Genomic DNA, 72,089 nt, shown 5'->3' on the forward strand with positions numbered 1-72,089 from the left:
TCCCAAAATTGTAAAGAAAGCAACATTCATATTTACATAAAAATAAAATTTAATAGAAAAAAGGACTAGAATGAAGCATGTATCTTTAAAATGAGATGTGAAAAAAATAAAAGTTAAAAGGTGACTTAAAAATATAAGCTGGTGGGGCACCTGGGTGGCTCAGTCAGTTAAGCATATGCCTTTGGCTCATGTCATGATCCCAGAGTCCTGGGATCAAGTCCTGCATCGGGCTTCCTGCTCAGTGGAGAGCCTGCTTCTCCCTCTCCCTCTGCCTGCTGCTCTGCCTACTTGTGCTATCTCTCTGTCAAATAAATAAATAAATAATAAATAAAATCTTTTATATATATATATATATATATATATATATGCTGGTAAAACAGGAATCTAGTTGTAACAGGAAAAAGGTAAAGAAAAAAAAAATGGAAAATTTTAGACTGAAGGATAAACGAGTTGTGAGGAAACACCTATAGCTCAATATACTGTTTTCCTCTGGTGCTGGAGTTTTACAGTCTCCTGGGATCCATAAGCTTGTCATTCACTGGTTCTTGCAGTCTGTCTTCTGGGGGAGGGGCCAGCTGTGCTGCTTCTCAGGTACCTTTGCCTGGGCAGAGTTGCCCCACACCTGGTCAGGGGGATGGGCTTAATCTAAGCTGGTCTTCTGTGTGGTTTTTGTTCCCTGGCAGCTTTCCATGGCTCTTCAGAGGGTCAGAGCAAAAATGGCCATGACTGGATCTCCTGTCCAGAGCCACAAGTTCAAGGTCCCCCTCTTTAATAAACTCTCCAGGTCAAACCATCTCCACTTCTGTGTTTACCAAACTCTGCAGAAACCCATGGGTCATGCCCAATGCAATTCTCCTGGTGGGTTCCTAGGGACCCTTGAGTGTCTCTGCATTTTGTATCTTTAAGACTGCAAGCATTTGTGGGTTCGTGTGCGCACCCTGCTCCGCTGCTCCCAGGTCATGGCTGGATGCTGCCGCCCTACTGTCCTTTCCAGGGCCACTGCCACTCTGAGAGCTGTTGCCTGGTTATGGACACAGCTGTTTTGACCCTCCAAGGGGTTGGTAACTGGCCCGCATGTTCCAGTCTTTTTCCGTGTGCTCAGGCAAAGAGCAGTCTCACTATCAGTGGGCTGGAGATTTATGGAGACCAGAGCTGAGAGTCCCTCCTGGGCTAGCTGACCATAACCAGTTTCCCCACTCCACTGCTGTGAACGCTATTGGTTCAGGCACCCCCATTCTTTTTGTGTCTCCTGGGATCCTGAGACCACAGTGACCCACATAGAATTCTGCCTTTTCCATCCCCTGAGCTCCTTTCAGAAAGGGATGTCTGTCACAGAAGCAGATTTCTAAGGGTTCCAATTTTGTACTCCGGTGTGTTGTCACTTTTCAGTAACCAGCTTATGGTGGCTCCCTCCCCCCTCCATTTATCTTTCAATATTTTCCCACAGATTCACAACTCTGTACCTCCTACCTTGCAAAATGCAGTCCTTTTTCTGCTTGTAGATTTCTACATATATTTTCTTACCTCTCAGGCTGAATTCATGGGTGTTCAGAATGGTTTGGTAGATATCAAGCTAAATTTGAGGGACCAGATGAAATGAGGTCCCCTACTCTTCTGCCATCTTGCCCCCCTTCCTCTAGAATTGATTTCACTTATACGTAGAATCTAAACAAACCAAGCAAGAAATAAACCAGAACCAGAGCCATAAATGCAGAGAACTGATGGTTGCTAGAGGGAAGGGAGTGGTGAGGGGATGGACAAAGGAGTGAAAGGGGGTAGAAGGTACAGGCTTCCAGTTATGGAAGGAATAAGTCACAGTGATGAAAAGTAGAGCATCATGAATATAGTCAAAGGTATTGTAACAGACTTATATATTAACAGACTGTAGCCATATTTGTGATGAACAAAGCATAATGTAATTATGCTTATACTGTAGTAGCAGATAGTTCAGAGACAGACAAGGTGAAGGCAGGGAACTGAGGGATGTCTGGGACACATGAGGAGAGATGTTTCACTCTTCTCTGAGGGCTTCCTGACTAGCAGCAGGCACAAACTCCTCTTTTCAGGGACTAGAGAGGTGGCTGATGTCATTTCTCCCTCCATCCCCCACCCATCAGCACAAACAGACTTCTGTGGCCACTGTGCTGCTCACTGTGGAGGCTTGAGCCACTTACACCAAGCCCCAACCCCCACACCCTGCAGGTGCTTTTTCACTAGCACAAGTGTGCCTGAGAGCCAGAAGAGTAGTGCCCCCCCACAGAAGAACAGCACAAATCCCCCATATATATTAAGTCTACTGACCATAAAGTGCTGCAAATCTTGAGCTTTAGTGGAAATAGGATCTAGCCTCTTTTAACGAGCAGACCAAAACACACCTAGTTAAAACTCACCACGCACTAGACAAAGTCCAAAAATTTCCCATTGTAGTCAAGGAAAAACTCTGCAGAGGACTAACCTGAGGAAAGAGCAGTCAAAACACAATAGTGGAGTGTATGCAGCATACACCAGAAACATGTCCTAAAGTGCTAGGCCCTGGACAGTGTATGATCTTCTTCTTAATATAGCCTTCACTTCAGGGTCAGGAAACAAAGCTGGCTTTCCTAACACAGAGAAGACAGAAACATAGACAAAATGCCAAGCTGGAGGAATTCATCCCTAAAGAAAGTACAAGAAAAGTTGCCCCCAGGATCTAATCAAATGAGATAGAAGTAATTTACCTAAACTAGAATTTAAAACAAGAATCATAAGGACACTACTTGGGCTTGAGAAAAGCATAGAAGATACCAGGGAGTCCCTTACCACAGAGGAAAAAGACCTAAAAGATAGGCAGGCCAAAATTAAAGAAGTCTACAACTGATATGAAAACTGACTGGATGTAATGATCACAAGGATGGAAGAAACAGGGGAATGAATAAGTGATGTAGAAGATAAAATTATGGAAAATAATGAAGCTGAAAAGAAGAGAGAAATAAAAATATTGGATCATGAATGCAGACTCAGGGAACTCAGCAACTCCATAAAACATAATAACATTCGTATCATAGGAGTCCCAGAAGAAGAGAAGGTAAAAGGTGCAGAAGGTTTATTTGAGCAAATTATAGATGAAAAATTCCCTAATCTCAGGAAGGAAACAGATTCCATATCCAGAATGCACAGAGAATTCCCATCAAAATCAACAAAAGCAGGACAATACCAAGACATATTGTAGTAAAATTTGAAAAATACAGATATAAGGAAAAAATCCTGAAAGCAGCAAGGGAAAAGAAATACCTCACTTACAAGGGAAGACAAAAAGGTTAGCAGCAGATCTATCCACAGAAACTGGCCAGAAGAAAGTGGCACAACACAGTCAATTCTCTGAATGAGGTAAATATGTAGCCAAGAACGACAGCAAGACGTTTAGAATAGGAGAGATAGAGTTTCCCAAACAAACACTAAAGGCATAACTGAACACTAAACCAGCCCTGCAAGAAATATTAAAGGGAACTCTTTGGGAAAAAGACACCAAAAGCAACACGGAGTAGAAAGTATCAGAGAAAATCTCCAGAAACGACTTTACAGGTCATACAACGGCACTAAATACATATCTATCAATAATCACTCTGAATGTAAATGGATTAAAAGCACCAATCAAAAGACATAGGTTATCAGAATGGATTAAAAAAAAAAAACAAGATCCATCATATGCTGCCTACAAGATTCACTTTAGACCTAAAGACACCTACAGACTGAAAGTGAGGGGGTGGAGAACCATTTATTACACTAATGGACATCAAAACAAGCTGGGATAGCAATCCTTTTATCAAAGAAACTACATTTTAAAGCAAACACTGTAATAAGAGATGGACAAGGGCACTATATCCTAATAAAGGGGTCTATCCAACAAGAAGATCTAACAATTATAAATATTTATGCCCCCAATGTGGGAGGACCTAAAAATATAAATCAATAACAATTTTAAAGAAACTCATTGATAATAATACAATAAAATAGGGTACTTTAACATCCCATTTACAAGAATGGACAGATCATCTAAACAGCAAATCAACAAGGAAACAATGACTTTGAATGACACACTGGACCAGATGGACTTAACTGACATATTCAGAGCATTTCATCCTAAAGCAGAATACACATTCTTTTCAAGTGCACATGAAACATTCTCTATAATAGATCACATACTGGGTCACATATCAGGCCTCAACAAATACAAAACGATTGAGATCATACTATGCGTGTTCTCAGACCACAATGCTATGAAACTTGAAGTCAAACATAAACAAATTTGGAAAGACCATGAATACATGGAGGTTAAAGAACATCCTGCCAAAGAATGAATGGGTTAACCAGGAAATTAAAGAAGAAATAAAAAATACATGGAAGCAAACAAAAATGAAAACACAACAGTCCAAAACCTTGGGATGCAACAAAAGTGGTCATGAGAGGGAAGTATATAGCAATATAGGCCTACCTCAAAAAGAAAGAAAAATCTCAAACCTAACCTTACATCTAAAGGAACTAGAAAAGTAATAGCAAATGAACCTTTAAAGCCAACAGATGAAGGGAAAAAATAAAGATTAGAACAAAACAAATGATACAAAAACAAACAAAACAATAGAACAGATCAATGAAACTAGGAGCTGAAAGAATAAGATTTATAAACCCCTAACTTATCAAAATTGATAAACACCAGACTTATGAAAAAGAAAAGAGAAAGGACCCAAATAAATAAAATCATGAATGAAAGAGGAGAGATCACAACCACTACCACAGAAATACAAACAATTGTAAGAAAATGTTATAAAAAATTATATGCCAACAAATTGGTCAATCTGGAAGAAATGGATAAATTCCTAGAAACATACAAACCACAGAAACTGAAACAGGAAGAAACAGGAAACTTGAACAGACCCATAACCAGCAAAGAAATTGAATCAGTAATCAAATATTTTCCAACAAACAAAAGTCCATGGCCAGATGGCTTCCCAGGGGAATTCTACCAGACATTTAAAGAAGAGTTAAAACCTATTCTTCTCAAACTATTAAAAAAAAGAAAGAAACATTACAAAAACTTCCAAACTCATTCTATGAAACCAGCATTACCTTGAATCCAAAAACAGACAAAGACCCCACCAACAAGGAGAATTGCAGACCAATATCTCTGATGAACATGGATGCAAAAATTCTCAACAAGATACTAGCAAATAAATTCCAACAGCACATTAAAAGAATTATTCACCAAAATCAAGTTGGATTTATTCCCTTTCTGCAAGTAAGAGTCAATATCCACAAATCAATCAACATGATATACTGCATTAATAAAAGAACCCCGTGAGCCTCTCAATAAATGCAGAAAAAGCATTTGACAAATACAGCATCCTTTCTTGATAAAAACCCTCAAGAAAGTAGGAATAGAAGGAACATACCCCAACATCATTAAGGCCATGTACAAAAGACTCACATCTAATATCCTCAATGGGGGAAAAACTGAAGAGCTTTTTCCCTAAGGTCATGAACAAGACAGGAATGTCCACTCTCACCACTGTTACTTCACATATACTGGAAGTCCTAGCCAGAGCAATCAGACAACAAAAAGAAATAAAAGTTATCCAAATAGGAAGGGAAGATGTCAGACTTTCATATTCACAGATGACATGATACTCTATTTAGAAAACCTGAAAGACTCCACCCAAAAACTACTAGAACTGATACACAAATTCAGCAAAGTTACAGGAGACAAAATCAACATATAGAAATCTGTTGCACTTCTATACACCAATAATGAAGCAGCAGAAAGAGAAATCAAGGAATCAATCCCATTTACAATTGTGCTCAAATCCATAAGATACCTAGGATTAAACCTAACTAAACAGGTAAAAGATCTGTACTCTGAAAACTATAGAGCACTGATGAAAGAAATCAAACATGACAAAAGAAATGGAAAAACATTCCATGCTCATGGATTGAAATAGTGGTAAAAATGTCTATATTATCCAAAGCAATCTATATACTTAATGCAATACCTATCAAAATATTACCAGCATTTTTCACAGAGTCAGAACAAACAATCCTAAAATTTGTATGCAATCACAAAAGACCCTGAATAGCCAAAGCAATCTTGAAAAAGAAAAGCAAAGCTGGAGGCATCACAATTCTAAACTTCAAGTTATATCACAAAGTTGTATTGATTGAAGAAAACTGTATGGCAATGGCACAAAAACAGACACATAGATCAATGGAACAGAATAGAAAACCCAGAAATGGACCCGACTACTTTTTGACAAAGCAGGAAGGAATATCCAATGGAAAAAAGACAGTCTTTTCAACAAATGGTATTGGGAAAACTGGATAGCATCATGTAGAAGAATGACACTGGACCACTTTCTTACCATAAACAAAAATATACTTGAAATGGATCAAGGACCTAAATGTGAGACAGGAAACCATCAAAATCATAGGGGAGAACAGAGGCAGCAACCCCTTTGAAATCAGCTGTAGCAAATTCTTACTAGACATATCTCAGGAGGCAAGGGAAATAAAAGCAAAAATGAACTACTGGGACTTCATCAACATTAAAAGCTTCTGCACAGCAAAAGAAACAATCAGCAGAACTAAAAGGCAACATTTGGAATAGGAGAAGATATTTACAGATGACATATCTGACAAAAGGTCAGTATCCAAAATCTGTAAAGAACTTAAACTTAACCAAAAAAAAATAACAATGCAGTTAAGAAATGGGCAAAAGACATGAATAGGCACTTACCCAAAGAAGACATCCAGATGGCTAACAGACATATGAAAAGATGTTCAACATCTCTTATCACCAGGGAAATACAAATCAAAACTACAATGAGATACCTCACATCTGTCAGAATGGCTAAAATCAACACCACATGAAACAGCAGATTTTGGCAAGGATGTAGAGAAAGGAGAACCCTCTTACACTGTTGGTGGGAATGCAAACTGGTGCAGCCACTTTGGAAAACAGTATGGAGGTTCCTTAAAAAGTTAAAAATAGACCTACCCTTCAACCCAGTTAAATACAACTAGGTATTTACCCAAAGGATATAAAAATACTTATTTGAAGGGAAACATGCACCCTTATGTTTACAGCAGCATTATCACAATAGCCAAATTATGGAAAGAGCCCAAATGTCCATCAGCTGATGAATGGATACGATAGAGAAGAAGAGGTGTGTGTGTGTGTGTGTGTATACACACACATATATATGTCTATATAGAGAGAGGTATATATATATATAATAAGAATATTAATTAGCAATCAAAAAGAATGAAAAACTTTGTCATTTATAATAAAATGGATGGAGCTAGATTGTATTATGCTAAGCAAAATAAGTCAGAGAAAGACCAATACAATATTATTTCATTCAGATATGGAATTTAAGAAACAAAACAGATGAACATGGGGAAGAAAAAAAAAAGAGGGAAGTAAACCATAAGAGTCTCTTAACTATAGAGAACAATGTGAGGGTTGCTGGAGGGGAGGTGGGCAGGGGATGGGCCAAATGGGTGATGGATATTAAGGAGGGAACTTGTGATAAGCACTTGATGTTATATGTAAGTGATGAATCACTAAATTCTACTTCTGAAACCAATATTACACTTTATGTTAACTAAATAGAATTTAATAAACTTGAAACAAAAAATAATGCTGCTATAATTTATTTTTGAGTATGGTGTAAGACAGTAGTCCAGTTTCATTCTTTTGCATGTTGCTGTCCATTTTTCCAAATTCCTTAAGAGACTTTTTCCCATTGGATATTTTTTCCTGTTTTGTCCACGATTAACTGACCATATAGTTGTGGATTCATTTCTGGGTTTTCTATTCTGTTCCACTGATCTGTGTGTCTGTTTTTATTCCAGTACCATACTGTCTTGATGACTACAGTTTTGTAATACATCCTGAAGTCTGGAATTGTGATGCCTCCAGCTTTGTTTTTCTTTTTCAAGATTGCTTTGATTATTCAGGAACTTTTGTGATTCCATACAAATTTTAGGATTGTTTGTTCTGGCTCTGTGAGAAATCCTGGTGATATTTTAATAGGTATTGAATTAAATGTACAGATTTCCTTGGGTAATATAGACATTTTTACCAGTATTTGTTCTTCTAATCCATGAGCATGGGATGTTTTTCCACTTCTTTCTGTCATATTCAATTTCTTTCATTAGTGTTTTAGAATTTTCAGAGTATAAGTCTTTTACCTCTTTGGTTTAGTTTATTCCTAAGTATCTTATTGTTTTTGGTGCAATTTTAAATGGGATTGATTACTTAATTTCTCTTCCTGCTGCTTTATTATTGGTGTATAGAACTGCAACAGATTTCTGTATGTTGATTTTGTATCCTGAGACTTTGCTAAATTTGTGTATCAGTTCTAGTAGTTTTTGGGTGGAGTCTTTCAGGTTTTCTTTGTATGGTATCATGTCATCTGCAAACAGTAAAAGTTTTATTTCTTCCTTGATGATTTAGATGACTTTTATTTCTTTTTGTTGTCTGATTGCTCTTGCTAGGACTTGCAGTGCTATGTTACATAACTGTGTTGAATAGACATCGCTGTCTTATTCCTGACCATAGAGGAAAATCTCTCCATTTTACTCCATTTAGGATGATATTAGCTGTGGGTTGTTCATATATGGCCTTTATGATGTTGAGGTATGTTCCCTCTATCCCTACTTTGTTGGGGGTTTTATCATAAATGGATGTACTTTGTCAAATGTTTTTCTGCATCTGTTGCAATGGTCATATATATTTTTCCCTTTTCTTTATTAATATGGTGTATCACATTGATTTGTTTATGAATATTAAACCACCCTTGCAACCCAGGAATAAATCTCACTGGATCATGGTGAAATGTATTGTTGGATTCAGTTTGCTAGTATTTTATTGAGAATTTTTTCCATCTATGTTCATCTGGGAAATTGGCCTGTAGTTCTCTTTAGTGGGAGCTTTATCTGGTTTTGATATCAGGTTAATGTTCGCCTCATAGAATAAATTTGGAAGTTTTCTTTCCTTTTCTATGTTTTGGAATAGTTTGAGAAGAACTCTTATTAATTCTATAAATATTTGGTAGAATTCACCTGTGAAGCCATCTGGCCCTGGACTTCTGTTGGGTGGTTTTGATTAATTAAATTTCTTTGTTGCTTATGAGTCTGTTCAAGTTTCCTATTTCTTCCTATTTGTTTTCATAGTTTATATGTTTGTAGGAATTTATCCATTTCTTCCAGGTTGCCCCGTTCATTGGCATACGGTTTCTCATAATATTCTCTTATAATTGTTTGCATTTCTGTGATGTTGGTTGTTATTTCTTCTCTCTCATTTTTATTATTGGAGCCCTTTAGCTTTTATTTTTTATAAGTATGGCTAGAGATTTATCCATTTTATTAATTTTTTCAAAAAGCCAGCTCCTGGTTTCATTGACATGTTCTATTGTATTTTTAGTTTCTATGTCATATTTCTGCTCTAATCTATATTATTTCCTTCCTTCTTCTTGCTTTAGGCTTAGTTTTTATTTTTCTAGCTCCTTTAAATGTGAGGTTAGGTTGTTGGAGATTTTTCTTGCTTTTTGTGGTAGGCCTGTATTACTATACACTTCCCTCTTAGGACTGTTTTTGTTACATCCCAAAGGTTTTGGACCATTGTGTTTTCAATTTTGTTTATAAAAGAGAGAGGGAGGAGCAGAAGGAGAGGGAGAGAGAGAATCTTAAGCAGGCTCCATGACCAGTGCAGAGCCTGATGCGGGGCTTGATCCCACACCCTGAGATCATGACCTGAGCTGAAATCAAGAGTCAGGTGCTTAACTGACTGAACCACCGAGGCACCCCCATTGTGTTTTTATTTTTATTTGTTTCCATGTATTTTTAAATTTCTTCTTTGACTTCCTGGTTGACCCATTCAATGTTTAATAGCATGTTGTTTAACCTCCAGGTATCTGTGGTTGACTTCTAGTTTTATAGTGCTGTTGTCAGAAAAGTTACATGGTATGATTTCAATCTTTTTTGTATTTGTTGAGATCTGTTTTGTGACCTAATATGTGGTCTATTCTGGAGGATATTCTATGTGCTCTTGAAAATAATGCATATTCTGTTTTCTTTTTTAGGATGTAATGTTCTGACTTCATCAAATGTAATAACATTTGTATTATAGGCATCCCAGAAGAAAAGAGAAAAGGTGGTAGAAAATTTATTTGAAGAAATAGCAGAAAACCTCCCTAATCTGGGGAAGGAAACAGACATTCAGATCCAGAAGGCACAGAGAACTCCCATCAAAATCAACAAAGCAGGCCAATACCAAGGCATATTTTAATTTTCAAATTACAGTGATAATGAAAAAATCTTAAAAGCAGCAAGATAAAAGAAATCCTTAACTTAAAAGGAAAAACCCTTAAGGCTAGCTGGAGATTTCTTAATGGAAACTTGGCAAGCCAGAAGGGAGTGGCATGATATATTCAAAGTGCTGAATGGGAAAAATCTGCAACCAAGCAGATCTATCCAGTGAAGCTAACATTCAAAATAGAAGATAAAAAGTTTCCCAGACAAACACAAAAGGAATACATGACCACTAAACCAGCCCTGCAGGAAATATTAAAGGAGACTGAGTGCAAAGGAGAGACCAAATGTTACAAAGACAAGAAAGGATCAGAGAGACTATGGACTCTGAGAAACAAACTGAGAGTTCTAGAGGGGAGGGGGGTGAAGGGATGGGTTAGCCTGGTGATGGGTATTAAAGAGGGCATGTACTGAATGGAGCACTGTGTTATACGCAAACAATGAATCATGGAACACTACATCAAAAACTAATGATGTAATGTATGGTAATTAACATAACATAATAAAATTAAAAAAAAAAAGGATCAGAGAAAATCTCCAGAAACAATGGCAATACAAGCAATAAAATGACACTAAAAACATATCTATCGATAGTTATTTTGAATGTAAATGGACTAAATGCTCTAATCAAAAGACATATGTTGTCAGAAGGGGTAAAAATAAAAAAAGACCCATCTATATACTACCGACAAGAGATTCACTTTAGACCTAAAGACACCTGCAGACTGGAAGTGAGGATGTGGAGAAATACATATCACATGAACAGATGTCAAAAGAAAGCCAGGGTAGCAATACTTATATTGGACCAACTAGACTTTAAAAGGAAGAGCAGAAAAAGAGACAAAGAAAGGCATTATATAATCATAAAGGGAAGAATCCAACAAGAAGATAGAACAATTGTAATATTTGCGCACCCAACATGGAAGTGCCAAATACATAAAACAATTAATAAGAAACACACATGAAGAAACTAATTGATAGTTAATGAAATATAGGAATATCAATACCCCACTTACCTCAATGGACAGATCATCTAAACAGAAAAAATAAACAGGAAATTTTTAAAAATCTACCTTATTTTCCTCCTACACATCATGATTTGATCAATCATCACATTTATAATAACGAGATTGTTTTATAGCTCTTTCCAAGGTATTAACAGCTCTGTGACATGACAGGCAAAATTAGGAAGAATGAGAAATTCAAATAATTTTATTGTGAAAATTCAGATAATAAAAAGAAAATTAACCATTGGTTTAACTTTCATTACTATTCATCTTTATGTAGGTAAATATTTTATTATATAGTAATACAGTTTTCTTGTAAGAAATGGGAAATCATTTCAGACTTTTGAAAAGAAAAATGACCCAAAGGCATATGAAGAAAGCAAAATTTAAGGAAGATTGGCTTGTGCTATCTAGAAACCTAGAGCACACAATGACAGCTACTTACAACTCTAAGCATAGAATGTACCACTGAGGTCACTATATTTTGTATCCACATCTGCAAACATTTGCTATGCTCCCTGAAGAATGGAAGAATGTTGTGATCATTCCTACAGAGGACAGGTAAGTATCCTGGATTTTTAAATGATAGAATTAGGAAGGGAGAGTTGCACATAGTGTTATAAAGGGTACACAGATGAAACAATGATTTTCAGCCTATTTTTTGGCCACATTTTAGTATTTAAAAAACCTGGGGTCATACTTGGAAAAATTACCTGACATAAAATACTGGAGTACTTGCAATCCTATTAAGCCATCATGTTCTACAACTGGCTAATCCTAAAATCTGTGAAATCCCACTGTCATTGTTTCCTCCTATATAATCAGGAGATAAAGTTCTTTAACATATTTCTTTGCTGTCAACTTGATGGCATATGTCTTAATTCTCAGGTTCACAAGTGGTACCTGGGCTGCAGTATGTCCTATGCCTCACTCAGCAATATGATTTTTATGACAGGACTTGTTATAAAAATATATATATCCTGAATTGTAACAAAAACACATTTCATTTGTTGATCAAAATTTGGCAAAAGCTATAAAAAGTTTGGGCTGCAACATGGCACGTACATCAAACTGGCTATGTCCCTTTAAGATGAATATATATGCATATGTACGCATATATAAAGAAATTTGCACGTATGTATTATTCCACCATGCACACTTTCTATCCCTAGAAATAGAGGACATTTATCCAGAATAACTTCAGTACAACAAAAGAAAGAATGATACTCGGAGATAAACAATAAGTCACATCATAAAAATAAAAAGAACTTTGAGGGGATTTTCTTAAACTCATGTGGGATATTATGATTTACAAAGCATTTTTTTAAAAAACATGTGATTTATTTTATTCAAAGAAGCAACTTATTGTATTTTAAAGTACATGGACTTGAAAGTCAGATGGATTCCAGTTTGAATCTTAACTAGTAAAAGAGGACCAAGTAACAAATATTCTGGGACCAGTTAATAACCAGTTGGAGTCTCATTTGCATCAGTGACAAAATGAGAGAAATCATAACTACTTGTCAGAGTTATGATGAAGACTATAAATATATAAAACTCTTAGCTTACAGTTCTAACAACGTCACTCAGCAAAGACAAAGCGAGAGGTAAGCCGTAAGCATTGTACTTATTGTGAAAATTCCAGCTAATGCCTTAGTGCTTGGACCTTAGAGACCATCTCAGGCACTGCCCTGGGCATCAAACAAGTAGCCCAATAAGTTTTATGGTCAGGAGAAACTTTACTATATACATGGATGGTGGGGGACATTTAGCTAGATGCTCAGAGATAAAGGAAAATTTACTAAATAAGTTGAATAATTTTATCTCCTGAGTTCACATTTTTCTTACTCCTTAAGAAGGAAATTCAAATATCACAGAACAGAAACATGATCTTAAGAATTATGCAGGTTCAGAAAAACTGCTTGCTAATTTCTGTATTCCAACTGAATTTCAATTGAAGTATAATTAGGGATCTCCTTATAAAAGCAAAGTATTTTTACACTTAACGCATCGTCTACATAACCTTTTAAAATTACTGGGACATTAGGCAGGGCAGGAAAATGTCAGCTACTTCAGCTTATCTCTCAAGTTATATTATTCTTTTTAGTCATAAATAGAAAAGTATAAATGGAAGAAAATTAGATTTTTAAGACCAGTTTAGTAGCTATAGTCTCATACAACAAAGTAAGAATGATTTAATGGTTGTGGGTTTTGTGAGTTACTATTAGTTTGGCATAAATTTCAAAGTCAGAACTATTGACTTAGGACAATCCTACTTCTTCAAAACCTTTAACTTATTTTTTTAATAAATAATATTTAAGATTTTAAGTTTGTGGCTCCAATATTATGATTGAAGGGACATTAAGTCAATAGTTGGTTTATATATTTGTTTACATGTGCTTAGTAATCACAATAAAATATGTGTAGGCTAACCTAATTTGGGAAATACACATTATTTTGCCCTCTTCTGTTGAGATATTGTATCAATTCTCTTCTCAGTGTCACAGCAAATGCTGTGGTTCAATGTCAAATCAGAAAATGTTGACTTAAAAGTGCCCAGATGTTTATCTGAAAATACAAACTTTTTAGTACAAGACTGAGTTCTAAGTTGGATTATAAATAATGATGCTATGAAAACTGGAATGCAGAGATCTTTTCAAGTGAATGATTTTGTTTGTTTCGGCTCGACAGTTTAATGAATTTTATTTTTAAAAGAATCTGCAAAAAAATAAAATAAAAAATAAAAGAATCTGCAAGTTTTATTAAAAAATATGTTTAATTAGATTATGAATTTTACTAATCATATAAAAGTATCATTTGATGGAAAAACCGATGTAGCTCCAGTCCTCATTTCAACCCTGTCACAGCCCAAAGGGGACCATTCCCCAGGGGAGAGTATAGCTGGCCAGTCCTGCAGTTGGGGGAAGTGTGAACAGCCACAGGGTTGCCTTACTCCTTGAACTTCCACTCTTTGCAGAACATGGGGCAAAGCTGCTACACCTGCTGTGCATTGAGCCACTTGAGAATACAGTGCATGTGGTAGCAATGGGAGCACTGACCCACACCCATGGGCACCTTGCCTTCCTGGCAGCAGCCATTAAAGTCCATCTAAGAGATGCTGAGTCCTCCTCCTGGGCCACCCAGAGCCAAGTGGCCACACCCTTCCAGCACTTAATCTTTACCTTCAAGGTGGTGGAGCCTCCCTAACCACGTGCTGCCCTGCCCACCTTCTGTTTTAGTGTTTTCATTTTTAAAATATATTCCCAGAAATAGAATTGCTAGATCATGTTAGTTCTATGTTTAATTTTTTCTTTGAGGATCTTCCATACTGTTTTCCCTTATAGCTATACCAATTTACATTCCCACAGTGTACAAAATTTCCTTAGCGTTTGTTATCTTTTGTCTTTTTGATGGCCATTCTAACAGGTATAAGGTGATATTTCATTGTTTTCGTTTTTTTTAAGATTTATTTGACAGAGAGAGACACAGCGAGAGAGGGAACACAAGCAGGGGGAGTGGGAGAGGGAGAAGCAGGATTCCCACCGAGCAGGGAGCCTGATGTGGGGCTCCATCCCAGGATGCTGAGATCATGACCCAAGCCGAAGGCAGACGCTTGATGACTGAACCACCCAGGCGCCCCCTCATTGTGGTTTTAATTTACATTTCCCTAATGACTAGTGATATTGAACATTTTTTCATGTACCTGTTGGCCTTTCCTATATCTTTGGATAATATCAATTTAGGTCCTTTGCTCATTTGTTAATTGTGTTTTGTTTTGCTACTGAGTTATATGCATTCTTTATAGGTTTTGTATGTTAACCCCTTATCAGATATACCATTTGCAAATATGTTTTCCCATAAGTTGTCTTTTCACTCTGTTGGTTTCTCTTGTTGTATAGGAGCTTTTTAGTTGATGTAGTCTCACTTGTTTATTTTTATTTTATTGTTTATGTCTTGGGTGTCCTATCCAAAAAATTACTACCAAGACCCTGTCACAGAGCTTTATTTCTAGGTTTTCTTCTACAATTTTCATTGTTTCAGGTCCTACATTTAGGAGTTAAGTCTAAGTCACATTTTGAGTTAATTTTTCTGACTGATGTAACATATGGGTTTAATTTCTTTTACATGTGAATATCCAGTTATCTGGCACCTTTTATTGAAAAGACTGTCTTTTCTCCATTGAATATTCTTGGTTCCTTTGTCAAATATTAATGGACCTTATATGCTTGGGTTTATTTTCTGGGCTCTTGATTCTATTTCATTGGTCTACTGGACTCCTTTTACACTAGTAACATATGGCTTTGATGACTATATCTTATAGTGTAGCTTGAAATCAGGAAGTGTGTGATGAGGAGTCCTGCTTTGGTTCTTTCTCAGGATTTCTTTGGCAATTTAGGGTCTTTTGTGATTCCATATAAATTTTAAGAGTGTTTTTTTCCTCCTTTGAAAAATGCCATTAGAATCCTGACAGGGATTGCTTTGAATCTATAGATGACTTCTGGTAGTATTGATATTTTATATTAATTTATCTAATCCATGAATATGGGATGTTTTTCCATGTGTCTTTTTCCATTTCTTTAATCATTGTCTTATAGTTTTTAGGGTAGAGATATTTCACTTCCTTTAATTTCTATTATTTTTGATGCTATTGTAAATAAGATTTTTCAGAGAATTCACTGTATATAAAAATGCTACTGGAGCGCCTGGGTGGCTCAGTTGGTTAAGCGACTGCCTTCGGCTCAGGTCATGATCCCAGGGTCCTGGGATCGAGTCCCACATCGGGCTCCCAGCTCAGCAGGAAGCCTGCTTCTCCCTCTCCCACTCCCCCTGCTTGTGTTCCTGCTCTCGCTGTCTCTGTCTCTGTCAAATAAATAAATAAAATCTTAAAAAAAAAAATGCTACTGATTTTTGTATGGTAATGTTGTATCCTGCAACTACACTTAATTCATTGATTACAACAGGTTTTTTTGCGAGTCTTTAGAATTTTCTATTTCAAATTATGTCATCTGAAAATATAGATACTTTGACTTCTTCCTTTCCAATTCTGATACCACTGCTTTTTCTTTCCTGGTAGTACTAGATAGTGCAATGTTAATAGGAATGGTAAGAGTGGGCACCCTTCTTTTGTTCCTGATCTTATAGGAAAAGTTTTCAGTCTTTCACCATCAAGTATGATGTTAGCTGTGGGTCTGTCCTATAGGACCTTTATTATGTTGAGATATTTCTTTCTATGCCAAACTTAAGAGTTTTTATCATGAAAAAGTTTTGTCATGAATAGCTATTGAATTTTGTCAAGTGCTTTGGCTGTACATATTAAGATCATATAATTATTTTCTTTCATTCTATTAATGTGATGTATCACATTGATTTGCATATGGTGAATCATCCTTGCAGTGCAGTGATAAATCCCATTTGATCACAGTGGATAATCCTATTAAAATTCTGTTGAATTTGGTTTGCATTTTATTGAGAATTTTTGCATCTATGTTTATCAGGGATGTTGGCCTGGTTTCTGGTTTTGATATCTTCAAAAAATGACTTTGGGAGTGTTCCCTCCTCTTTGATTTTTCTTGGAAGAATTTGAGGAAGATTGGTGTTAATTTTTATTGAAATATTTGATAAAATTCAACAGTGAAGCCATCTGGTCCTGGGTTTTTCTTCATTGTAAGGTTTTTAACCAATTTAATCTCCTTACTAGTGATTAGTCTGTTCAGTTTTCTATTTCTTTCTGTCTAATCATCACTTTTCTCATCTGAATGTGTGAATAATGAAATAATTATATTAAGATAAAAATTTGATAATGCATTTTCTAATTCAGAAATCACATACATATTACTTTGTAAATTGTACACATTCTTCACATAGGATTTGCTTACATGTCCAGCTACAGTAAGTTTATCCAATATATCTCATTCTATGCTATTTACATAAAGAATATGATTCCTTTGAGCAAAAATTCCTATCAAAATATTCAAAACAGTCTATACATTTAGTAAGCAATAGACTCCAAGATTTTTGATGCTTTACTTAGTAAACATGATGATGTTTAGATAAAGACATATTTCCTACTTATTTTTATTATGTTCAGTTAGCCAACATATAGTACATCATTAGTTAGAATGGCTAAAATTAACAAGATAGGTAATAACAAATGTTGGCAAGATTGTGGAGAAAGGGGAACCCTTTTACTATTTATTTTTATAACTACTTTATCATCATATATTAAGGGCCAATAACATGCCCTTACAAAAAAAAAAAAAAAAAAAAAAACTTTATTTTTTTTCTTTTAGTACATATCTCTTTCTTGACCTATATAATTTAAAGAGTCAACTGACTTTACCCTACAAAGAGAGAAATTTAGTACACATAAGAATTCTTTCCCTTGTCATCAAATTTTTTGTTAGTTGACTTTTAATGGTTTCCCCATTAAGTATATTAAAACTCTCTTTATTGGGGTGCCAGGGTGGCTCAGTCAGTTAAGCATCTGCCTTCAGCTCAGGTCATGATACTGGAGTCCGGGGATGGAGCCCCACATCAGGGTCCCTGCTCAGTGGGGAGACTGCTTCTCCCTCTCCCACTCCCTCTGCTTGTGCTCTTTGATTCTCTGTCAATTGAATAAAATCTTTTTATTTTTTTTATTTTTTTTAAAGATTTTATTTATTTATTTGACAGAGAGACACAGCGAGAGAAGGAACACAAGCAGGGGGAGTGGGAGAGGGAGAAGAAGGCCTCCCGCAGAGCAGGGAGCCCGATATGGGGCTCAACCCCAGGACCCTGAGATCATGACCTGAGCCGAAGGCAGACGCTTAACGACTGAGCCAGCCAGGCGCCCCCAATTGAATAAAATCTCAAAAAAAAAAAACAAACTATCAAATTTACAGACTACCAATTGATTCATACTATAAAAATGAGAATATCAGGATCTATACGTACTTCTGCATAGTTTCCCTAACTTTCCTATTTATATCAAGTATAGCATGACTTGTACAAGCAAAATAAAATCACATTTTAATTTTGTTACATAAACTAAAATAAAATCTGACTTTATCTTACAAGGCTTCCCAAAATATGTAATTCTATAATAAGATTATAACTGTGTAAACATTTTCGTAGAATAACTGTATTGTAGAGATGGAGATTGGAGCTATAGATAAGCATATGCTTTTCTCTATCTCCAAATAATCCTTTTAATTCAGAATAGTTCCGGCATCCAAAATAAAATTTAAATTTCTCACGTTTTATTAAGTGATTAAAATCATGCTGCATGGGGTGCCTGGGTGGCTCAGATGGTTAAGTGTCTGCCTTCAGCTCAGGTCGTAATTCCAGGGTCCTGGGATAGCGCCCTGCATTGCATCGGTCTCTCTGCTCAGTGGGGAACCTGCTTCTCCCTCTCCCTCTGCCTGCCGCTCCCCCTGCTTGTGCGCTCTGTCAAATAAATAAAATCTTAAAAAAAATTCACGCTGCATGTGTGTTTTTTCCCTTCATATTTGAACCACAGATATTTTATTCAATTCTTGTTTTCTCTGGAGTTTTTATACCTTTTTAAAATATATTTTTAACACGAGGATAAGCCTCCTCCAGTTTCTTAATGTTAGAATCTTGGGATTTTCTAATGTTAATCAAACTGGTGGTCTTATATATCCATTTGTCATCCTGGAGCTTCTTTGGTTTATTTCATAAATGAGATCTACTATTTCCAGAGTAGCATGGCATCATCCTTTCCAGAGTATTTTAATGGCTAGGATATATAGTTATTTCTTCAAGATAATGTTCAAGAGGAATTCTTTTTAATACTTGCCTGCCAAGATCTATTTCTCTTGTTAACATTTGGTACTTTTACTGGATAGTGCATTCCAGGGTTAAAGTCATTGCTATGTTGTTTTCCAACATCAGTGCTATCTTCAGGCAAGTTTGGTACCAATTAAGTATTTTCCATTAAATGGTCACCCAATCCCTGTAATGGTATCCTATGCCTTGGTCCTCTCCCTCAGAACCATGGAATCTTTGTTTTCATTCTAGAATATAGAAATTTTATGACAGTATTTCCAAATGTAAATCTTTTATAATTTTTTTTCTATCCTCTTTCTAAAATGCCTATTATATGGGTCCTCTACTTTTTTTTTCCTTGTATTTTCCATTTCTTTTAGTTTTACCATTAACACATTTTTATATTTCATATGTTCTTACTTTCCCAATCCTTTGTTTTTCCCCAAAGCATTCCTTCTAGCTTATGGAGTCACTGTTCACTCAAATGTCTCTAAGGATACTAACTAGATATTTTTTATGTTTTTCTTCTTTTACATTATCATTTTTCCTCAGGTGTTAGTTTTTATTTGTTCTTCTTGACCGTTCTCTTTGGATTACTTGCCTTTCTCAAAAGTCTAGTGATCTTTCCTGGTCAATACATATTAATGAATAAAATACTATACTGGTAAATACAGATGTTGGAGGTTTCCTCTGAAAATGCATTAACCTATCCCTTCACTCCCAAAAGTTCTTGTTCCTAAATTGGGTGGCTGACTGCAAGCACTGTGTGCATAGTCTGCCAGACTTCACTTTAGAATAAGCAGGCTGTGGAGTGGTTACAAACTGGAAACTTACCTTATGCAATTACTTCACTATCTTTAACTGAAATTTTTGACTTCTATTTTTAGTATTCAAATAATAAATGCTGTCATATCCTCTTCCAGAGGAAAATTCTTTTACTAAGAAAGTATAGTAGCTGGGTCTACAATCTAGTCATATTTTATAAAAATTTCTAAATTTGAGTACAAATCAAGGGTATCCAAGAGTCTTATGACAATAGCAAGTGTTGGAAATCTGTCTCAGTTTGTGATAATCCATAAATATTAAAGACCATGGACACATTGGATTTTGGATCCTCACTTCTCTATATGCCCTCCATGGATGGATGAGTTATAAGGGATCTTCGGTTCTTTAGTGTTCTAGATATAATTTCTTTGTAACAAACTGCCTCAAACCTTAGTGTCACAGAAAACCATTTATCATACTCAGGGATTCTGTAGGATAGGAATTTGGACAAGGCACAGCAGAGACAGGTTCTCCCTGTCCCACTACATTTGGGACTTCAGATAAATGATGCAAAACCTCGTTCCTAGAATGATCCAAAAGCTCATTCCCTCATGTATCTAGAGGTCTACTCTGACTGATGGTCAGCAGCCTCAGTTACTCTCCACATGTTTTTTTTTTGTTTTTTTTTTTTTTAAGATTTTATTAATTTATTTGAGAGAGACAGAGAGAGCGCACGCATGCAAGAGAGCACAAGCAAGGGACACGGCAGAGGAAGAGGTAGAAGCAGGCTCCTGGCTGAGCAGGGAGCCTGATGTGGGGCTCGATCCCAGAATCTGGAATCATGACTTTAGCTGAAGGCAGATGCTTAACAGACTGAACCACCCAGGTGCCCCTCCACATGGTTTTTTAAATGGACTATGACAGCTGGAGTCCAAAGACAAGAAAGCAAAGAGCAGGCAGATTCCTATCACCTATTACGACCTAACCTCAGAAATCACATAGTATCATTTCTGTCACATTCCATTAATTGAAGCCAGAAGCAAAAATAAACTACCTCTTGATGGGGTATGACAAAATTCTGGAAGAGAATTTGGCCCTGGAATATTGCTGTGATCATTTTTGCAAATACAACCTGCCACCGTCTACCATCTGTCCCAACAATCTCCATCCCTTCAACATGCAAAATATACCCACCCCTCTCCACTTACTATTGGCTGTGCTAATTACTTCAAAATGTAGAACTCAGTAGAGAGAGTGTTTCTCTGTTTCCTGTTACCAGCTGAAAATTTTAAGGCTGAAAGTTAGAATTCTTTGTAGGCTTATCCCCTCATGTCAGACAATTGATGTCTTTTGCATGGGGCCTCTGTTCCTCTCCACGTGGGCCATTTTGAACTTCCTCACAGCTTGCTGTCTGAACTCTAAAGGGGTGTGTGTGTGTGTGTGTGTGTGTGTGTGTGTGTGTGCGTGTGCAGAGAATAGGAGGGAAGAGAGTAAAGGCACTCTAGGGGAAAGTCCTATCCCATTTTATGATATAGCTTTAAAAATTAGTGTCATTTCAGCTGCTTTTTAGTTGTTGAAACAGTTAAAAATCTTGTCTGCATTTAAGGGAGAAAGAAATAGATTTCATTTACTTGATGAGATGGGCAGATCTAAAAGAGCATTTGGCCATCTTTGGAAAATAAAATCTGCCACACTTGGTTCTGTTCTACTTTCTATGTTGAAGGGCAGTGAGAGAGTGGGCAGCAAGAAAGTATTCATTATAGCCTAGGAACAGAACCACACTTGCAAAAATTTCTCTTTGTATCATTCAATTCGTCTGTACTTTGCACCCTCTAAAATCAGTCATCACATCTCTAGAATCTTCAGGCTTTGGAGTGTGTAAGGGTGCCTTTCTGTTTGTGTGAGTAGTGCCCGTGTCTCTGTGTGCAAGTGCACATGTGTGTGTGCTTGTGTGAGAGCGCACGTATCTGTGTGTGTTAAAGGATCCTTTCTGCCATTCTTTGTTTAATCTGTCTTTTCTTGCCCTGAGCAGTAAGCAGCCAGCCTGAGATCCAGGAAATGATCGTTAGGGGGATGAATATGGTTCTGTTTGTATTCAGACCAAAGTCTAATTCAAATAGAAGCTGACAGTAAATCAACAAGAAAAGCAAACTTGGGACATTTCCCTCTTGTAAGAGTGCTGACTCATTTCCTCATCACATTAGAGAATGTATTACAGTCCTTATATGTTCTTATAGTGACAAAGGAGATAAGACTATGTGCTAATGGGCTTTGTTGGACTCTGTTCTCTGTGATTCAGCATCATTTCATGGCTAAAGCAGCAGAGACAAGAAACATATGTTTATTTTTTTAAATTATAAGTGAATATGGTATTGTTTTTCCTGCTAGATCTTAAATAATCATGAGAATACAACAATATAACTTGTGTAATTGGAAAGAAAGAAGTATTTAAAAAAGACAGTATGAATGTACCACTATCCCACACCCTAGTGAGAGAAAAATTAATACTTAATCTGCTTGATCTGGTGATCTGTATTATTACACCAAGATTAAATTAAAACTTTTCCCCCCATAGAGATTTTCATACTATATAAAACATGTATAGTGAGATTTAATAGATCTATATGAAGACTCTAAGCAGCTGACTAAATATCATGAAACACATATTAAGCAATTGGAAAAGATATATTTAACATATTACAGTGAATGTTCTTATAGTGAGAAAGGAGATAATTCAAAGAGTAAACATTAAACAACCTCTATGTTGGGCACAGTCCTAAGATGTATGTACCGTAAATAGGTAAAAACCTGAAAATAATTTAAAAACAAAAATCTATTTGTAACCTTCATGTGCTCAGCATTGAGCAAGGCAATTCAGTACTTAGGAAGGATGTACTCTGTCCTTTAGATATTTTTTTAAATTTAATTTTATTATTATGTTAATCACCATACATTACATCATTAGTTTTTGATGTGCTGTTCCAGGATTCATTGTTTGCGTATAACACCCAGTGCTCCATTCAGTACATGCCCTCTTTAATACCCATCACCAGGCTAACCCATCCCCCCACCCCCCTCCCCTCTAGAACCCTCCATTTGTTTCTCAGAGTCCATTGTCTCTCATGGTTCATCTCCCCCACCGTATAGGTCTTAAACTATAAAACTTGTTATGAAAGGTATTGTTGATAAGTGCTAAAACAATATCTCCTTTCTATTCAGTACTATCTCAACATAGTGTGGATAATTTAGCTGCAGTAGTGACTTGAGTTTACCACAAGCAAGCAGTTACTGCAAATGCAATTTTGATGCCAGATACTCCCTGAAGGGACCCGCCTAGATGCTTGATATAGGAGAGACAGGTTGGCTTTGCCCAGGGCATTTCCTGACACAGTGGGTGGTATTTCCTTTGAAAGTTGGCTAAGGTATTTAGCCTGATGCAATAAATATCTGTCCAAAACTCCACATCAGTGAGGGTGGTGGAAGATCACAGATGTTGGATGAGGACAAACTGGGTTCAAATATCAGTTTCATCATACACAATTTGTGCCTTAAGCAAGTTATATAGGGCCTCTGAACCCCAGGTCCCAAAGAAAATAAAACCTGTTCTTTTTACAAGTTTATCGTGAGGATCGTGTAACTTGTTAGGGCAGGAACTATGTAAACACAGAGTTCCATACCAACTTTAATTATACTTATTTTCCTATGGACAAATGAGAACCAGTTTTCCTTCCCATTAAATTTTCATCCTCTATCATACCTGAAGATTTACACTTTGAGAGTGTTAGAGCCTATTCCCTTTCTGTGTTTCCCAGATATACTTAGGTGCCAATTACTAGGGATTCTTTATTTCTAAAACTGAATAAGAATTCAGGATTAAGGTCCAAGAACCAGGGGATAATTGAAAAAAAAAAAATTTGATATGCAGTAAACCTTGAGGGACATTTTCAAGTCTAGTTTACTCAGCACAGTCTGCTTTATGTAAATAAAGAACACGGAATTCAATAGGATTTTCAGAAATTTTCAGCTCCTAAATTGTTCCTACTGAGCATTACTGTTCCATAAACATTACCCTAGTTTGGGAAATTGCCAGAAAACTTAGGTTGGTACACAATTAAGTTTTCTGTCTTTTTTTTTACTATTCTTTACTCTGACAGATTTCTTCCTTTAGCTCTCCCAGAAACAAATAGAAATCCTTCTTTCTTTGGGTCTTAATTCCATGTTGCAGCCAATTTGACTCAACCACAGTTATACTAAATACCATCTTTAAGAATAGTCAAGTCCTAATTGTCCTAATAAAAACTGTCCCCCAAAAAGCCTGTAACAAAAAACTACTCCTCTGTGGCAGGGCTTCTTGTCTTAGTCACCAGCTTGCCACTACTGGAGAAGGATGTTGGCTGAATTCATAAATGTGTATATCAGGCAAATACAGCATGGCATTTTTTGACTTATCTGTCTTTTCCTTGCAGTAGTTCCTTGCCAGCAGAAGGGGCATGCTACCTTTTTCAGCATATATTCTGAGCATCTCTGTGGATCACAACTGTGTAGGACACTATCTCCTCTTTTCTGGGTCAGAACATAGTGGAACAAATATGTCTTTAGCAGATAAGCATTTTCATTTTTACGGTCACACACAAAAGCACAAACATCTACAGAACAGTGTACCTACCATCCCTAATTGAGTGAATAAAAAGTAGCTGAAAACCAAAAGCTGGATAATGAATTAAAACAGTACCATAAAAATAAAATGCAGATAATTAGAATCTAAAATAGTTGTTTTTAAAGTTCTACAGAGGCCCTTTAATGGGTGTGTTTATGTTTATATATAGCAGATGGCTAGGAACATGCAGTGCCTGTTAATTTTAAAAACATTTTGGAAATAGTAGGCAAGTAATGTTTCTCCTAACCAATACATGTCCTCCTTTGCATGTCTTCCAGAATCTGTTTACTAGCTGCCATATTGGCTCTATATATGTTCAATAAGTTTTCTTCTCTTTTCTTCTTCTATTATGGTAATTTTACTTAATTTGTTTAATGTGGTACCAGTACCTTATGGGCTGAGGGACAATCAGAGTGGTCAAGTAGTCCTGGCTATTTTAGAAAAAAAGATCTGCCACTGTTTGCTCTTGAGGGACTTTCTAGGGAGAGTAGACTGAAGGTCACATCTGTGAAGATGCTCCCATCATCATAGGGCAGAAGTTTCTCCCAGAGAGAAAAGTAGTGACATTAGCCTTGATTCTCAATCATCGTTAGTAATGGCTCTGTGAAAAATATTTCTGTGGAGGTCATTCTGTTGAACTTTAGGCAATATCCAAGCATAATTGCTCAAAATCCTGGGCGAGACCCGACCGTGGCTACAGTGCATGGCGCAAATTTATCAGGATAGAAAGTTGAGCCATTAGCTAGAGATGACCAGAGGCTAGAACCACCAAGACTGGTCAGTGCACACAAAAAGCATATCAATCAGGAATAAACCCAAAAGCCTTCAGAAATATTCACACTACAAAGGCATTTCCATTCAACTTCACTGAACTATGGCCATGATTTTCAAGAGTTTAGCTGCTTCCTTTTCTAAGAGAAGAGCCATAAAAAAAGTCCACTGTGAGATGCAGGCAGTTATCCAGGAAATCTAATTCCTTCATAAAAACTGAAGTATTCTCCATGAAGAGAGAACCCAAAAGAAACTTCCAGGTGACCAACACTGCATAATACACAGTTTGAGGGCCTACTACATATATCCTTTAAAACTGAAATTTAGGGGCGCTTGGGTGGCTCAGCTGGTTAAGCCTCTGACTCTTGGTTTCAACTCAGGTCATGATCTTGGGGTCGTGAGATTGAGCCCCATGTCAGGGTCCACATTCAGCTGAGGGTCTGCTTGCAATTCTCTCTCTCTCCTGCTGCCCCTCCTCCTGCTCACACTTGATCGTGCTCTTTCTCAAAATCTTTTTTTAAAAATTAAAAAAATAATGGAAATTTAGCTTGTAATTCCTACATTTATTCAGCAAATATTTATTGAGCACCCACTGTAAGTCAGACACTAGTCTAGAATAATCAGTGAACATCACAAAAAGTCTCAGCCAAGGAGTTTCCATGCAAGTAAATAATTCAACAGGTAAAAAGAAGTGTAGTTAAGAAGGCTGATAGCATTCAAATCACAATGTCATTCAACTGGTAAGTAGCCGAGTCTGAATTTGAACCCAAAACCAAAACCTGTGTTTCTCCCACTGAGCAAATATACTAAAAGTGGGTCTGCATACCTATATTAATTACACAAAACCCACTAGCAATTTCTCTACAGTTAAGAAGATTTATGCCATTTGTACTATAAGACTATCTAGTTTTCTTTTAAAAGGTTTATTTCCAGACAATGTTCATCTACCATTATGAGAAAAAAAATCCAGGATTTTAGACACTGTAGATTGTAAAAATTTTGGTAAAAATCCTATTTATACTATTTAAGAGGGCATATATACTGTACTCTTTATATTCTCTCAGTATAGGACTCTATATACTGAAAGATGCCATGAAAGAATCAGGCAATTATTAAAGAGACTGACATTTTTAAAGAGTTTCTTAAAATATAAAAGTTATGTTTTTATCTAGTCAAAACAAATATGCTAGAAATTAGTTGATTTCATATTTTAATGCATTTTATTTTTAGTTTTTGCAAGTTCATAATCTAATATGAAATCTCTTAGGCTATTTTGAACGAGACATTCAATTGACCTCTTGATCTCTCAATCCAGAAGATGTCAATGACTGCCTGAGGGCAGCCTCACAGAGCATAGACCTTCCTTGATTTATGACGGGGTTATGTCCCAATAAACCCACCATAAGTTGAAAATATCATAAGTAAAAATGTATTTAATACACATAATCTACTGAATATCATAGCTTAGCTTAGCCTACTTTAATCATGCTCAGAACACTTACATCAGCCTACAATTGGACAAAATCAATAAAACAAAGCCTATTTTATAATTAAGTGTTGAATATCTTATGTCATTTTTTTAATACTATACTGAAAGTGAAAAACAAAATGGTTGTATGGGTACAAAATGGTTGTAAGTGTATCATTTGTTTATCCTCATGATCTGTTGGCTGACTGGGAACTATGGCTCACTACTACTGCCCAGCATCCTGAGAAAGTATTATATTAGTATTGTTAGCCTCAGAAAGATTAGAGTTCAAAATTGAAGTACAGTTTCTATTGAATGCATATCACTTTCACATTACTGTAAAGTCAAACCACGGTAAGTTGGGGACGATCTGTACCATATACTCCAACATGTGGAAGACAGAGGTGAGAATTCCCATAATCATCACCATGAGATGTTTAAAAGTTTGTTGGTGGTCTCCAAGATGTCCCATGGTTAGGAAAGGTAGGAAAATAAAAAGGATCATGGACTAGACAAGGGCTGTGGAGATGAAGGCCATTGACAAGATGAGACCCATCAACACAGGATATGGATATGGCAAACTGGCAGGGGGAAAATCAGTTGTGTTGTGTGTAGGGGGAGGGGGTGGCAGAAACTGAGAGGATAATGGAAGGCAGTGGTCAGATTTTGAAGGGCCTCAAGTACTCAAGTACTAAGCTAAAATGTTTGTTTTGTTGATACTTTGAGGATCACTGAGATATTATAAGATGGAAAATAACATGGTCTTATTTTGGTTTTAAAAAATTATGTTACCTGCTGTGAGGAGGGTAGAGAGAATCAAGTCGGGTGGCTATCACAATAGTGACAGCTTGAATTATAGCACTGGCAGCAAAGATGTAAAGAGATATATTCAAAATATATTTATTCATAAAGTCAGCAACACATCTTTAGTGAATTGATTGAATAGATATCGGGTACTTAGAATGAGGTGACTAGGCTGATTCCCAACTGTCTGCCTTAGATAGCTTGATAGAATATGGAGTCTAATTAGGGGAACAATAGAAACAAGTTTGGAAAAAAGAGGAGTCAATTTTGGACTGGTGTTTTGGCACAAATGAATGTCCTATCAGCTAGTGTAGTGAGCTGTTGGATACATTGCTCCATAGTCCTCTGATAAATCTGAACTAATGGAGAAATAAAAGGAAAAAAATACTGCAGGCAGCCATGGCTTCCCAAGTAGCCCAGTTCACAAGTAGCATCTCTTCTGGATTCATCACAGTCTGATGTCTGGTTCTCAGTATCATAGACCCTGGGAAATTATTTATTCAGGATCCCAGAATTAATGGGACTAAAGTGTACTGACTCACACTAATAAAATTTCAAGGAAACCAATGTATAAAAAAGGAATATAACTGTATAAAGTTACTAAAATAAAAAGTAATGATTAAGTACTTTAAATACTCACCAATCTACCGTTTTCATTCTACCCTCTAAGCAGTTTTCAGGGGAAGCCTAAGAATCAGAAGGTTGCTTGAGGAGCACAGAACCAAAATACTGATAATGCCAAGATAGGGAGCAAGATGGAGGAGTAGGAGACCTGGATTTCCTCTGGTCCCAGGAATTCAGCTGGATAGGGATCAAACCATTCTGAACACCTACGAACTCAACAGGAGATCGAAGAAAAGAAGAGCAACAACTCTCTCATCAGAAAAGCGACCACTTTCTGGAAGGTAGGACGTGCAGAGAAGTGAATCCGAGGCGATATTCGGGAGGATAGACGGCGGGGGAGGGGCCTCCGTCGGCCGCTTCTGGCAAGTGATAGAGCTGCAGAGCACAAAATCGGAACTTTTAGAAGTCTGCTCCACTCAGGGACGTCACTCCAGTGGCTAAGTGGGGGGGTGGAATCTTCACGGGACAGTGTGGTCTCAGGACCCTTGGGGTCACAGAAAGACCAGGGGTGCCTGAGTGTGGCAGAGCTCCCAGGTAAGAGAGTAGGAAAGCCAGCTGCAGAGATGGAGCCAAGGCGCGGGCTCTCAGCTCAGGGTTGCCATAAACTGTCATCGTGGCACAGTCGGGTCACTGCTCCTCCAGCAGGGACCCAACAAGCAGCAGATCTGGGGAGACTCCCCTTCCTCCCCTGGGAGGAGTGGCGCGGGAGTGCACCGCAGGGATCTGCTGGGTTTGGAGACTCCACCCAGGGTCGGGTGCCAGAGATAGAAACGGGCGGTCACAGGCCGGGAGAGCACAGAGTGCGGCCGGAGACTGGGGAGATGGGAGTGATTGACAGCTTTTCTCTGGTGGCGCACTGAGGAGCGGGGCCCTGAGTTCTTGGCTCCTCCGGGCGGAGATTGGGAGGCCGCCATTTTCACTCTCATCCTCCAAAGCCCAAGGAAAGCCCGCAGGGAACAAAAGCTCTAGAGAGGAAACCCGAGCAGATTACTTAGCCTGGACCGGGCAAGGGCGGGGCAATTCCGCCTCCGGCAAAGACATTTGGGAACCATGGCAACAGGCCCCTCCCCCAGAAGATCAGCGAGAACAGCCAGCCAAGACCAAGTTCACGGATCAATGAGAACGGCAGAACTCCAGCGCTAGGGGAATAATGCACATAGAATTCATGGCTTTTTTACCATGATTCTTTAGTCTTTCAAAGTTAATTTTTTTTAACTATTTTTTTTGAATTTTTCTTTTTCCCTTTTTTTTAATTTTTTTTTAATTTTTTTTATTCTTATGTTAATCCCCATACATTACATCATTAGTTTTAGATGAACTGTTCCATGATTCATTGTTTGTGCATAACACCCAGTGCTCCATGCAGAATGTGCCCTCCTCAATATCCACCACCAGGCTAACCCATCCTCCCACCCCCCTCCCCTCTAGAACCCTCAGTTTGTTTTTCAGAGTCCATTGTCTCTCATGGTTCATCTTTTTCCCTTTTTCAACCAACATCTTATCAATCCCTTTTTTAAAAAACATTTTATTTTTCATTTTTAGAGTCATAGTCTATCCATTCACAGTAGTTATCCTTATTTTTGGCATATATATATATAAGTTGTTCTCTCTTTAAAATTTTGAGATACAGTTTTTTTTTTTTTTTAAAGATTTTATTTATTTGACAGAGAGAGACAGCGAGAGCAGGAACACAAGCAGGGGGAGTGGGAAAGGGAGAAGCAGGCTTCCCGCCAAGCAGGGAGCCCGATGTGGGACTCAATCCCGGGACCCCAGGATCATGACCTGAGCCGAAGGCAGACGCTTAACGACTGAGCCACCCAGGCGCCCGAGATACAGTTTCTTCTAACAGATCAAAATATACCCTAAATCTCTAGTGTATGGCTTTGTTCTAGTCTCCTGCCTGATCACATTCTCTCCCTTTTTTTTTTTTTCATTTTTAAATCCTCTTCTTTCTTTTTCAAACAACTTATCTTATCAATTCCTTTTATAAAATCCTTTATAATTTTCATCTTTGCAGTCATATCCCATCCCTTCATTGTATTAACCTTATTTTTGTACATATATAAGCTTTTCTTTCTTTAAAATTTTGGGAGGCACTTTCTTCTAACAGACCAAAATACACCAAAATCTAGTGTGTGGCACTGATCTATGCACTAGCCTGATCATATTTGATCATATTCTGTTTTTTTCATTTTGTTCTGTTTTTGTTTTTATATTTTTCTTTTTCTTTCTTTTTTCTTTTTCTTTTTTCTTTCTTTCCTTTTTTTTCCCCCTGGTTTCAGGTCTTTTCTGATTTGTTTAGAGTATATTTTCTGGGGAAGTTGTTAGCCTGTTAGCATTTTGTTCTCTCATTCATCTATTCTCCTCTGGACAAAATGACAAGATGGAAAAAAATCAACTCAACAAAAAGAACAAGAGGCAGTACCAACTGCCAGGGACCTACTCAATACAGACATTAGTATGATGTCGGAACTAGAGTTCAGAATCATGATTTTAAAGATACTAGCTGGGCTTGAAAAAAGCATGGAAGTTATTAGAGAAACCCTTTCTGGAGAAATAAAAGAACAAAAATCTAACCAAGTTGAAATCAAAAAGGCTATTAATGAGGTGCAATCAAAAATGGGGGCTGTAACCACTAGGATAAATGAGACAGAAGAGAGAATCAGTGATATAGAAGACCAAATGATGGAAAATAAAGAAGCTGAGAAAAAGAGAGATAAACAACTACTGGATCACGAGGGCAGAATTCGAGACATAAGCGATACATTAAGACAAAACAACATTAGAATAATTGGGATTCCAGAAGAAGAAAGCAAGAGAGGGGCAGAAGGTATGTTGGAGCAAATTATAGCAGAGAACTTCCCTAACTTGGGGAAGTAAACAGGCATCAAAATCCAGGAGGCACAGAGAACCCCTCCCAAAATCAATAAAAATAGGTCAACACCCCAACATCTAATAGTAAAACTTACGAGTCTCAGAGACAAAGAGAAAATCCTGAAAGCAGCTCAGGAGAAGAGATCTGTAACCTACAATGGTAGAAACATGAGAATGGCAAAAGACCTATCCACAGAGACCTGGCAGGCCAGAAAGGATGGGCAGGATATATTCAGAGCACTAAATGAGAAAAATATGCAGCCAAGAATACTATATCCAGTGAGGCTGTCATTGAAAATAGAAGGAGAGAGAAAAAGCTTCCAGGACAAACAAAAACTAAAGGAATTTGCAAACACAAAACCAGGCCTACAAGAAATATTGAAAGGGGTCCTCTAAGCAAAGAGAGAGCCTAAAAGCAACACAGTCCAGAAAGGAACACAGACAATATACAGTAACAGTCACCTTGCACACAATACAGTGGCAATAAATTCATATCTTTCAATAGTTACCCTGAATGTAAATGGGCTAAATGGCCCAATCAAAAGACACAGGCTATCGGATTGGATAAAAAAACAAGACCCATTGATATGCTGTCTGCAAGAGACTCATTTTAGCCCCAAAGACACCCCCCAGATTGAAAGTGAAGGGGTGGAAAACCATGTACCATGCTAATGGACACCAAAAGAAAGCTGGGGTGGCAATCCTTTTATCACACAAATTAGATTTTAAACCAAAGACTGTAATAAGAGATGAGGAAGGACACTATATCCGATTTAAAGGGTCTATCCAACAAGAAGATCTAACAATTGTAAATATCTATGCCCCTAACATGGGAGCAGCCAATTATATAAGCCAATTAATAACAAAAGCAAAGAAACACATTGACAACAATACAATAATAGTGGGGACTTTAACACCCCCTCACTGAAATGGATAGATCATCTAAGCAAAAGATCAACAAGGAAATAAGACTTTAAATGACACACTGGACCAAATGGACTCCACAGACATATTCAGAACATTCCATCCCAAAGCAACAGAATACACATTCTTCTCTAGTGCCCATGGAACATTCTCCACAATAGATCACATCCTAGGTCACAAATCAGGTCTCAACTGGTACCAAAAGATTGGGATCATTCCCTGCCTATTTTCAGACCACAATGCTTTGAAACTAGAACACAATCACAAGAGGAAAGTCGGAAAGAACTCAAATACATGGAGGCGAAAGAGCATCCAACTGAAGAATGAATGGGTCAACCAAGAAATTAAAGAAGAATTTAAAAAATTCATGGAAACAAATGAAAATGAAAATACAACTGTTCAAAATCTTTGGGATGCAGCAAAGGCAGTCCTAGGAGGAAAGTATATAGCAATACAAGCCTTTCTCAAGAAACAAGAAAGGTCTCAAATACACAACCTAACCCTAGACCTAAAGGAGCTGGAAAAGAACAGCAAGTAAAGCCTCAACCAAGCAGGAGAAGAGAAATAATAAAGATCAAAGCAGAAATCAATGAAATAGAAACCAAAAGAACAGTAGAACAGATCAACGAAATGAGGAACTGAATCTTTGAAAGAATTAACAAGATTGATAAACCCCTGGCCAGACTTATCAAAATGAAAAGAGAAATGACCCAAATAAACAAAATCATGGATGAAAGAGGAGAGATCACAACCAACACCAAAGAAATACAAACAATTATAAGAACATATTACAAGCACCTCTATGCCAGCAAATTAGATAACCTGGAAGAAATGGATGCATTCCTAGAGACGTATAAACTACCAAAACTGAACCAGGAAGAAATAGAAAACCTGAAGAGACCTGTAACCACTAAGGAAATTGAAGCAGTCATCAAAAATCTCCCAACAAGAGCCCAGGGTCAGATGGCTTCCCAGGGGAATTCTACCAAACATTTCAATAAGAATTAATATACCTATTCTTCTGAAACTGTTCCAAAAAATAGAAGTGGAAAGAAAACTTCCAAACTCGTTATGAGGCCACCATTACCTTGATCCCCAAACCAGACAAAGACCCCATCCAAAAGGAGAATTACAGACCAATATCCCTGATGAACATGGATGCAAAAATTCTCACCAAAATACTAGCCAGTAGGATCCAACAGTACATTAAAAGGATTATTCACCATGACCAAGTGGGATTTATCCATGGGCTGAAAGGTTGGCTCAACATCCACAAATCAATGTGATACAATACATTAATAAAAGAAAGAACAAGAACCATATGATCCTCTCAATAGATGCAGAAAAAGCATTTGACAAAGACAGCATCCTTTCTCGAACAAAACTCTTCAGAGTATAGGGATAGAAGGAGCACACCTCAATATCATAACAGCCATCTATGAAAAACCCACAGCGAATATCATTCTCAATGGGCAAAAACTGAAAGCTTTCCCCCTAAGGTCAGGAACACGGCAGGGATGTCCACTATCACCACTGCCATTCAACATAGTATTAGAAGTCCTAGCTACAGCAATCTGACAACAAAAAGAAATCAAAGGCATCCGAATTGGCAAAGAAGAAGTCAAACTCTCACTCTTTGCAGATGATATGATACTTTATGTGGAAAACCCAAAAGACTTCACCCCAAAACTGCTAGAACTCATACAGGAATTCAGTAAAGTGGCAGGATATAAAATCAATGCACAGAAATCAGTGGCATTCCTATACACCAACAACAAGACAAAAGAAAGAGTAATTAAGGAGTCGATCCCATTGACAATTGCACCCAAAACCATAAGTTACCTAGGAATAAATCTAACCAAAGAGGCAAAGAATCTGGACTCACAAAACTATAAAATACTCATGAAAGAAATTGAGGAAGACACAAAGAAATGGAAAAACGTTCCATGCTCATGGATTGGAAGAACAAATATTGTGAAGATGTCAATGCTACCTAGAGCAATCGATACATTCAACACAATCCCCATCAAAATAGCATCCACTTTTTTCAAAGAAATGGAACTAATAATCCTAAAATTTGTATGGAACCAGAAGAGACCTCGAATAGCCAGAGGAATGTTGAAAAAGAAAAGCAAAGCTGGTGGCATCACAATTCCAGACTTCCAGCTCTATTACAAAGCTGTCATCATCAAGACAGTATGGTACTGGCACAAAAACAGACACATCGATTAATGGAACAGAATAGAGAGCCCAGAAATGGACCCTCAACTCTATGGTCAACTCATCTTTGACAAAGCAGGAAAGAATGTCCAATGGCAAAAAGACAGTCTCTTCAACAAATGGTGTTGGGAAAATTGGACAGCCACATGCAGAGAATGAAACTGGACCATTTCCTTACACCACACACAAAAATAGAAATGGTTGAAAAGACCTAAATGTGAGACAGGAGTCCATCAAGATCCTAGAGGAGAACACAGGCAGCAACCTCTTCGACCTCAGCCGCAGCAATTTCTTCCTAGAAACATCGCAAAAGGCAAGGGAAGCAAGGGCAAAAATGAAGTATTGGGACTTCATCAAGATAAAAAGCTTTTGCACAGCAAAGGAAACAGTCAACAAAACCAAAAGACAACCGACAGAATGGGAGAAGATATTTGCAAATGACATATCAGATAAAGGGTTAGTATCCAAAATCTATAAAGAACTTCTTAAACTCAACACCCAAAGAAATGGGCAGAAGACATGAACAGACATTTTTCCAAAGAAGACATCCAAATGGCCAACAGACACATGAAAAAGTGCTCAACATTGCTCGGCATCAGGGAAATCCAAACCTCAATGAGATACCACCTCACACCAGTCAGAATGGCTAAAAGTAACAAGTCAGGAAACGAGAGATGTTGGCGAGGATGTGGAGAAAGGGGAACCCTCCTATACTGTTGGTGGGAATGCAAGCTGGTGCAGCCACTCTGGAAAACAGTATGGAGGTTCCTCAAAAAGTTGAAAATAGAGCTACCATACTACCCAGCAATGGCACTCCTGGGTATACACCCCAAAGGTACAAATGTAGGAATGTGAAGGGGTATGTGCGCCCCGATGTTTATAGCAGCAATATCCACAATAGCCAAATTGTGGAAAGAGCCAAGATGTCCATCGACAGATGAATGGATAAAGAAGATGTGGTATATATATGCAATGGAATATTATGCAGCCATCAAAAAGAATGAAATCTTGCCATTTGCAACAACGTGGATGGAACTGGAGGGTACTATGCTGAGCAAAATAAATCATTCAGAGAAAGACATGTATCATATGACCTCATGATATGAGGAATTCTTAATCTCAGGAAACAAACTGAGGGTTGCTGGAGTGGTGGAGGGTGGGAGGGATGGGGTGGCTGGGTGATAGACCTTGGGGAGGGTATGTGCTATGGTAAGTGCTGTGAAGTGTGCAACTGTTGAATCACAGATCTGTACCTCTGAAGCAAATAATACATTATATGTTAAAAAGAAGAAGAAGACAGCAGGAGGGGAAGAATGAAGGGGGGGAAATCAGAAGGGGAGACAAACCATGAGACTATGGACTCTGAAAAACAAACTGAGGGTTCTAGAGGGGAGGGGGGTGGGAAGATGGGTTAGCCTGGTGATGGGTATTAAAGAGGGCACGTTCTGCATGGAGCACTGGTTGTTATATACAAACAATGAATCATGGAACACTACATCAAAAACTAATGATGTAATGTATGGTGATTAACATAAAAAAAAAAAAAAATACTGATAATGCCATGGAAAGGGAATAAAATATAATAAACATCACTTTCAGGTAACTCACACAAATTCAGTAATTTACACAATATTTTAATTGTTCAAAATCACCACTTTTTTCAGATGATCTCTGTGTTCAAAGGAAGCTTTCATAGTATTGTGGATGACTAAGTTTTTCATCTTAGTTACTAAGCAACTATAAAAGTGCTAATAAGTATTTGTTGAATGAATTAATTAATTATGTCCAGGCTTAAAATGTCTGTATTTCTAAAAGATGGCATATGTTCCAATCATTGCAGATTCTTGACTGTAAGGGAAGTCTCTCATCTTAGTTAAAACTTAAAAGGGTTCCGAGTATGAAGACCATAGCATCTAATATATCTTCTGTACTCGTTCTCTTCCCTACATCTAGACTATCCACTCTATCATCAGAGCATCAGAGGCATGAAGATTCTAATCCTTAGTCTTAGACAGTGCTTCTCAAACAGGAGAGTACTCTAAAACCAGGGACATTTGAAAATATGTAGAGAAAATTTGTCTTAGTGATTGCAGATCTTGAATTCACAGGCAGTGTTCGGAGGTAAACTATGCTAAAATGCACAAGGCATCCCTGCTCAACAAGGAACTCTCTTGCCTAAAATGCCAACCACCACCTAGTTGGAAATCATAGATGTGGAATGAAAGAAGTTTAGTGGACCTAGATCTAAATTCAGATTTTGTGACCCCTCAAAATACAAGGAAAAAAAGAATCAAAGGAATAACTGAGGGACAGCCTTAGAAGCCCAGCTGGATTATTGCTTCCACAAATCTTAATAACTAGATCCAAAGATATTTAGCTGAAAATTGAGAACCTAAGTTGATTTGATTTACTTAGGATAAAACTGCTCCCCAATTCAGCTGTGGTATGTGTGCGTGCACACGGGCATGTGTACATGAAAGGGACAGAAAGAGAAAGATAAAGAGAGTGACAGAGACTGAAAAGTATAAAGATATACTTTTAAAGATTTGGGAGTATTTTAAAGATAGTGTGAGTATTTTTGAACTTTCCCTCCATTCTCCACTCCTACCACACCCAATTCTGTCAAGAGTTAAAAGGAATCACTTGCCGAGGACACCTAAGATGTGCTAGGAATGTTACTATCCTAAGATAAATTGGATGTTTTCTATAGACATCACTAGTGATCACCATTATCTGTTCCCCTTTCCTTTTTGGACATAAAGACCATACAACTGGGCGCCTGGGTGGCTCAGTCGTTAAGCGTCTGCCTTCGGCTCAGGTCATGATCCCGGGGTTCGGGGATCGAGTCCCACATCGGGCTCCCTGCTCGGCGGGAAGCCTGCCTCTCCCTCTCCCACTCCCTCTGCTTGTGTTCCTGCTCTAGCTATCTCTCTCTCTGTCAAATAAATAAATAAAATTTAAAAAAAAAAAAAAAAAAAAAAAAAAAAAAAAAAAAAAAAAAAAAAAAAAAAAAAAAAAAAAAGACCATACAACTTAGGCTCTCAGATTAGGCAGGATTATGTTTCTGGCCAATGCACAGTGAGAGAAAATGCCTAACAAGATGAGGCAGTAAAAAGCCCTCAAAAAACCTGCTTCCTTCCTCTGCTGTTGTTCCCAGGAGACCTTATGGTGGAAATGGAGTCATGGATCAAACTAGCCTGGATCACTAATCACCATATAGAGGCTAAGTGCTCTGGACAGTTAGCTAGAACCTGAGCAAATTTTGAGCATAGTATTTTATTATATGAAGTTACTGCTATATAAGCCCTGCTTATTCCTTCAACATAGGCACACCAACCTAACAAACATCTTGCTAACCCCCTCTTACCAGAGCTTACAAAATATTAGTAACCTTACCTGGATCAGTTAGTAACTGAAGCAGGAAATAATCCAGATGTGGCTGCCATGGTAATGAGATTCCTAATGCACCACCACTACCTTCCACTGAACCCTGTAACTTTGTCCTCTGTAACGCCCCTCACATAGCACTTTTCGATCTCTGACTACCACATTGGCAGACTGTGAATGCTTGGCCTAAAGCAATGGGCTCCAATTCTCCTTTAATTATATTCTTCCTCCAATCCAGTCTATGTAGAACTTCCTGGCAAAATAATGTCCTAAAATATTCCTTGGAACATGACTATTCTGAAAAGTTAATTCCCTGACGTGTGTAGGTTAAAATCCATTTAAAACATAGAAATTTCAGACTTAGAGGAACCGTAGAATAATAGTCTATAGTTTGGGTGACTTGCAAAGTTGGTAGGGGGATTTACTGAGATTATGCATTCATAGAACTACCTAAACCAGTTTTAATCTACTTTATAAATTTGAGTTATAGAACCATAACACCTTGGTTGAATCCAATTTCTGTCAGTTATTTGCTGTGTAAACTTGTCAAGCCACTTAAACTCTCAGAGCTATCTTTCCTCATTTACAGTCTGGGAATAATATTGTCTATCTCAAAGATTATTGTGAGGCTTAAATGAATTCATGTAAGTATTTAAAACAGTGTCTGTCCTACAGAAGAGAGGCATGCCCTGGCCTAGTCCCCAAAGCAGGAGGGGTACCCTTGCACCGTGTACCCCTGCACTCCATTCCTAAGCCCCACCCTGTGCTGAATCCACCTGTTTGCCTCTTTTTCCCCCACTTAGACTGGACTTGTCACAATACCTTTAATTATCTTTGTACCCTCAGCACCTAGCATAGGGACATGGGAAGACTAATACTAAATATCTGCTGGACAAAAAATTATCATGATAGAATATTTTAACTCTTAAAAATTATCCCCCAAAGTCATAATCCAATAAAGGACTTGATTACTATTAAATATATATATTACTAAAAAATTATGTATATATATATAGTTATATATATAATATAAATATAATAATTATTCCCTCCCAAAACACTTTCTCTACTTCCAGTAGCCCAGTGTTCTCCTTTTCTTTAAGACATGTCATTTGAATTCACACAACTATACTTTTACCTTTGCCAGTTCCTCTGGTTGAGTACATATTTTCCTTTCTACGGTCAGTTTGACACCCCACCTGCTGTTTAAACCATTCTCTGAATGCCTCAGCCCTTGTGATCTCTCCAATCTTAGGACTGATACAGTGTGTGTACATGGATGTTCACACACATGTCAATGTGTATCGTCCACACATTTGGTGATTATCACATCCTGTCTTATATCATCTTGTTAGACTCTATACTTTTCTCAGCTTGAAGACTTTGATGAAAAAAACTGCTATGTCAAAAAGGGCTACATGGCAAGGAATGGAGATCAGCCTTAGACAAAAGCTAGCTAAGTACTGAGGAGCCCTCAGTTCAACTCTTGAGGGCCTGAATTCTGCCAAAAAGCATATGAAGTTGGAAGTGTATTCTCCCCAGTTAAGTATTCAGATGGGACCTCATCGGTGGCCAACACCTTTATTGCAGCCTTGTGAAATCCTGAAGCAGAGGACTCGGCCATAGCTGGATTCCTGACCCACAGAAACGAATATAACAAGTATTTATTTTAAGCTGCAAAGTTCACAATCATTTGTTTTATAGAGGTAGATAACTAACAGACCTGGGCCGGTTGGAGGAGAAAGGACAGATATTAGAATCTCACTCTCAAGACTGAGCAAAGCAAACAACCCAGAAGTATGTAGATGAGTGTTGATAAAAGCTCATATGAAAAAAGGTCCTATAGGGGCGACTGGGTGGCTCAGTCTTTAAGCATCTGGCTTCAGCTCGGGTCGTGATCCCAGAGTCCTGGGATCAAGCCCCTCAGTGGGCTCCCTGTTCAGCTGGAAACCTGCTTCCCCCTTTTCCACTCCCCCTGCTTGTGTTCCCTCTCTCGCTGTGACTCTCTCTTCAAATAAATAAATAAAATCTTTAAAAAAAAAATCCTATAGTAAATGTACATGTACATTCACATGTCATGTGGTAAACGAAGTAAATTGGAAGAGAAATGCAAAGAGAAATTTAAGTTACTAGCAAGTTGTTGCTAGGTGGAGCATCTTAACATTGCTCAGCAAATGTTCTCTATCATCTGTAAACAATAGCAAAGAGTTTGGTGAACATGGCTTAAGTTCCCTAGCACTGAACAAAGAATTGAGAGACCCTTGGAGAACTTACAATTTAATCAAGGTAAGACCAGACACTATCTCCTGTCCATATTCTCTCAAATCTTGTCAATTATTTCTTGCTTTGTTCATTTTCTTCTTGCAAAATTTCCCCATTAGACAGATGTGAAATGTTATAATGTAGAATAAAAAGAGGACTTCTTGCCTTCCTCTCAGTTTAATTTTCCATATACTTCCTCAGAATATAGATAGTGCCTATTAACTTATAAAGAATTACAGCTAAGCTAAAAATATTTGCCTTATGGAAATGGTGCCAGGCAGCTGAAAATATCTGTCATGTGGAAACTGATTTGCCTTAATTCAGTAGAGGTAGTGTGCCATAGAATAAGAAAGAACTTAGAATCTAGAAGACATTCAAGTTTGAACCTTGCTTCGATAATGTACCAACTCTGACTTTTGTTTCTAAACCTCACCTTAAAACTGAGAGTAATAACCATATCACTGTGTACTTATGTATGTTTGAAGATTTATTTGAGAGAGAGAGAGTGAGCAAAAGCAGGGGAAGGGGCAGAGGGAGAAGCCGACTCCCCACTGAGCAGGGAGCCTGACATGCAGCTCAATCTCAGGACCCTGGGATCATGACCTGACCCAAAGTCAGCCGCTCAACTGACTGGGCCTCCCAGATGCCCCTATGTCAGTGTGGTTTTGATAAATCTGGATAATGACTATAATGTTCTTGTGACCTTGTAATAGTTATGTTTTTAACTACTTTCTCTCAGCCTACTCCCTATCTCTTCCATTTACCACAAATACTCACACAGGCAAAAATACATTTTTCCCCATTTTCTACAGTTGTTTCTCAGAGAAAATCATGAGATATTTTGCTCTTGTGAGAGGTTATTTTTTGTAGAGCACAGTAAAGTCAACAGTTCATAAAAACATTTCAACTTCTGGAACTATGGCCCGAGTTCCTTATTTCCCCTTGAAGTCCAGTGGAATTTTAATATGAGTTTATGGTTTCCACAGTTCATCTTTGAGACACTAAGATGAAGCTACTTATTAAACTAAATGAATCTGTGGTTCCAGGCAAGTTATATTTCAGAGATAATTCAGAGCTACCTGTGACCCTAATTCAGAACAGAATTTATACTTTTACAGAAAGCTCTGATTTATTTATTTATTTATTTATTTATTTATTTATTTGAGAGAGAGAGAAAGAGCATGAGAGGGGGGAGAGTCAGAGGGAGAAGCAGACTCCCCGCTGAGCAGGGAGCCCGATGTGGGACTCGATCCCGGGACTCCGGGATCATGACTTGAGCTGAAGGCAGTCGCTTAACCAACTGAGCCACCCAGGCACCCCGAAAGCTCTGATATATTTTTATATTTTCCTTCATGTTTGAAAATACTTAATACTTAGGAGTGTAAATAGGGAGTTTTCTGTTAGTGTGTCAGTTGCAGGCTATCCATGTTGGCATTTGTCTATTGTCAGAAAGAGACATATTTGCCATATTTTTACTATTTTTAATTAAGTTGATGCATGTTATAAAATTCATAGTTTGGGTGGGCTTATTTTTCTTGGTTAGAATAACTGTTCTGATTTTTCTTGCCATTAAGTTAGTATATGGTCTTAGACTGAATATAATCTTATTAATCTTGTGGCTCAAACGAAATCTTTAAAATTGAATTAATTGGAACCCAGTTTTTAGTGTGCATGTTGATATAATTATGTAATACTTCATTTATTATTTTAAAAAATTTATATATTTAAAAAATAAGATTAGGTAACACTGATTGAACATTACATTCCCAAAGTCCATTCTTACACTGGAATGGCACTGCTAGCTAATTGGTATGAAATTTAGTGATAGCCCTAGCCAACATACTACACCTAAAACCACACAGTATGAGGTATATATTCAGGCTTAAAGATGTTAATGAGGTTGATATCTTAGATTTAGTCAACTGAAATCCAACTTTATATATTACTGTCAACCTCAGCCAGAAACTCAAAATGCAGGTGTCATTTAGAGTAAAAATTATTAATAATCACATGACAAATCTCTAATTTTTATTTGAAAATGTTTCCCCTTTAAGTCCTGTGAATACTGGATCAGGAGTAGAAGATCTTCTAAGCAAGGTCATGTCAGGGCACTTAGTTTGAATTTCCCCCATAACATCACAGAGGTAAAGACTTGGGTGCAGGAAGGTTATTTGCTATGTGATTCCAAGAAGTATGCATAGGAGGGAGGGAGGGAGGGAGAGAGAATGAGAGCACATGCACGCATGAGAAAGACAGAGAAGAGAGAGACAGAGAAAGAGACAGAGACAGAAAGAGAAAGAGAGAGAAAGAGAAGGGGTGTGTTAACAAGGTTTCTGCTGTAAGGAGTCCTCAATTCTTCCAGGACCTCTTAAAAATTGTATAGAATGCCAAGAATTGTTAACCTTATGGAGGGAAGGCTCTAAGATTTATCCCATTTCTGATACTCAACTGCTCAAGAATCATGTTTGGAAGCATCAACAACCCCACACTCTGGAATTTTCTAGTATGTAGGGGCAGCGATATTCCTTGGTATCAGAAAAGCCCCTGAGGCAAAGTGAGAAAACATGGATGATGCAATCTGAAGCAGGAGACATCAGCAGCACAGATGAATTTAACCCTCTCTGAATTGCAACTGAATAGGAAGTGTGTCACGGAATAGGATGTATACACAAAAGCACTTTCGTAATTACGGAGTAGATCTTTCCCTTGAATTCTTTCAGCCAATTCTTAAAGTTTCCTTCTTGAGAAGCAATGACTTATCCCTAAATTAAAGCTAAATTCAAAAGGGGAATGCTTTTGATAGAAAAAGCTCAAAAACCTTATATTAGGGAATTATCTGATATTAGAGACTTCAATCAGGGTAAATATTATGAACATACTTGGTACCTGAAAGATGGGGGCATCAAGAAATCAGAGAAGAACACATACAGTTAAGTCTATGTCACTTTATCATTTTCCCCCAGAAACCTGATCAGTAATATCACTTTCACATATTGGCAGAATATTATAGCTGAATTCCTAGCTGTAAGCCCATACAAACATTTTAAGTATTATCTACATTATCTATTGCTGTGTAACAAACTATCCCAAAACTCAGTGGCTTCAAACAATAATTGTGTTATATCTCAAGATTTTGTGGGTTCAGAATTCAGGCAGCATGTAGCTCAGGTGATTCTTCTGTACCAGTTGAAGTCACTTTGTGCTATTCAGCTGGTTAACATCTTGGCTTGAGTCCAAATCTGAGATCTTGATGAAGATGGCTACAAGGCTGCACTAAATGATGACTGCCAGCTAAAAACCCTGTTTTTGGCTTCTTTAACATGGTGCTTTCAGGGTTCTAGAGATAGTAATCCTAGAGGCCTGGGTGGAACTTGAAAACTCTTAAAACCTGATGTTGGCAGTACCAGAATGTTATTTCTGTCATAGTATTAGTCAAACATGTCACTAAGTCAGGCCAAATACAAAAAAAAAAAAAAAAAAAAAGAAAAATAGACTTTTTTTTTTAATATAAAAAAAAGAAAAATTTTTAACGATATTTTTTCTATCAGAGTTGTGATATTAGAGCTTGTACTTGAATCAATGTTTCTAAGCAGTTTTAAGAGAGCTGTGAAGTTTTCATTGCATTCAGGCCTTTCTCTTAAAAGGCAGGAAACTAAATCTTAGTTTACATACCAGTCTCAGGAAGAGAAGGTGGTCAGAGACTAAACAAACAGAATTTTGAAAATAGATGGAAATTTAGCCAAGATTTACCATACTTATAACTGTTGGAACTTTGAAATGTTCAGTTGAACAACACAGGTTTGAACTTTGTGGGTCCACTTATACATGGTTTTAATAAATACAATCTAGTACTATAAATATATTTTCTCTTATGATTTTCTTAACATTTTTCTCTATTTTATTGTAAGAATATAGTCTATAACACATATAACATACAAAATATGGTTAATTGACTGTATATTGTCAGTGAGGTTTCCAGTCAATAGTAGGCTATCAGCAGTTAACTTCTTGGGGAGTCAAAGACACATGGATTTCAACTGTGCAGAGGGGGTCAGTGCCCTTAACCCTCACATTGTTCAGGGGTCAACTAGAGTTAAGTTCATACCTTGAAATATCATGTAGTGAGTTACCCTTTGACAAAATTACATGAAAACAAGTGACCTAAAATATTTGCAAAACTTCCCATAAAGACTTTCATCATGTCTGGAAACAAGTACAGCCTCATGTTTTAACTATACGTTATTGAGTGTATGCTTAAAGATGTCATTTTCAAGAAAAGTCTCTTTTGCTGAATTAGCAGCGTAGAATCATCCTATCCCCTACAATTTCCCAGTTAATAGTTAGCAAAACCAACCTCCATAGGAGTAAAGCTTCTTCTCAGGTTTACTGTTGGAGCTGATCTTATTTGTAGCTTTAGAGTAAATCATAGACTCGGTCTTCCATTTCCCCTGTGTTATACAGGAATGTGTTCAGCATCCGTGTGCTTACTTGGATTGCAATGAATTCCAGGGGCTGCTGTGTTTGTCTTAGCACTCCCAAAAGCACAACTTGAACAAAGATAACAGTCTCAGAGTCAGCAGATTGAGTAGAAAACAACTGCATTGGTAGCCTTGGGACACTTCCACTGATTGCCAATTTTCTCTGACTATTGAACCAACAGAAGAGCAGCAGTCCCTGCGTAGGCTCCAAATGGAGGTCTAGATTTTTCCTCTCATTCTAGTCTCAGAAGGCTGGCACTGGGACCACCAACCAAATGGTTGAGATGGACTAACTCTGTACCCAAGGTCAAGGTTTTAACGTAGAAAAAAATTGATTATAGATCCTTCTCATGTGCTCTTCTCATCTATTTTAAAGTCCCATCTAACCCTAGGTATCTGTCCTGTTCAGCAAAAGGCTTATTTACCAGCTAGTGAGCCAGCAAGAAAATGTTGACTTCAGTCTTATTAGTTTCCTAAATTTCCTCTTGTCTCTGATATTCTCCACCAATCTAATCTAAAGATCATTACTATATTAATCATTATAAAGGAAAGTTTGTGAAGAGTAGGAAACATTATAGCCTGGGATTTTGCAACCTAATCCGTAACTTCATGCTTCACATCTCTAGGTCTTTCCATCATCCAAACTCACTCTTACTATTTTCACTTCCTGGCCTGCTCTTCTAACATGAAGCCCCATTTAAAAAGTCATCTTCTGAAATGGTGGTGTATACAATAAAGAAAATGTTTTTTTCCAGACCACCTTCTCCTCCTGAGACTGGCATGTAAACTAAGATTTAGTTTCCTGCCTTTTAAGAGAAAGAGGCCTGAATGCAATGAAAACTTCATAGCTCTCTTAAAACTGCTTAGAAACATTGATTCAAGTACAAGCTCTAATATCACAACTCTGGTAGGATAAAGATGGCTATAAATACTTTGCTACTTCTTACATTTCTCTCATTCCCCACTAAGATGATGATTTCTACCTTCTCTGAAACCCCATTATGAATCAATTATACATTTTTTTTGTGTCAAGTATTATTGGCTCTTTTGTAGCAGAGATATTTTGAATTACTCTAGCCTTCTTTACCACTACATGCACTGTTGAATACACTTGGGACAGATATTTTATTTTGAAGTTTTGTATTATGACTTTTATTTGAAAAGTAAAATATACTTGGTAAAGAATATAAACAGAATGAAAACATATATAGTAAAATTTAGGCATCTCTTCAAATTACCTCCACAGAAGCAACAACTACTATTAATAGTTTATTTATACTTCCAAGAAATTCTATTACATATACAAATGTATGTTTTTGTCTTTACATACGTATCCTTTTCAAAAACATACATTATATGTTAAAAAAAAAAAAAGAAAAGAAAAGAAGATAGTAGGAAGAGAAAAATGAAGGGGAGGGGAATTGGAGGGGGAGATGAACCATGAGAGACTATGGACTCTGAGAAACAAACTGAGGGTTCTAGAGGGGAGGGGGGGAGGGGGATGGGTTAACCTGGTGATGGGTATTAAAGAGGGCAAGTATTGAATGGAGCACTGGGTGTTATACGCAAACAATGAATCATGGAACACTACATCAAAAACTAATGATGTAATGTATAGTGATTAAAATAAAATTTAAAAAATATATGGGAGTAGACACTGTTATACGCTATGGGTTTTCTTTTCTAACAATTTACAATGTATACAGTTTTTTATACTAGCACATATTGACCCATTTTCAATGAGTGTATAATATGCCATTGTATAAATGTACTATAAATTTAAACATTACCTTTTAACCATATTTAGGTTTTTCTAGTTTTTGCCATTAATCATGATGCAAAGAAAAATATTTTCTACATATTTATACACATATGTGAGTACATCTGTAAGAAAATTTCCTAGAAGGGGTAGGTAAACATTACCAAATTTTCCCACAAAGAAGGTAAATCAATTCATATTAAGAGGTCCATAAGTCCTTATCCATATTTTTAAAAAGAAAAAGTTTGATCCAAAACCATTTGAGGGGAAAGCCTAATCAAAATGAATAGGAGGTTATTTATGGTCTTTACGTTGTACTTCTATTCTAGCTATACATTTATTTTACCATTTGATAACTAGACCATGCCATATACTTTGACCATGAGTGCTCACATGGGTAATATCTGAGGAAGGGCTCAAGTTACTGAGAGCTGATGGCCAGCAAGAAAATGTTGACTTCAGTCCTATTAGTTTCAAGGACCTGAATTCTATTAATAACCTGAATAAGCTTGAAAGAAGACCCTGAAATGAAGATGAGATGACCTGAATCAACACACTAATTATGATCTTGTGAGACCATACACAGAGAACTAAGATAACCAGGAGAAACAGTTTATGGTAACTTGTTACACAACAACAGAAAATTAATACAGCCTAAGGGACAAGCAAAGGTAATATAACTTAGTGGTTATGAGCATAGGCTCTAGAATGAGGTCTAGGATCCATCCCCAGCATCCCTAATTTGGTATTTATAAGACTTGATATATTGTCTCCTATCCTCGGTGTCTTCATTTGTAAAACAAGCATACAATACTTATACTCAGTAATTGTTATAGGCATCAATGAACTAATGCAGGTGGTATATTAAGCACAGTGTTTGTCGTATTATGAATGTTCAAATAATTGTAGCAATGGATATTATGTAAAAAAAAAAATGTTATTTTCTTATTTTGAGTTTTAAATATCCATAGTCCAGGTTAGGCCAACTCCACATGATATGTAGACAGATCTAAGAGCAATCACACATGTGCAGAAATGATTTGCTTCTAAAATTAGAAGAAAACATTTTATTGTATACCCCACCATTTAAAGTACCCCAATGTTGAGGTCTGATGAATACTGCTAAATGAATCATCATAAATTACACTCCACATGTCTTGGTAAAGATGGCTAGATGAGTTAGGACATTATTCACCCCAAGGACATGTGTAGTCTCTAAGAAAATGGATACTTCCTGGTTTATCTGATAAAATAATGATCTGAAGTCTAGTCCATAGGAGAGAGATCAGGGATCAGTGTCAAGGACATAGATAGTCTTGAAAGTCATTTTAAGTTAGTCTTCATCTGGGAGGTGATAAGTCACTAAGGATTTTAAAGAGAAAGACAATAGAATGATCCATGGATAGATTACAAAAAAGAGCACAAAACTTTGAAGTTTTCCTAAGGTTTTATAGAATATTTGCTTCCTGCTCCAACTCTGAGGTTGGCCATGTAACTTTTTTGGGCAATGCAACATCAGAAAAATTGACACAAGCAAAGGATTGAAAAGAGTTTGCACATTGGAGTTCTCTTTTGCTATTTTTGGAAACAATTTCTCCATGTAAACAATACCAAACTAGGTAAGATGAAAAAACCACATGGAAAAGAGACTAAGTTTCCTATCTGAAGTCCTACTCAACTAAGCATTCCTGAGACATCCTCACATATGATCTGAGTATGAGCCCAGCAGAGTCCAACCCATGTTACCAAGACACAGGCAGTATCATTCCTTAAGAAACTCTAGTGTCTTTTATTTGTTATACTTTCACTTATTGATATCTAGGCTTCTTTAGAATATTTTTCTCAATCCAAATTTTATTTTTGGAAAGAATTTCTTGAAACAAATTGAGCCATAAAATACCTTCTTTAACTTAAGGGAAAACAACAAAGTATGTTATCTTCTGGGTAAGTTTTGGTTATCACAAATTTTGAAATTCATAGTGTGACTAATGCTCTTATTTTTAATTAATGATGAAAATTTTATTTTCTCAAACTATCTAGTGTTTATTTTTCCAAATTTGGGGGACATCACCGAGTTCTTTGAATGAGACCAAATAAACAGCACTCATATTTCTCACTTCTGAAAATTTTTTGAGTCATTAGGCAAAAGGATCAGGGAGATGGTGATAAAAATATCATCTGTGAATACCACTGCTTCAGTCCCAAATGAAGTAACAGGGACTGTATTTTCTCTCCTCTCTTAAATAACTAAAACACTTGGGTAATATATGAAACCACATAGTTCATTCATTGGGATGTGATTCCTGGGAGCAGGAAAATAAGGTGAATCCTAAAAATTCACCAGCATAATTCCCTGAAAGAATTTAAGGTTTCAGCACAGAGAGGGGGAATACAGAAACTTGCAGTCTCATTAAGTTGAGGAAAAGGAGATCAGAATTTGATGAGGCTAGAATGGCATACCAGCAGACATAAATGCACACAGAGTTCCAGAGATCTGAATAGGATTTCTCTTGGGTTTTTGACTGCCTATCTAAGCATATATAACTAGCACCCAAGGTCAGGGAAAGAACCACATGAAAGATGTAGACAATATAGGTCATGGACTTCTCCAAGGGCTTTGGAAAATTTAGCTCACCACCAGATGGAATGGAAAGACACTTTAAGATATGGGATATCAGGTAAGATTCCCCAGAAGTGTATTGCCTTAATAGCATAACTAAAGTAACCCTAAATTAAAGTCTGTTCTGGACCAATCATAACAAAATTTAGAAGTAATTCTATAGGTATAAAACTTATTGCAACTAACTTCATTCCAACACAACATCTAATAACCAAAAATGCAAATTCACAAATCAGCATCCAATCTAAAATTACCAGGCATTCAATGATGTCAGAAAATATGACCTATAGATTGAAAAAAAAATTAAATAGAAACATTCCCAGAACAGACAAGGACAATTACAGAACCTTTATAAATATGCTCTATGTGTTCAAGAAGGTGAAAGAAACACAAGCACAAACACAAAAGAAACAGAAGACACAAATTAGATTCCTAGAGTTTAAAAAGTGTAATATCTGAAATTAGAAGTACACTGAATTGGATTAACAGATTCAATGAATTTCTAGCACTGAATATTTATATTAGACACAAGGAAAGATCTCAAAAATCTATGCATTTACTTTAAGAAACCAGAAAAGAATTGTGATGCCACCAGCTTTGTTTTTCTTTTTCAACATTCCTCTGGCTATTCGGGGTCTTTTCTGGTTCCATACAAATTTTAGGATTATTTGTTCCATTTCTTTGAAAAAGGTGGATGGTATTTTGATAGGGATTGCATTAAATGTGTAGATTGCTCTAGGTAGCATTGACATCTTCACAATATTTGTTCTTCCAATCCCTGAGCATGGGACATTTTTCCATTTCTTTGTGTCTTCCTCAATTTCTTTCATGAGTATTTTATAGTTTTCTGAGTACAGATTCTTTGCCTCTTTGGTTAGATTTATTCCTAGGTATCTGATGGTTTTGGGTGCAATTGTCAATGGGATCAACTCCTTAATTACTCTTTCTTCTGTCTTGTTGTTGGTGTATAGGAATGCCACTGATTTCTGTGCATTGATTTTATATCCTGCCACTTTACTGAATTCCTGTATGAGTTCTAGCAGTTTTGGGGTGGAGTCTTTGGGTTTCCACATAAAGTATCATATCATCTGCAAAGAGTGAGAGTTTGACTTCTTTGCTAATTTGGATGCCTTTTATTTTTTTGTTGTCTATTGCTGTGGCTAGGACTTCTAATACTATGTTGAATGGCAGTGGTGATAGTGGACATCCCTGCCGTGTTCCTGACCTTAGGTGGAAAGCTCTCAGTTTTTCCCCATTGAGAATGATATTCACTGTGGGTTTTTCATAGATGGCTTTTATGATATTAAGGTATGTACCCTCTATCCCTATACTCTGAAGAGTATTTCTTTTTGTTTGTTTGTTTTTAAAGATTTCATTTATTTATTTGAGAGAGAGAGAGAGACAGCGAGAGAGGGAACACAACAGGGGGAGTGGAAGAGGGAGAAACAGGCTCCCTACTGAGCAGGGAGCCCGACACAGGGCTCGATCCCAGGACCCAAGGATCATGACCTGAGCCAAAGGCAGATGCCTAATGACTGAGCCACCCAGGCACCCCTACTCTGAAGAGTTTTGATCAAGAAAGGACAAAGCTGTAATCATCAAGACATTATGGTACTGGCACAGAAACAGACACATAGATCAATGGAATAGAGAGCCCAGAAATGGACCCTCAACTCTATCGTCAACTAATCTTCAACAAAGCAGGAAAGAATGTCCAGTGGAAAAAAGACAGTTTCTTCAACAAATGGTGTTGGGAAAATTGGATAGCCACATGCAGAAGAATGAAACTGGACCATTTCCTTACACCACACACAAAAATAGACTCCAAATGGTTGAAAGACCTAAATGTGAGACAGGAGTCCATCAAGATCCTAGAGGAGAACACAGGCAGCAACCTCTTCGACCTCAGCCGCAGCAACTTCTTCCTAGAAACATCGCCAAAGGCAAGGGAAGCAAGGGCAAAAATGAACTATTGGGACCTCATCAAGATAAAAAGCTTTTGCACAGCAAAAGAAACAGTCAACAAAACCAAAAGACAACTGACAGAATGAGAGAAGATATTTGCAAATGACATATCAGATAAAGGGCTAGTATCCAAAATCTATAAGGAACTTATCAAACTCAACACCCAAAGAACAAATAATCCAATCAAGAAATGGACAGAAGACACGAACAGACATTTTTCCAAAGAAGACATCCAAATGGCCAACAGACACTAGAAAAAGTGCTCAACATCGCTCGGCATCAGGGAAATCCAAATCAAAACCTCAATGAGATACCACCTCACACCAGTCAGAATGGCTAAAATTAACAAGACAGGAAATGACAGATGTTAGCGGGGATGCGGAGAAAGGGGAACCCTCCTACACTGTTGGTGGGAATGCAAGCTGGTGCAGCCACTCTGGAAAACAGTATGGAGGTTCCTCAAAAAGCTGAAAATAGAGCTACCCTATGACCCAGCCATTGCACTACTGGGTATTTACCCAAAGATACAAATGTAGTGGTCCAAACGGGTATGTGAACCCCAATGTTTATAGCAGCAATGTCCACAATAGCCAAACTATGGAAAGAGTCAAGAGGTCCATCGACAGATGAATGGATACAGATGTGGTATATATACACAATGGAATATTATGCAGCCATCAAAAAATGAAATCTTGCCATTTGCAACAATGTGGCTGGAACTGGAGGGTATTATGCTAAGTGAAATAAGTCAATCAGAGAAAGACAGGTATCATATGATCTCACTGATATGAGGAATTCTTAATCTCAGGAAACAAACCGAGGGTTGCTGGCATGGTGGCGGGTAGGAGGTATGGGATGGCTGGGTGATAGACATTGGGGAGAGTATGTGCTTTGGTGAGCGCTGTGAATTGTGTAAGACTGTTGAATCACAGACCTGTACCTCTGAAACAAATAATACATTATATGTTAAAAAAAAAAAAGAAGAATATAGTAGGAAGGGAAAAATGAAAGGGGGGAAATCAGAGGGGGAGATGAACCATGAGAGACTATGGACCCTGAGAAACAAACTAAGGGTTCTAGAGGGGAGAGGGGTGGGAGGATGGGTTAACCTGGTGATAGATATTAAAGAGGGCACGTACTGAATGGAGCAGTGGGTGTTATATGCAAACAATGAATCATGGAACACTACATCAAAAACTAATGATGTAATGTATGGTGATTAACATAACATAATAATAATTAAAAAGGAAAAAAAACCCAGAAAAGAGCAAATTAACTATAACCTCAAATAAGTCTATGAAGAAAACAAAGAGCAGAAGCCTAAATGAAATAGAAGACCTACAAACAATGGTAAAAATAAACAAAAGTTGGCTCTCAAAGCATCAAAACAGGAAAAAGGAGAGAAACGTGAAAGAGGGAATGCAATTACCATTCCTATAAATCTTAGTAGAAAGCCAAGTAAATACTATAACAACTTGATGCTAATGAATTGAATAACTTAGAAGAAATGGACACAGTTCTTTCAAAAAAAACCCTCAAGTACAAAATCCCACTCTGGAAGAAATAGATGATATGAGTGTTTTGATGTTTAAAAAATTGATATTTTAGCTAAAAATAACTCCACATAAGAATCTAGTCCCAGATAATTTCATTGGTGAATTTTATCAAGCATTTAAGGAAGAAATGACAATTTTATACAGCCTTCCAGAAACTTGAAGAAGTCAGAACTTTTCCTATCTCAATTTATGAAGCCAGTACTACTCTACTAACAAAACCACTTAAAGATATAAGAACAGGAAACTATCAACCAATATCCTTTATAAACATATGCCATAATGTATATTAAGATTTTAGCAAAATTAATTCAGCAGTATGTAAAATGGACACAACATAGACAAATGGGGTTTATGTCGATAATGCAAGGTTGGCTTAACATTAAAATAAAAAATCAAGTTTATGTAGTTTACAATGTTAACAAAATTTTTAAAAAGGAACCTTATGATCATTTTAATAGATGAAGAAAAAGATGCAATTGACCCATCAACAATCATGATAAACTTTTGCAAATTACTAATTGAAGGAAACTTTTTCAACATGATAGGAAAATATGATCTCATCCTCTTTATTCAATATTTCCCTGGATGTCCTAGTTAGTGTAATAATATAATTAAAAGACATATGGCTGAGAAATAAAACTTTATTCACAGGTGATAGGACTATCTAGAAAAATCTTAAGGAATTTACAAAAAAGTAGCACCATTAAGTACTGGCGAGTTCAAACAAAGTTCAACATATAAAATATCAATTATTTTTCTACATATTAGTCACAAACATTTGAAACCCAAAATGTAAAGTAACACCATTAACAGCATCAGAAAATAAAGTATTTAGGGAAAAGTTTAGCAAAATAAATTCAATACCTGTAAATTGAAAATTATAAAGCACTGTGAAGAGAATGGAAAGAGATACTATGTTTAAGGATCATAAATAAAGAGATACTATATTCTACTCTTGAGAAAGTCAATATTATGGTAATAGGTAATTCTCCCCAAATTGATCTATAAATTTAATACAATTCTAATTAAAATTTGATGGGTTTACTTTAGAAATTGGTAAGCTGATTTTAAGATTTACATGGTAATAAAATGTGCCCAAAATAGCTAAAATAATTTTCTAGAAGATAGATAAAGGGGTGCCTGGGTGGCTCAGTCAGTTAAGCAACTGACTTCAGCTCAGGTCATGATCCCAGGATCCTGGGATTGAGCCCCACATTTGGCTCCCTGCTCAGCAGGGAGTCTTCTTCTCCCTCTCCCTCTGCCTGTGCTCTCTGTCAAATAAATAAAATCTTAAAAAGAAAAAAGTTACAGGACCCACATTATCTAATTTCAAGACTTACTATAAGTTATAATAAGATATATGATATGAATAAGGATAGCTATAAAGATTAATAGACCAGACAGATCGAAATATACATGTGCAACTGACTTTTTGGAAAAGATGTCAAAGTAAGTCAATGGGACTAATATAGTCTTCTCCAAAAGTGGTCCAATAAACTAGCCCATTCCCTGAGGGCAAACTGAGTTCAGTAGCACAGAGAAGTATTAAGAGTAAAATAAATGGAAGCTGTATGCACTCAGAAGGAACAGGGATGGGAAATAGGTACTAGAAAACATTTGGTGTGACTAATCAATGACACTTTTAGTTGCTTTTATCTCGTTTTACACAGTTTTCCATTAATCTAAGCCACTCACTTGAGAATTTTATGGTAATTCACTTTCTTAGTTGATGCCTATTAGTCACAGTATTAATGAGCTGATGTTAACTTCTGTATTTCTTAGGAACATAGAAAAGTGGGTGTTACTCTTGGGCCACTACCTGCATTAGTTTTTTCTTCATTAAGTCTGAGTTAAAGTGATTAAGTAAGGATATCATTAGACTGAGATGGCTCTAATGCCTTAGTGGTTATGCAAGCATGGGACAGAGTCCTAGGACAAATTCAATCCACTAGAATCCAAGAAAATGAAATATAAGAACAACTAGTAATTTCCCAAACAGCAGAATACTCATTCTTTAAAGTGCATATGGAACATTCTTCAGAATAGGTCACATATTAGGCCACAAAACAAGTTTCAACAAATTCCAAAAGATCAAAGTCATACCATGCATCTTTTCCAACCACATTATGAAACTAGAAATCACAAGAAAAAAAAAATCTGGGAAAAACACAAAGACATGAAGGTTAAATAACCTGCTACTACACAATAAATGGGTCAACCAGGAAATCAAAGAGGAAATAAAAGAATACATGGAGACAAATAAAAATGAAAACAATCATCCAAAATCTTTGGTTTGCAGCAAAAGCAGTTCTAGGAAGGAAGTTTGTATCACTACAGGCCTACCTGAAGAAAAGTCTCAACCAAACAACTTAACCCTACACATAAAGGAGGTAAAGAAATAAACAAAATCCAAAGCCGGTAGAAAGGTAAGATTAGAGCAGACATAAATGATATAAAAACAAACAAACAAAAATAGAAGAATGAAACCAGGAACTGGTTCTTTGGGAGAAAAAAAAAAAAATCAACAAAATTGTAAACCTTAGCCAGGCTCAAAAACAAAAAATAAAACAAGGGACTCAAAATCAGAAACAAAAGGAGAAATACCTGATACCACAGAAATACAAAGAATTACAAGATTATTAAAAAGTTATATGCCAACAAATCAGACAACCTAGAAGAAATGGATAAATTCCTACAAACATCCCCAAACTAAATCTGGAAGAAATAGAAAATTTGAACAGATCAATTACCAACAATGAAATTGAATCAGTAATCAAAAAAAAAAAAAAATCCCAAACAGAAGTCCAGGACCAGAAATCTTCACAGATAAATTCTACTAAACATTCAAAGAAAAATACCTATACTTCTCAAACTATTCAGAAAAGAAAAAAAAGGACGAAGGAAATCTTCCAAATTCATTCTATGAGGACAGCATCACCCTTATATCAAAACCCAAAGCCCGATTAAGACACTATAATAAAAGGAGAACTACAGGCTAATATCTTTGATAAACACAGCTGCAAAAATCCCCAACAAAATATTAGCAAACCAAATTCAGCAATACATTAAAAGGTCATTCACCACAATCAGGTTGGATTTATTCCTGGGATAAAAAGTTGGCTTATTTTTCACAAATCAATCTGATATATCACATCAACAAGAGAAAGGATTAAAACTATAGGATCATTTCAATAGATACAGAACAAGCACTTGACAAAGTACAACATCCATTCATGATAAAAACCCTTAACAAAGTAGGTTTAGAGGGAACATACCTCAATAAAGGCCATATATGAAAAACTTACCATTAACATCATACACAATGGTAAATAAAATCACCTAAGGGTTTTCCACCTAAGATCTGAAACAAGACAAGGATGTCCACCCTCACCAGTTTTATTCAACATAGTACTGGGAGCCCTAGCCATAGCAATCAAACAAGAAAAGGCACCCAAATTGGTAACTTTCACTATTTGCACATGACATGATACTATATAAGGAAAACCCTAAAGACTCCACCAAAAAAAACCTACTAGAATTGATAAATGAATTAAGTTTGCAGGATACAAAATTAATATACATAAATAGGTTGCACTTCTATACACTAATAATAAATTAGCAGAAATAGAAATTAAGAAAACCAATCCCATTCACAACTGTACCAGAAATAAAAATACCTAGGAATAAATTCAACCAAGGATATGAGAGGCCTGTACTCTGAAAACTATTTTAAATATTGATGAAAGAAATTGAAGATGACACAAATGTAAAGACATCCCATGCTCATGACTGAAAGAGAGGTTAAAGTGTCCATATTACCCAAAGAAATCTACAGATTTAATGCAATCACTATCAAAATACCAATAGCAGTTTTCACACAACTAGAACAAAATCTTCAAACTTGTGTAGAATCACAAGATCCTGAATAGCCAAAGCAATCTTGAAAAAGGACAAAACTGGAGGTATCACAATCCCAGATGTCAAGATATACTACAAAGCCAAAGTAATCAAAACAGTATGGTATTAGTATAAATATATATACATACATCAATGAAACAGAATACAGAGCCCAGAAATAAATTCACATTTATATAGTCAATTAACCCTCAACAAAGGAGGAAAGAATATGCAATGGGAAAAAGTCTCAACAAATGGTGTTGGGAAAACTAGAAAGCAACATGCAAAAGAATGAACCTGGATTACTTTCTCACACTATACACAAAAAGAAACTCAAAATGGATTTAAGACCTAAGAGATGAAACCATAAAAATCCTAGAAGAGAGCATGGGCAGTAATTTCTCTGACACTGGCCATAGCAACATTTTTCTAGATATGTCTCCTGAGGCAAGGGAAACAAAAGCAGACATAAACTATTGGGACTAAAGCAAAATAAAAAGCTTCTGCATAGCAAAGAAACAACCAACAAAAAGACAACCTACTGAATGGGAGAAGATACTTGTAAATGACATATCCAATAAAGGGTAAGTATCTAAAACATATAAAGAACTTTTAAAGCTCAACACCCAAAAAACAAATAATCCAGAGACATGAACAAACATTTCTCCCAAGAAGACCTACAAATGTTCCAGAGACACATGAAAAGAAGCTCAATATCACTCATCACCAGGAAAATGCAAATCAAAACTACAATAAGACATCACCTCACACTTGTCAGAATGGCTATAAACAACAGAAGAAATAAATGTTGCTGAAGATGTGGAAAAAAAAGGAACCCTTGGGCACTCTTGGTGGGAATGCAAACAGTATGACTGTTCCTCAAAAAGTTAAATATAGAATTACCATATGATCCAATAACTCCACTGCTGGGTATTTTCCCAAAGAATACAAAAATACTAATTCTAAAAGATATAGGCACCCCTATGTTTATTGCAGCATTATCTACAATAGCCAAAATATGAAAGCAACCCAAGTGTCCATTGATAGATGAATAAAGAAGATGTGAATAAAGATGTATACACATACATACATATACATAAGTGGAATATTACTCAGCCATACAAAAGAATGAAATCTTGCCATTTGCAACAATACAGATGGAGCTAGAGGGTATACTGCTAGATGAAATAAGTCATAGAAAGACAAATACCATATGATTTCATTCATGTATGTGCAATTTAAGAAATAAAAAGAAAAAAAAGAAACCAAAAAACAGACTCTTAACTATAGAGAACAAACTGATGGTTATCAGAGAGAAGGTAAGTGGGGGTAGGGGGAGGGATGAAATAGGTGAAGGAGATTAAGAGTACATTCAGCTTGATGAGTACTGAGTAATGCACAAAACTGTTAAATCACTATATGGTATACCTGAAACTAATATAACACTATGTGTTAACTATACTGGAATTAAAATTTAAACAAATAAGAATAACCAGTCACAAAGAGACAACTAGTCTTTCCCAATAAAGCAACAGCTTAAGTCATAGCCAATCAAATATTCCTTGTTTTGCTTCCCCATCTTCTCTATAAAAACTTTTCCCCTAGCTCCTATCAGTGGAACACTCCTAACTACTTTTGGTTTAGCCATACTCAATTCAAATTGATGTTCAAATAAACATAAATTTTAATATGTCTCAATTTATCATTTAACACTCATCACTACCATTTGAGTCAATATTTCCAAAGTCATTGAACAAACAAATAAAGCTATTATCCTGAGGTAAAAGGACTTCGTCTTTCTTTTATATATGGCTGAAGCATGTGGTATAATGAGAAAGCTAAAGCTAGACTGATCTCTTTAGGAAAAAATCTAGCATAAATCTGTAATTTTAGGTGGGGTATCTTGTAGAAGAAGAATTTCACCTAAAAGACTATTTCTTATTTACTTAGATTTGAGTATGGTTTGTTCAAAAGTTAAGAGGTAAATAGATCAACATATAACATTAATGAATAAGGTAAAAGGAAATAACATTGAAAATTTTTACTTGCCTCATCTTTTTCTAAGTGTCCTTCTCCACTCCATTATGTACCCATCTCTGTCTCTGACATGTGTACACACACACCACAAACACAATGGTGATTTGGACTAGTGGGCTAGATGGACCTAGTTCATTTATATAGAAAAAACTGAATTATCAGCACTGATCATTTTAAGATTCTCTGTTAACCCGAGCTAGCCAAATTTTTGGTCTTGATTTTAAGAACTTTTTTTTTTTAACTCAGTATCAAATCTTATCATTGTTTTCTATTAACTTATCAAAGACCCTAACGGATTTCTCAGGTGATTCCAAAAATTAAGGACCCCAAACTCTCAAGATGGAAGATTATCTCAAGATATAAGGTTATTCTTTTGTTTTGTATTAGAAAGAATTACTTCTTAAAATTACGTAGTTTTAATTCCAACAATATTTGTAAAATACAGTTCCTAGAGTACTAAAGACAAAATTGCCAGAGGAAATTTTTTGGAAAAATAGTTTGGAATATAAAAACAAACTCTTCAGTTCTAAAATGCTGGGTAATTTACCGTTTTTCAAATGCAAATTTCTAAAATTTTTATTAATTATTATGGCACAGACCCAAAACATCTATTTGAACTTCACATAATAAAAAATATATATATTTAAAAGAAGGGGAAGAAAGAAGTGAGCTCTGAACACTTGAATAATGAAAATGCACATTTTAGGAGTTAACCTCATGAAATGTCACAAAACTAGATTCATTCACCAATGGAAAAATCTAATACCTTATGCTGTTTCATGTGTCACCGCTTTGGTTAATGCTCTCCCACATGCCTAAACTGTTCTGCCCCTCTTTTCTATTAAACTTCCCTAATAAGAGATTTAGGTAACATTTTTTTTTTCCTTTCACAGCAGTAACTTCTGCATCTCTCCTTTCCAGTACTGCTACTTTAGAACTTCTCACACTGGATTGTACTAATAACTTCTTCCTCACTTGTTGCTTAATTTACCCATTTAACTAAGAAATGAAGATTAATTTTTTTTAAAGATTTTATTTATTTGACAGAGAGAGAGATAGTGAGAGAGGGAACACAAGCAGGGGGAGTGGGAGAGGGAGAAGCAGGCTTCCCGCCGAGCAGGGAGCCCGATGCGGGGCTCGATCCCAGGACCCTGGGATCATGACCTGAGCTGAAGGCAGACGCTTAACGACTGAGCCACCCAGGCACCCCGAAATGAAGACTAATTTTGATGAATGACAGTGTTTTCCAAAAACACAAACAAAAAAATTAGCATCACTATTCCTCAACATTTTCCAAAGAACTGTGGAAGAAATATAAGTTAAATGAAGCAGAAATTTTAAAGACATATGTAAATTATTCACCTAAAACACATCAAGCAGAAATCAGAAAGACACCTAGTTTCTATTTGAATCAAACTCAGAGTTCATCCAAGCAAAATCAGATTCTCTGAAATAGCTCTGAATCAACAATAAGCCCAAAATAGGGACGCTTTTTAAGGTAGCCTAAACATTACAGAGAACTGAAAGTACTTAACCATGTATGGAATTCAAAGTGGTACATTTTTTGGATGATTTGTTCCAATAAGCTGGCAAGAGCCCTTAGAAATTCATTTTGTAGACACTCAATGCTTTGACATTTTTCATTTTGCTTTTGGAAAAACATTGAAGTTGTTTTTTCCTTTTTCCTCTTCAGAAATAAGAAGTGTGAAGTGCAAGTTTGGAGAATTGCTGAGGACAGCCCAATAGCCCTGCCAAATGAACATCTTGGGGAATATAACTTCTGTTCATTAGAGCAAGGCTGGTTCACCCGCTGGACATGGGAGAGGGTATTAGGCAGGCAGATGTTCATGATTCTTAAAGTGGCAAATTGAGCAGCCAATTTTAAAGGCTAGATCATTAGCTAAAGAATGGTCTTGAAGAACAATGAACTTGTTGACCTATTTTGGAGGATTTTTTTTTTTTTTAAATGTTCTCAAGGCACCAGCCATTTTTTTATTAGGTAAAAGGGAAAAATTGGTCATGTCTAGTATTTTTCCAGAAATTTAAGCCAGCAAATATGGTTACATTATTTTGCTTCTTGTCTTTCACATTTTCAACTTTAGGTCTTTTGAAACTACTTTAACATATTTAGTAGAGGATCATTCTTGGATTCTCACCCTCATAGAGACTGGTATATTCAGGCATGTCACATATTTGAGAATAGTTTTAACGAGAAGTTAGAGGTATTGATCCTTGTGTTTTAGGGACAGTCTTATCTAAAGAAAATAAAATCTTTTAAGTCATTATATCTCAAGTTTTCATGTTCTAGGTCCCAATCAGTAACTGTATTAAAAATCTTGAGTCCCAGGGATGTCTGGGTGGTGCAATCAGTTAAGTATCCAACTGTCAGTTTTGGCTCAGGTCATGATCTCAGGGTCATGAGATGGAGCCTGGCATCAGGCTCCATGTTCAGCTTGGATCTGCCTAAGTTATGCTGTTCCTCTGCCCCACCCTCCCATGCTCTAAAATAAATGAATCTTAAAAAAAAAAAAAAAAAAATCAGGAGTCCCACCATGATGCTCATTCCTTCATTCAACATTCTTTAATTGAATCTACTACAAAACAGACAATGTTGTAAAAACTGAAAATATGTTTATTGGGTGATATGGGGAAGGGGTTAGAGAAGAAACAAAAAAAAAAGTCATTATATTGTACAATAGGAGATGATGAATACTAGAAAAAAAAGTAAGGGGTGTTGGGAATACTGTGAGAGAAGCTGCAGTTATAAATAGGATGCCCTGGGTAGGACTCATGAGAAGGTGATAGGTGAATAAAGATTTAAAGACGCAGAGGAAGTAGGCCCTGCCAACATCTGGAAAGATGTTCCAAGTGAAGAGAACACAAGTGTGAGGTTTCAAGACTGGTGTGCTCCTGGTAAGTTCACGAAGCAGCAAAGCAGAGAGAGCAGGGAAAGAATGGCAGTAAATTATGTCAATATATAATACCATTATCAGGATTTCCCATTTACTATGAACCAAATAGGGTGTCATTGGAGGTTTTGAGGATTGGTATGAGCTAATCTGCCACACATTTTAATGGGATATTTTGAGAATAAACTATGGAGACGAGGATGGGATTAGGATGACCAGTTGAGAGTCTGTTGCATTAGTCAATGCCAGAGATAATAGCACTTGCAATCAGGGTAGGAGTGATGGAGATGAATAATTGATGTTCTAGATATGTTTTGAAGGTAAAATTAACTGCTTATTAAGAGAATGTAGAGGAGACGCCTGGGTGGCTCAGTCCTTAAGTGTCTGCCTTCCGCTCAGGTCACGATCCCAGGGTACTGGGATCAAGCCCCGCATCGGGCTCCCTGCTCAGCAGGAAGCCTGCTTCTCCCTCTCCCACTCCCCCTGCTTGTGTTCCCTCTCTTGCTGTCTCTCTGTCAAATAAATAAATAAAATCCTTAAAAAAAAAGAGAGAGAGAGAGAATGTAGCATGTGGGTGAAATAAAGGAAGACTTTTGCTTGAGCTACTGGAGGATGGTGTTGCCAGTAATTGATATGGGAAATTACAAGTAAACAGAATCAGAAGATTATAAGGTTATATTTTAAACACATTAAGTTTGAGATGTCAAGAGGTCTCCAGAGTTTCCATTAGAAATAAGTTGAAATGTTATCCAATAGGTAGTTGGATAAAGAAGTATGGATTTCAGGGGAGAAGTCAAGCTGGTGAAATAATTTTTAAATTATCAGCAAGAGATCAAATATATATGGAAATTAAATGAGTCCCCTTAAAGGGATTATAACTGAAGACAAAAGTTGTCTGAAGACTGAATTCTAGCGGACTCTAATCTTAATAAAGACTGAGAATGTATATCAGCAAGGAAGAAAATGAGAATGTGGCCACATGAACCCAAGGAACAAAGGTATTTCTTGATGGAAGAAATAATCGGATGTGCCACATGTTTTATTTAGGACAAAAATGTGAGGTCTGAAAATTGACTCAGATTTTATAATGGGAAACTCACTGGTGATCTGGAATAAACAAAAAGACTCACATTATTGTGCAAGTTTTTCATATGTTTACAGGCATTTCTTATGATAATTAGAAAAAGAAATGTAGTGGTATTTTGGGGAATATTTTGCTGCTATGGCTAATTGCTAAAATTATCTTACAGTTCAATAAAGCTATTAATGTATCCTCAGAGAATAGAAATAGCATGGACTTTGCATGATTAAAGACATAGGCTTGAATCTTCATTCTTGAAGATATTAGTTCACTTAAATATTCAAATTATTTAGCCACCTAGAAACTCAGTCATAAGTATGAATAAGAATAGTAATACTCAATTTATGGGGCTACTATAAATATTATATGTATACCATTCATAAATTCAGCAAAGGTTAAAATAATCCATATTTAATATTAAATTATACTGAGTGGCTTAACTAGAATGACAGATTGAACACACATTTATCATTTTTTTCCTCCTGAGACTCCATTATAATGACAAAAAAATAAAAGGGGATAAATATTCAACAACAAGAACAACTAAAGTATCAGCAGTTAAAAGATTTCAGTATCATTTTTAGATGTGAAAATGATAAAGCAGGGCAAAAGGAGCTTCTGCCTACAATGTGTATAGTGCAGCCCAGTACGCCAAGGAATTAAAGTGCTTATTTCATTAATCCTAAGAACAGTCAAAGAAATCATGTTCCTACCTCCATTACATTGATGAGAAAACTGAAGCTTAGGCAGGTTAAGATGCACTACTATAATCCTAAAGGTAATAAGTGGTAGAGCCAAGATTTGATTCATTTTCTCCCCTAATTCCACTGGTTGATAATGTCAAAAGTGCCAACAGATCTATAACATATCCATGAATACAATGTGCCTATCCACCTATGAGATTTTTAACTATTCATGTACTCTAAGATATAAGTTTTGGTATCCTAAAACTCCTTAGTCTTTGAATGTCCTACATGTTTGCATTTCTTTACAATCTCTGAGGTAATATTCAAACAGGATCAATCACTTTCCCTTTTTTTTTTTTTTTAAAGAGGATTGATCTAAATATACCTAGAAAAGAGCAGATGAACTAATAAATTTTGACTAGCTACTGTATAAACAAGAGCAGTTGAGCAATAGGTATAAAACTAAAGAAGGACAAGTTAGCATCAGCAAGATCACTGAAAAGATTAAGAAATGACAAAGAGGAACACTGAATAGGGGATATGTTATTTAGGGATCAAGATGCAACTCTGAGGTAAATTTGTCTTGAATATTATGAGTGATGGTCAGTTTAGTATCCTAGAGGGAAACAGTGTAAATGTGAGATTGGGTGTTCTCTAAAACCAATTCCTTGATTGTATAAGATACAAATCTCTCTTGGGGCACCTGGGTGCCTCATTTACTTGAGTATTCAACCGTTGGCTTCGACTCAGGTCATGATATCAGGGTTATGAGATCGAGCTCTGCATCAGGCTCCACAATGAGCATGGAGTCTGCTTGACATTCTTTCCTTCTCCCTCATCCTCTGCCTCTATCCCTACTCACACTCTAAAATAAAATCTTTAAAAAAAAAATTACAAATCTCTTTTGACTTCAAGATTCTAGAAATTTTCTATGTCCTGAAATAGATTGTCTCCCCATGTCTAAGCAGCTATTCTTATTTAATGTCTATTATCATGGTAGTGACCTTAAGGATATTAAGTATTATTTGGCAATTAAAAAGGTTATAAAATCACAAATTATAGTGAAACTCTAATCCAATTATTCAATTTAAATCAAAGGTGTGTACACCTTTTATGCAGACAATTTTTAATGAAGACAAGAGCAGAGTGAAAGTGAAATCTGTTGGGCTATTGCAGTGTAAGCCTTGTGGGTAAGTAGAATATGTGAGAGACTAATGCAGGATTCAAAAGTTCAATGTTTGCAGGATATCCAAAAATGATTAGTTTTGTGGCACAGATTTATATATGTAGATGCCAGAAAGGCATTTAATTAAAATGGGTTATATGTTTAATCACCTCTTATTACTTCCAATTGGTTTTTTTTTTTTCCCTATTTGCAAGATATAATTTCCTAGATCCATTCTTTACTATGGAGAAATTTTAGAAAATTTAAAAGTTGAATATTTTAAGGGATATACTATTCATTACGCTAGTTTGAGTGTTCTTTCTGTATATCAATTTACTCAAACTTGATTGCAAGTTGGGAATCACTGGTTTAGTGGTAGTAGCAATGATGGCAGTAGTGGTAAAAACAGGTAATACCTGTTGGATATGAGCCTGGCACTATCTTAGGAACTTTAAATATATTAATTCATGTAACTCCTATAAATGACCCAATGAGATGGGATCTGTATTAGTATTTTATATGGAGAAACTGAGACAGCTTGAGTAATTTGTCCAGGTTCACACAGCTTGTTAATGAAGGAACTGGATTTTAAATCCTGGCACTCAAGCTCCTAGTCTTTGCTTGCTTGCTTTCTTCCCTCCTTCCTTCCTTGCTTTATTTAGAGGAGAGAGAAGGGGGGAGAGAGAGAATCTTAAGGAAACTCACACCCAGCACAAAGCCAGATGTGGGACTCAATCTCACAACCCCAAGATCATGATCTGAGCCAAAATCAAGAGTCCAACTTCAAACCAACAGAGCCACCCAGGCGCCCCTCTCTGCGGCTTTAAATGAAAATATATCCTGCTTTTGGAATTGTTATAACTTTTCTTGAAAACATATCTTGCACCTTCAAATGGGTTCAAGTTCACTAATTATTCATTTTAGGGACATTCTCAACTGAAAGAAATATTTGCACTGATCCACAAATTACCACACATTTTTTCTGAACACTGGCATATCTTTACAAGGAAGTCAGTCTGATGAGGAGGTAAGTCTCTAGTGATATAACTCAGTAAGACTCTTAGGTATTTATTAACAAAAATCTACACAATTCATGGATATTTATTAACAGGAATCTACATGTGATTCTTTAATTTGAATTTATAATGAATTATGCTAGTATTCTGGAGACTGAATAATTATTTTCTTCCCAGAACAATTCTTCTGTGTTACTAGACAACATTTTGCTATGTTGATTCTATTTGCTATGATTTTATTTAGATTTTTCTGCTTTTATAAGAATATTTCTTTATTAATTTATTGGACAATCTTACCAGATTCTGATATTAAATGTGTCCTGGTTTTATAAAATGATTAGAAAGCTTTTCCATTTTTTTCCTATGATGAAAATATATGTTCTTTAAAATGAGACAGAACTACTATGATCTTCCTGATTGAGTTTTTTTCTTTTTTTTTTTTTGTTACATGGAGATCTTTATTATTATATTCTCCAATAAGATCATGGAATTTTTTTAATTTGGTATTTGTTCTACGGTAACATTATGGTAATTCACATTTTTACTAGAAAATCAGTTATGTCTTTTAGTGTTTCAAATTTGTTGAAATAGTTACAAGTAGTATAAACTTGTTTTAATGTCTCCCAAATTTTGCATGCATGTCATTTTACTTTTATAACATTTAAAAATGAGTAATATTTATGCATTATCATATTTGAAAGTGACTTGACAAAATGCAGCCTATTATTCTAAAATATAAATAAAATCTTTCATAACCTACTCTTAAGTATAGCTTAGATAATGTAGTACTTAAAAGTAACTAAAAAATTATTCTAAAAATCTAAAGTTAATTTCTATTGAAATTAGGAGCTAAGTAAGCATGCCAATACACACCGGTGTTATTCAACATTGTATTGGAATGTCCAGTGAGAACACTAAGGTAAAAATCTCTCTCACATATTGGAAACAAATAGCTTTGGATTGACCATATGATAGTGTATGTAGAAAATTCAATAGAGGGGTGCCTGGGTAGCTCAGTCAGTTAAGCGTTTGCTTTTGGCTCAGGTCATGATCCCAGGGTCCTAGGATGAAGCCCTGCACTGGGGCTCCCTGCTCAGCGGGGAGCCTGCTTCTCCCTCTGCCCCTCCCCCTGCTCAGGCTTTCTCTCTCTCTCTCTCTCTCTCTCTCATAAACAAAATCTTTAAAAAAAAAAATAAAATTCAATAGCATTTGTCAAACACTTAATAATCTATATATTTACCAATGGAATGAACTTTTTACAATGTAAATTGGAAAAATTGTAGTTAGAAAATAAACTAAAATATTGAATTTGACAAGGAAGGCATCAAATTTATGTCAAGTAGACAAAACATTTTTTTCAAAGAACCAAGATCATAAGAAAAAAGTTAAACAGAAAGATAACATTCTTGAGTTCTAAGACCCAATATCCACCTTGTAAAAGCCAATTCAAATATAAAATTATAAATATCAGGGCTCCCAAACTTGACATTATTTTAATGTAATTCCAAACTGATCTATAACCAAATGGGTTATTTTTATTGTTGTAAGATAATTTAAATTTCATATGAAAAAAATGTCCAAAAGAAGCCCAGAAATGTTTTTTAAAAAGATTATGTGTAAACTCGCATACCTGGCATAAAAACAAACTATAAAGGTATGAAAATCAAATAGATATGGTAATAGCCTAGAAATAGAAGGGAAAAATTTAGAAAAAGAGATCCCCGGAATAGATTATAATGTGTTTGAGAGAGTAATCTATGCTAAGGGAGGTGTTTTAATTTATTCATCTAGGAAAGGAAAGCGTAATTAACATACTATTATGACAAAAGGCTAATGTGTATGGAAGAAAAAAGAGTTGCACTCTGTATCAGGGTGCTCTTGGACACAAGCAATAGAAAACAACTCACATGTAGGTGTTGATCCAGCTTACATAGCAAAAAGTCTACAAGTCAGTAGTACAGGCTGAGATAGATGTTATAGGATGTCATAGCAGTCTCCTGCTAGTTTTCTGCTCTTCCAGGTTTTCCAAGGAACTTTACATGATTATCCCTATGATCGCAAAATGGCTACTGCCATTCTAGTCATCCATGCAAGATAAAAAGGAAAAGGGTTTTCCCTTTGCTTTTGCTGTTTTTTGTAAAAGAAGTTGTGCCTTCTTAGGATATATCTATAGGTCTTTGGTCAGAATTTGATTCTTCTGGCTTCAGGAAAGTCTGCTGAAAGTGAGCTTTCTAGTCACCATTATAAAATTAGGCCTTGAAGAAAGCAGTTAGCCAGAAAGTTGAATAAGAATTTTCAGACTCTGAAAGTATCACTAACTTATCTTAGCACAAAACTATGTTTCAGAAATATTGAATATTTAAATGTAAACTAAAGAAACTCATAGAAAAAAAATTTTTTTCAATGTCTCAGGTTTCTAACTTTGTGAATTTTAAAATTCCCATTTACAAGTTATCTGGAGATACAGATTTAAAAAAAAAAAAAAACACCCTAGATTTCTGTATTATAGAAAATCTAACAAGACTACATGAACTATGTGTGTGTGAAAGATACATTCTAAACCAAATTCTAAAGCTAGAGGCTAAAAAAGAAACTAGAATCTTATCAGACTTTATACTAAAATATTTTATTTGATAAAAATAATGAGTTGATAAAATTATACTTGAAAAAGTCTAATATCCAAAATATACTCCCCAAAATACCCTTATATGTTGACAAGAAAATGAAGGAACCAAGAAGAAACGTATGTTCAAGTCTTTAAAAAAATAAAATAAAAATGAAGTCTTTCCTTCACCAGATGTAGCCTCCAATTTTGTCTTCTTCATCTCTTAATAAAGCTGTCTTAAATGTGTCCATGCTGTTTACATTTGTTCACCTCTAACTATGAATTCCACTTGCCCAATGTAGTTTCCAGCCCAGTACACAACTTAAACTACTCTTTCAAAGGATAACCAATGACCAACCTCGAGGCTCAATCCAATAAACATAGCTTATTTTCCTCTTCACATTGTTAAACGCCCTTATTCCCAACATTATCATCTCATCTTTTAAACTTTATTTGAATTATAGACTTAGAGAAAGTTGCAAAGGACATAAAGTCCCTTGTATACAATACCCAGAACTTCCGTGAATGGCATCATTTTATATAATTTTACAATAATACCAAATCAGGAAACTGACACTGGAATAATACTATTTACTACACCACAGACTTTTTAAGATTTTAAATGCTTCATTTGTGTGTGTGTGTGTAGTTTTATGCAATTTTATCTCATATACATGTCTCACATAACTACCACCAAAACCAAGACATAGAATTGTCCCATCACCACAAAGGAACTCCTTTGTGCTACCTTTTCATATCCACCCACATGCTCCTGACATTATTGTTTCTATTATGATATTTTCCTGCTTTTATCTTACTTTTTATCATCTTAAATATATTTAAAGATTTTATTATTTGTCAGAGAGAGAGAGAGAGAGAGAGAGTGCGCATGCACAAGCAAGGGGGAGTAGCAGGCAGAGGGAGAAGCAGGCTCCCGACTGAGCAAGGAGCCGGATATGGAACTCAATCCCAGGACCCTGGAATCATGACCTGAGCCAAAGACAGGCGCCTAATTGACTGAGCCACCCAGGCATCCCTCATTTTTAAATATTTATGTTCATAATATAAATATTATTAAATAAAATGTTCCCTATAGCTCTGCCATAGACTCTCTTTTCTTGGAACTCCCTATCAGTACTTCTCAGGGAGGGATTGACTCCTCTCAAGCTCAGTCTTCTAAATCAACATCTCTTCTCCATCAAGGCATTCACAAATGGCATTCTACCTGAAACACTCCTATAACCCACTCCCAGTCCCAATTGACCTCTTCCTCCCTGACCACTCTTACTATTTTATCTCTCAGGAGGTTTTCTCACCTTCCTCCCCATTGTATTAGGTTATGTCCCCTTTTTATGCCCTCCCATTACACCTTGTAAGAATCATGTTATGCTCTTTTAATTACTATGTGACTTCCCTGGTAAAAGACTTAGCTCATAAGGATGGGAACATTTCCATTTTATTTTCTGTTGCTCTTCCAGCATCTAGCCTTACTTGGCCCATATGAGTCACTCAGTAATATCTACTGAATGAAGTCCTATAATTTAATGAACTGATAAACTGAATTGTCTTGATTGTTGGTCTGACCTCAAAAGGTAATAAGTCTTTGCTTCATGACCTCTGTTCTAGTGCCTCAAATCTTGACTTCTAGCATAGTAGAGACTGTAACATATAGCAGAGACATATGGAAAAAAGAATAAGTCGTCACGTTAAAAAGAGTATTTGTGTAGTGGGGAAACATAACCAGTGAAGTATTGGGCAATTTCTGATGGATCAAGTTTCCATTGAGAGAATGAAAATTTCCCCCAAACAATCCTTTCTGTATGTTGTTAATTTCAGTTAAGAAATAAATTTCTATCAAAGTGAAGGAAACTAGGATATATTCTACTATAAACAAGCAAAAAAAAAAAATGGTTAACATCGATTCTTTGGAGACTCATCTCATACTTGAAGCCAAACTCAATTTGCAGCTAAACTCCCCAATATCCAAAGGAGGATTTACAGCTTAGATGCTATTTTCAAAGTTTGGCAAGAAGGAGTTTACATGCTGTGTCATTAAGCTTATCAAAAGCTTTTCAAATTCTCAAACATATTTTCACCTGTTTTTCCCAAAGCCTAATAAACCATTCCATTACTGCCATTTTTCTTCCTATTTACATATTCTACTTCCCAAATACCCAGTCACAATACACATTCCTTTATTACCCAAATCCCACTTCTGCCTACAGGCTGAAGGATGCAGAGTTGCCTTTTCATTATTCCTGTCCATATATGGTCTTCCTCTACTATGTGTGTGTACACATGCAGACATGTGCACATTTCTCTTGCATCCCTATCCTATCATTTGAAATTTTCTTTCCAATATTGGTGAGTCAATCAGATAAGAGAGCCATACAAATATAGGTAGGAGAAAGGACATAACATTTGTGTTTAGGGTAACATTTTTATATGCCTCAGTCCCATCCTTAATTGCTTTATAACACTTATAATCTCAAATTGAATAAAAAGTTCTGTTGTTTTGATTTTCTGTTTTTCATTCTGCCTTAACTTTTTTTAAAGTACCAATAATTCTAAAATAGTTAAGTATATAACTTCTCTTCAGCCAGCCCATCTAAACAAATAATTTGTTCTACAAAATCATAGTTACTGGAAGGTCTTGCAACATCACTTACTTGATCAAAATATTACTTATGGCCTGATAATAGAAGATATAAGGAGTGGAGTGTTAAAGAACAGAGAAATTGACACAACTTTTTCTGGAAGATAGTAGAGTAGTAGGATCCTGAGTTCCCCTGGTCCCACGGACATACCATATCAACAAACACATGTATACAACTAACTCTGAAAATAATCTGAAGTCTAGCAAAACAAAATTTTCACAGCTAGTTGTGGAGATAAGCCACATCTAAAAGGATAGGAGAGGTAGAGACATGGTTAGGAACCAAATCCCCAGAGTGACTAAGCACAAACAAGAGGGTTATCACAAACAGATGAGAGGAACAAACCTGAGCACCCCTAGCCCTGGGGACCCATAATGGGAAGATGAGTCTCCATAATACCTGGCTTTGAAATCGGTGCAGCTTAACTCAGAGAGGCAGAGGATGATAGAAAATTAAATCCTCACCCTTAAAGAGCCAGCACACTAAATAGCTTGGCCCAAGATGTAGCAGAGAAGCAACAGTTTTAAAAGCACCTGAGTGAAGGAGATTTGTTGACTAATCTTTAAAACATGTATCGGAGGGGCAGGGATCTGCAGAAAGGTCTTCAAAAACAAAAGTACTGCTGGGTGACCTTTTTCTTGCCATCTTCCAAGCCTAGATAGCCAGATGCTTGCAGGAGCCAATTCTAACACTTTCAATCTATGTTACTAGTACTCTATGCCCCACTTCAGCATTCCCTTGCAGACTCATTTCACCCAACCCAAATACCTTGGCAGAAATCCCTCCAAAGTAGCCCTAATACACCCAGCAGGCAGTCTGGAAGAGAACCAATACCACTCTAAAGTGATTCCTGCCCTGGGGAAGAAGGGAGACAACTCTACATACCAGTATGTATGCAGTTCCTTCCGCCAGGCCTCTAAGCTGGCTACACAGGGAATAAGCCCTGTTCTTCAGTACACCTGTAGCTGTGGCAGAGGCTTGCAGACAGCTAGGCTGAGTGCCAACCAAGGCCACTAGGGGGGCCATGGTGACTACAGCAGGCCTTTTAATAGTGGGTGGGTGTGTGTGGGGGAGGAGGTGTCTTGACTGCGAACAGGCCTTTTAAACCCTGCAGTGCACCAACATCAGGCAAAACTGTCATTGCAGCCAGCTGGCTGAAGGCCAGCTTTACCCACCAGTGTGCCGGCAGTGAACATGGCTCAGCCACAACAGGAAGGTTCAGGCAACCCACAAAGAGAACACCCTTGGAGCATGTGGCTCTGGTGGTGGGGGTGGGGATTGTACTACAGGGCACCACAGTACCTCTTCTATATGAAGCTACTACTTCCAAGAGCAGGAGGCATAACTAACCTACCTAATACATAGGGAGTAATAAACAAAATGAGGAAACAGAAGGCTATGCCCAAAATAAAAGAAAATCACAGCAACAGAACTAAGTGAAATGAAGATAAGCAATATGACTGATACAGACTTCTAAGTAATAGTCAAAAAAAGTGAATGAACTCAGTGAGAACTTCAACAAAGAAAGAAAATATAAAAAGGAACCACTCAGAGACTAAGAATAACAAATGAAAAATATACTAGAGGGAATCAGCAGATTGGAAGACGCAGAACAATCAGCACTCTGGAAGACAGGGTAATGGAAAGCAACCAAATTGAACAGCAAAAAGAAAGAATATAGGAGGTTAAGGGAACTCTGACAACATCCAGTATAATAACATTCACATTATAGGGGTCCCAGAAGGAGAAAGGAGAGAAGAGGTGCACAAAATGTATTTGAAGAA

General features: G+C 36.5%; 1 pseudogene; it reads right to left on the reverse strand.

The window, feature by feature from the left end:
• Positions 1–14,300: 14,300 nt before the first annotated feature.
• LOC110581999 lies at positions 14,301–27,251 on the reverse strand (annotated as a pseudogene).
• Positions 27,252–72,089: the final 44,838 nt, after the last annotated feature.

Source organism: Neomonachus schauinslandi, chromosome 8 (genome assembly GCF_002201575.2).
Source record: "Neomonachus schauinslandi chromosome 8, ASM220157v2, whole genome shotgun sequence".
NCBI lineage: Eukaryota > Metazoa > Chordata > Mammalia > Carnivora > Phocidae > Neomonachus > Neomonachus schauinslandi.